General features: G+C 36.7%; 2 protein-coding genes across 2 annotated transcripts; both read right to left on the reverse strand.

Annotated features, from left to right (window-relative positions):
- Positions 1 to 6,989: 6,989 nt before the first annotated feature.
- Positions 6,990 to 56,948, reverse strand: LOC139488682 (uncharacterized). The gene is made up of 6 exons (XM_071274493.1): positions 56,836 to 56,948; positions 52,403 to 52,554; positions 50,905 to 51,073; positions 48,105 to 48,245; positions 46,985 to 47,066; positions 6,990 to 7,398 (listed from the first exon to the last, which is right to left on the reverse strand). Exons 1-6 carry the CDS (start codon positions 56,852 to 56,854, stop codon positions 7,158 to 7,160), a joined length of 804 nt encoding a protein of 267 aa, XP_071130594.1. The 5' UTR covers positions 56,855 to 56,948; the 3' UTR covers positions 6,990 to 7,157.
- A 4,230-nt stretch (positions 56,949 to 61,178) lies between these two features.
- On the reverse strand, positions 61,179 to 71,499 carry LOC139488683 (uncharacterized). Its single transcript, XM_071274494.1, has 6 exons — positions 71,301 to 71,499; positions 70,543 to 70,700; positions 67,872 to 68,025; positions 65,082 to 65,198; positions 63,405 to 63,480; positions 61,179 to 61,526 (listed from the first exon to the last, which is right to left on the reverse strand). Exons 1-6 carry the CDS (start codon positions 71,317 to 71,319, stop codon positions 61,340 to 61,342), a joined length of 711 nt encoding a protein of 236 aa, XP_071130595.1. The 5' UTR covers positions 71,320 to 71,499; the 3' UTR covers positions 61,179 to 61,339.
- Between the last annotated feature and the right edge of the window lie 590 nt (positions 71,500 to 72,089).

Genomic DNA, 72,089 nt, shown 5'->3' on the forward strand with positions numbered 1-72,089 from the left:
AAAACTACTGATATTAGTTTCTGATGCGATATTTTGAATAAAAATAGGAAATGCTGGCACCCTCAATTAATGCGAAAAAAAAATGTGTGGTCATTGATTTCCAATATTGCAGTTATTTATATACTACAGTCCCTCTCGAACTAAAATTATAACTGAATTGCTGTGCAGCTATATAGATTTACATAATAAAAAGCAAATATGGTAAGTTTTGGTTGATACAGTCAAAAGATTGTATTACACGACTCAGTCAAGTATAAAAACTACTGATATTTGTTTATCATGATTCAATATTTTGAATAAAACAAGGACATGCTCATTGGAGGATCAAGGGGAGGGGGTCCAGGGGTTGGAACCCCACTTTTTTTTTAACATCAATGCATATGAATGGGAGCATATAGTTGGACCTCCAGCCTGGATCTAGCTGCCCCTGCATGCTGGCACTATAAATTGATGTGAACAATTACATTTTTTTCCAAAATTGCTGTTACTTGTGTATTACAGTCCCTCTAGACCTAAAATTAAAACTGAAGTACTGTGCACCTATATAGATTTGCAGAAAGAAAAAGCAAATAAAGGCAGTTTAGATTGATGCGGTCAAAAGATTTTTGTTAAGGCACTGGCTACGGTTACATGGAAATGTAACAATAATAAAATATTATTGTTACATCGGAGACTAATTGCCGGAATGCAAAGTTGGGCAAGGAACCGATTAATTACGAATGTAACAATAATTATTGAGGCTACGGTTACATTGTGTTATTGTTACATGAAAAACAGCAATGTACGCTAAATTTATTAAATTTAAATCTTCTTTAGCTGTGTTGCTTAATTCTTTCATATGTACTAATTAATACTTGTAATAATGATAATTAATAAGTATTATTATTATACAAATGATGTTTAAGTAGTTTTACATATTAATCTTAAAGGTAATAAAAATACCTCAGATTAGCAGTGTCAAAATGAATGCGAAAAATATAGTTTGTTGTTGAGAACTGGGGCTGATAAAGTGTTCACTTTTTGAAGTATTTAACTGCACACCTTCTCTTATTACAGTCATTATATACTTTGAACAATGGATGCAGAGATTTATTTTATCAATTTAGTTTTGGATGAAAAACTTGGGATGCGTTTGAAACGAAAATGAAACAATATCAAGACACAAATTTCATACAGCTCTATAGCTATAGTTCTATACAAAAGCAACTCTAAAAAAATGATACATCAACTGAAGCAAAGTTTGTTAACTGCTAAGTTGGATACTGAAATCTGAGGTAAACCTAACATCCGTAATGGACGGCAATGCAATCATATTGAAAGACAACATGAAACTACACCACATGCTTTCCGGCAACCAAAAGATCGGATGAGAATATCAACATTGCGAGAGTAAAATAGTATTTCTCACCGAAAGCATGGCAAACATTAAAGACCGACCGTGCCGCGCTGTATAGCCAGTCAAGGTCGTTAAAAACTTCCATTTGTAACATTAAAGATTTCCTTATCTTCTAAAAGGAATATCGCAGAATTGAATTGCACGGTATGCGATACAGACGTTCACAGCGGAGGGTAGGAGGGGTCCGGATCCCGAAATCCCGGGCTTAAAAACATGAAGTCCCGAGGTCCCGAATTTAAAAAAAGATAAATCCCGACATCCCGAAAGATCAATCTCGATATCCCAAGCTTAAAAAAACACCCGATCACGCATCCCGAAAAAGGTCCTGCCCCCTAATTACTGGTGTGGGATGGCTGCTTGGAGTGGATTCGTCAAAATGATGTGTCGGACTTAAACATGCTCCAAAAACCACTTACTGGATATTTATAAACTGTCATTGTAAATAAAAAAAAATAAAGACATTGTATGTATTGTAAATATAAAAAATAAATGTCTTAAACTTTTATTATTTAGTAAACATTACAAGTCCCCATCGTACATTGCTGTTTTTCATGTAACAATAACACTATGTAACCGTAGCCTTAATAGTTATTGTTACATTCGTAATTAATCAGGTCCTCATCCAACCATGCATTCCGGCATTTAGTCTCCAATGTAACAATAATATTTTTATTATTGTTACATTTCCATGTAACCGTAGCCAGTGCCTTTTGTTAAACAGGTCGTCCGAGGTATGAAAACTACTCGTAAACAGATATTATATTGGTTATTGAGGTCCGATAATTTTGTCATGTGATAATGAGCCATCCTGACTCCCGGAATAACAAATGTAAAACAATTCAAATAATAATGCCCCCCCCTAATACTAACGGCCTAATTTATGTAACAAAATTGAGAGAAAAACATTTTTTGTACCAACTTTTTTTTTCGACTTTGGCGAAGAACAATCTATTTTTTGAGTGTCAAACCGAAAACAATTTTTTTCTTTCAATTTTAGCATAACATATAGTGGCAGCTGAGGATGAAACAAACAATTTTTTTTCTGAGGGTCCAAAACAAATTATTTTTTTCACCAAAAACTGGAAACAAACTTTTTTTTCTAAAAAAAACCATAAAAAATTTTAGCCGTAGAATTTATAAATCAATTTTAGCCGTAGAATTTATAAATCAATTCTGGCCGTAGAATTTATAAAAATCAATTCTAGCCGTAGAATTAGAAATCAATTCTAACCGTAGAACTGTTCTAGAAGTAGAACTGACCAAATATCTGGTCAGTTCTAGCTAGAACTGTCAGAATCAGTTCTAGGGTAGAACTGTCAGGATCAGTTCTAGGTAGAACTGTCCAAATCAGTTCTAGGTAGAACTGACCAAATCAGTTCTTGCTAGAACAGTTCTAACCTAGAACTGACTAGAAGGTATCAGGCTGACAGTTCTACGTACTGTTCTAGAACAGTTCTCCTGACAGATTTAATGAGAGGTTAGAAGTGATCTCCACTGTATATTTGGTGTATGGTATACTATATATCAATATAATATATTAGGTGGGTATGTACAAATGTATGTCTGTCTGGCAGTTGTTATTTGACTGTGACCTTATTTTCAACAATGAGCAAAGCCCATACCGCATAGTCAGCTATAAAAGGTCCCGAAATGACAAATGTAACACAATTCAAACAAGTCATGTTTCCATGTTATGATCTTCTATTTTGTATGCTGAATACAGATTTTAGTCCAGATTTTCGGTTCAATGAAATTCAAAATGGTATTGCTAAAATGTTTTGATGATCAAGTCAAAGTTTTTGGCGAGGGTACATGTAGTTTATTATGATGTTGAAGTAAAAAAAAACAAATGATCGCTCTGATCTTTGTGCTGAGAACACATTTCCTTGTTTCATCAGATCTTGGTTAGGATCGTTGGGCATGCACAAGTGGAAACATATGTATACCAGAAATCGTCGACTTTTGGCGGCACAATCACAGGCACTTGTCTCAGAAAAAAAATCCGTTTATACCTTATTAAATTTGTTTCGAAGACAAGAGCCTGTTGGCACAATTCATCAATAAAAAATCATTCTGTACAGCGTATATACATACAAATGACAAGTTTACAAATCCAGATTTTGTTTTGATTCTCAGTGTTATAAAAGAGGGACGAAAGATACCAAAGGGACAGTCAAACTCATAAATCTAAAACAAACTGACAACGCCATGGCTAAAAATGAAAAAGACAAACAGAAAAACAATAGTACACATGACACAACATAGAAAACTAAAGAATAAACAACACGAACCCCACCAAAAACTAGATGAGTAAGATGTGTATCCAGACCAAAATTTACCCCAAAATCCCTGTCTTCTCTATTAAATACAATAAAGTGGGCACTCTTGAATCCGTCTTATATCATTTGCATAAAATTGTCTACAGTTATATATATATATTATGTTCACAGAATGAAATAACACAATCACGTCAAAAGTTTTTCAGTTGCTGAAAAATAAGAGTTGGTCATGCAAATCGTTTTTCTTTTTTTTATTGGTAAATATAGATAATGAGAAATGTATAAGGAGAAGAATAATTATTTATCATAGTGCAACCGGAATAAACAAATAAATACATGTTTTAAAATACAAAATAATCAGCCAGTCAAATAACGCTTAGGATGCACTTTCTCAAAATAATATAATTATTATACATGTAGTCTATTCTAATCGAATGTTCAGTAGTTGTCGTCTGTTTATGTGGTTCATATGTGTTTCTCGCTTTTATATAGAGTATAGACCGTTTGTTTTCCCATTTGAATGGTTTTACACAAGTCATTTTGGCCTCCTTTATAGCTTGCTGTTCGGTGCTAGCCAAGGCTCTGCGTTATGCCCATACCTTGACCTACAATGGTTTACTTTTAAATTGTTACTTAGCAGAATGGAGAGGTTTTTTTCATTGGCACTCACACCACATCTTCATATACATGTATGTATGATGATGGTATCTATATCTTTATCATTCCCGGAGAAAAAATATTATTGGATCGAAAAGTACTTGTATATGATTTATATATTTTGGAATGAATTTTTACCGATTTCGAGATTGAAAAGGACAACCCCAAGTTCGATGGATTTGCATTTTTTTTTCTATTGAGTGCGATTTTACCCGAATCCAATGCCCAACGCAAGTCCCTCAAAAGGAAGTCAGACGTCAAAGCAATCTCGAACGAGCATTATGTATGATGCTTGTTGTTATATCATTTGATAAAATATGTGTATTTTCTTTTTTTATCGAGTTGATACCCCGTGGTTGATACCGGCAGGTACGTGTTACAATGAGGTTTACATATTCAATTGAAGAAACCGGATCAGAACCAAGATAGTGCTCGTGTATGTAACAATGTTTTAGATTTTAACGAGAGAAATTTATGTATTACTGAAAAATTATTACACCAGGGTTTTCGATATCACAAACTAGTCAAAACATTTACTAAATTTTATCATTGGCATTCGTAAATATACTATATAGCTCAACATGCAGACTTCTTATACGTTCAGGTATTTCACATCCAATATTTTATGGAAATATTCTTTATAAAGCACAAAAATGTCAGTATTCACCTCAGAAGCTAACAAAACCTTTAAATAGACTTATTAAGAAAGGGATATAGTTACGATACTGTTGTCAAGTCATTAAAGATTGCATATTTTGGCGTTAATATTGATTCACTTATAGGGTCTTTACATCGGAACTAAACACACTTATTATTAATAAACTAGTTGTTGGCATGACACGGGTTATGTTCTTCTCATATATGTTATGATGGTATGATACTAAGCCCCTCACGGGGATGATTGTGCCTGATATTCATATAATGAAGACATAATTTTTCAATCAGTTTAATTGAAGTCTGGAGCTGGCATGTCAGTTAACTGCTAGTAGTCTGATGTTATTTATGTATTATTGTCGTTTTGTTTATTTTCTTTGGTTACATCTTCTGACATCAGACTCGGACTTCTCTTGGACTGAATTTTAATGTGCGTATTGTTATGCGTTTACTTTTCTGCATTGGTTAGAGGTATAGGGGGAGGGTTGAGATCTCACAAACATGTTTAACCCCGCCGCATTTTTGCGCCTGTCCCAAGTCAAGAGCCTCTGGCCTTTGTTAGTCTTGTATTATTTTAACTTTTAGCTTCTTGTGTACAATTTGGAGTTTAGTATGGTGTTCATTATCACTGAACTAGTATATGCTTGTTTAGGGGCCAGCTGAAGGACGCCTCCGAGTGCGAGAATTTCTCGTTACATTGAAGACCTGTTTTTGTCTGCTCTATGGTCGGGTTGTTGTCTCTTTGACACATTCTCCATTTCCATTCTCAATTTTATCATTTAGTAAACAGGGGATTCCAGTAGGGCAGTAAACATTATTTTGACATGTGGAAATGAACTTGTAGGCAAACTGTTTGAACATGTGATCTGTTGGTTGCTTGCTGTAATTTGTCTCTAAATAAATTACATATAAGGCGTATGTTTTCTTTGCTAAAATTATGGACCAACTTCTAACTTCTTCGTCGTGCATTTACTGTAAATGGTCAACCCTTTCTCTATGATCCTCTATTAACGCGGTCATGTTTTGGCGTTCAAGTTGGGGCAAACAAAATATTGGCTGCAATTTTTTTTATTGCCAACGCTCATCATTAATTAAATTGATTTTTAATGACACTTTAATGAACTTTTACTTCATTAAACTATTTGTACAACAGACCTAATGACACATTAGGTAATGACACGCTAATGACACTTTAATGAGCCGTTAAATTTAATGAAACGTTCGTACAACCGGCTGCTGATCTCTATTAAACTGATTTAAGAATTCAATGCGATTCTCTTATATTTTTGGTGTTGCCTAATTTGTCTCCTTGTGGTCAATTTGTGTGACTTGAACATCGGAAGATTACTATCACCTACATTGACCTCATTTTGTTGAAGTAAAATAGAACAAAGTTTGATAATGGTGATTGTGCCCGTATTTGACATACTATAATAGTTAACTATATTGTGTTGTTACAATGTACACATGTTCGTCTGCCGAGATATATCTGTAATTTACTTTATTGTCATAGATCACTGAATATCTGTGTATGTTCAAGACCTTGATCTAAAAAGCTTTCAACATCGAAACATCTTACATATAAAGTTTTAATCATAATCAGTTACGGAGTCGGGAAGTTTCATCGTGTGCACCTTGTTAACTATACGAAGCTTGTAAAGGAAATAAAGATAAATTCTAAACAACAACATTAGAAATGTATTTTAACCTTTTATGTCTGTTTGCCTTGATTACAATTTTTTGCCAAGATGAAGTAATTTTTATGTCGCTGTCATTCAAGTGAGAGCTTTAGCTAGCTCTAAACCTAGGTCTAATCCGTCATTTTTCGTACGAGGGGCCGCCTTATCCAAGTCAGGAATATGACATTTGTTTTCCGTTTGTTTGATGTGTTTGAGCTTTTGATTTTGCCATTTGATAAGGAACTTTTCGGCTCTTGGAGATCGTTTTCGTTTACATTTAATATTTTTATGTATTGTTATCTCTGATATTGACAGATATAGGACTAATCTTTATCAACAATTTATTTGACATTGTATAAAGCAAATATATAAAAAATTCAAAATACGAAATATGTTATAACAAAGCTGGAAATCTTAGAATTGAACTTCTTGAGAAGGTAATATATTTTAATCACTGCTTGCACGCACGTATCTTATATATAATTATGCAAATCATCTTTTTCTTCTTTTTTTCTTTTGTGACTTGTGTTCTGTGTTTGTAGCAATTGTTTGGGTATTTTCATACGTGTCTTCTTTAGGCATTAAATCATCATAGGTCGAACAATCGTTCTGAATAGTAAGTGTTGCGTAAGGACTGTAAGACCCCTGTATAGATTGTGTAACGTTGTCATATCGCACTGAGTCATCTGTATTATTACTGGATTGCAAACTTCTTGATACATTTGTCTTTGACCTGTAGCATAAAACAAAACTTAAGGGGGTAGACCTTGGTTCAGGGAGATAACTCTTTAAATCAGTTAAGCGTTTGTAAAAGTCAAGTTCATCAATGTTTTTTAAGCATTTACCTGAAACAGATTGAAAATAATCTATGTAACCTAGAAGCTTAAAATATATTTTTGAAAATGGTTGACACAAACGTACTGATGATTTTAAGAGTTATTATCCTTAACCTAGGTCTACCTCCTTAAATTACCATATTTTATTGTTTAAAGGCTTAAACATTATAATATATTAAAGTTAACACTACTAACTCTCAAGTAGTAAGAAAACTGAAATGGACATGATTTCGCATATTTCTCCCGAACCGAACTACCGAACTGTCACTTTAAGACGCGAATATCAAACTAAATGAGAATGAATAGGTTACTAAATAAGAAGTAGATATCGAAACACAATTTAGGGGGCATTAGCTATAATTACTAAATAGTTACAAAAAAAATGATGATTTTAAGCTTGCAAGTCAAAATTCCAACCTCATTAAAATCAGCCGTCATGCAATCTTGAATTTACCCTTAGTCGAAATGAGCCTTGAAGTCAGAAAACTTTCGAGCTAGTCTTTTGTACTACTACTCCAAAATCAACTAATCACAGTGTTGGATTTCATGTTTCGAGCATAATTTTTGTGCTCCGTGCACTGGGCAAAGTTTTATAACTTCAACCCCCGGAATAACGTGCCGTTGACTGATCCATCCCAAAAATTCGTATACAGATAAAATGATGATATACATATTAATCATATGTTAAGTGGTAAATACAGTGGTTTTGCATATTTGATAAATAGCCTGCTGTTTAATCCATATCGCGCAACTTTGATGCGCACCCTTTATCGCATGTATACCCTTTATCACACCCCTACCCTTTATTGCATACCCTTTATCACACCCTGTTTTTTTTTTTTTTGCTCAAGAAAAATTTTCCTCAAAATGGGTCAATTTTTTGAATGACGTCATTGTTTGGTATGTGACGTCACGAACGTCAAGTTTTCATATTGTATGTGACGTCACGAACGTCAAGTTTTCATATTGTATGTGACGTCACGAACGTCAAGTTTTCATATTGTATGTGACGTCACGAACGTCAAGTTTTCATATTTTATGGCACACTAAATGCAACTATAAAAAATACAAAACACACAAATAAATACAATAATAAACAAAATATTTTTAAAACAACAGCACGCAAATTGTAACTTCAAGGTAACCCAGGTGCTTCGGATAAGTAATTGAGCAGTTCTTTTAAGGCCTTTGAAACAAGAAAAAAGTAGAACTGAAGGTAAACCCAGTGCTATGGATCAGAAAACAGTTCATATAATATAATACTCTTCTGTTTAAATATACGATAAAGCGTGTAATACATGGCAAAATCCGTATTACATGCCGTATCACCTGTTATACTAGTGTGGATCTAGCCGGCGTTAATATTCATGAGGCTAGCCGTCAATAATATTCATGAGATCAAAACCGCGTTCGATGAAATGTTTTGGGTAGTTATTAGATTGTGACAATAAAATAACTTGTGCTGTTAATATCCAATATGGTTATGCTATTTATAGCAATATAAAGTAATTAGGAAATAGTAAGCCAATAGGTGTCTTCTGCAAGGTCCGCGTCATTTAAAATGAAAGTAAATGAAAAGTTTAATTGCATTGCCTCACACAACACAAAACAATTATGAACATTAAAATGTTGTTATTATTGAATCAATGTAAACTATAGTAATTAAAACAAGATGATTAAATATAGGGTAATTAAATGGAATTAATTGTCATATGGGCATTCCATAATCTGTTCGTTGTCTACAAATATAGTCCAATTCTAACACTAAAATATACAATACATACGATAGTATCACACAATTAAAAAGATCAAAAAAACAAGAAACATAGTTTATTGAAGCAATATAATAAACAAAAAAATAAAAACTGTCAATTACTATTTCAATGACATAATTCTTCAAAATTACGGAGATCAATAAGAGTCTTTAATCTCAACATTACCAGTCCATTTAATTGCCTCTAAAATGGCCCATAGCACTTATGCCCCACACCCGTACGAGTTAGTCAGAAAAGGATAAGGGGGGTACCCTGGTATATCACAAATTCGAAAATGAACTATTGCCGGCTGGCCAAACGAAGAGATTCTCCACGTGGGCAATGATACCAGAGGAAGAGGTACTTATTGCCTTTAAAATGGCCCATAGCACTTATACCCTAGACCCGTACGAGTTTGTCAGTAGAGGGTTCAAAGGGGGGATATGGTATCCCGGATACAACGAATTCGAACTGAACTATTGCCGGCTGGCCAAACTAAGAGATTCTCCACATCGACCATTATACCAGAGGTAGAGGTTGGTATTGCCTCTAAAATGGCCCATAGCACTTATGCCCTAGACCCGTACGAGTTAGTCAGAAAAGGATAAGGTGGGTACCCTGGTATATCACAAATTCGAAAATGAACTATTGCCGGCTGGCCAAACGAAGAGATTCTCCACGTGGGCAATGATACCAGAAGAAGAGGTACTTATTGCCTTTAAAATGGCTCATAGCACTTATACCCTAGACCCGTACGAGTTTGTCAGTAGAGGGTTCAAAGGGGGGATATGGTAACCCGGATACAACGAATTCGAACCGAACTATTGGTGGCTGGCCAAACTAAGAGATTCTCCACATCGACCATTATACCAGAGGTAGAGGTTGGTATTGCCTCTAAAATGGCCCATAGCACTTATGCCCTAAGACCCGTACGAGTTAGTCAGAAAAGGATAAGGGGGGGAGGGGGGTACCCTGATATATATCACAAATTCGAAAATGAACTATTGCCGGCTGGCCAAACGAAGAGATTCTCCACGTGGGCAATGGTACCAGAGGAAGGGGTACTTATTGCCTTTAAAATGGCCCATAGCACTTATACCCTAGACCCGTACGAGTTTGTCAGTAGAGGGTTCAAAGGGGGGATATGGTATCCCGGATACAACGAATTCGAACTGAACTATTGCCGGCTGGCCAAACTAAGAGATTCTCCACATCGACCATTATACCAGAGGTAGAGGTTGGTATTGCCTCTAAAATGGCCCATAGCACTTATGCCCTAGACCCGTACGAGTTAGTCAGAAAAGGATAAGGGGGGTACCCTGGTATATCACAAATTCGAAAATGAACTATTGCCGGCTGGCCAAACGAAGAGATTCTCCACGTGGGCAATGATACCAGAGGAAGGGGTACTTATTGCCTTTAAAATGGCCTATAGCACTTATACCCTAGACCCGTACGAGTTTGTCAGTAGAGGGTTCAAAGGGGGGATATGGTATCCCGGATACAACTAATTCGAACTGAACTATTGCCGGCTGGCCAAACTAAGAGATTCTCCACATCGACCATTATACCAGAGGTAGAGGTTGGTATTGCCTCTAAAATGGCCCATAGCACTCAAACCCTAGACCCGTACGAGTTAGTAAGAAAAGGATAAGGGGGGTACCCTGGTATATCACAAATTCGAAAATGAACTATTGCCGGCTGGCCAAACGAAGAGATTCTCCACGTGGGCAATGATACCAGAGGAAGAGGTACTTATTGCCTTTAAAATGGCCTATAGCACTTATACCCTAGACCCGTACGAGTTTGTCAGTAGAGGGTTCAAAGGGGGGATATGGTATCCCGGATACAACGAATTCGAACTGAACTATTGCCGGCTGGCCAAACTAAGAGATTCTCCACATCGACCATTATACCAGAGGTAGAGGTTGGTATTGCCTCTAAAATGGCCCATAGCACTTATGCCCTAGACCCGTACGAGTTAGTCAGAAAAGGATAAGGGGGGTACCCTGGTATATCACAAATTCGAAAATGAACTATTGCCGGCTGGCCAAACGAAGAGATTCTCCACGTGGGCAATGATACCAGAGGAATAGGTACTTATTGCCTTTAAAATGGCCCATAGCACTTATACCCTAGACCCGTACGAGTTTGTCAGTAGAGGGTTCAAAAGGGGGATATGGTATCCCGGATACAACGAATTCGAACTGAACTATTGCCGGCTGGCCAAACTAAGAGATTCTCCACATCGACCATTATACCAGAGGTAGAGGTTGGTATTGCCTCTAAAATGGCCCATAGCACTTATGCCCTTGACCCGTACGAGTAAGTCAGAAAAGGATAAGGGGGGGGGGGGTACCCTGATATATCACAAATTCGAAAATGAACTATTGCCGGCTGGCCAAACGAAGAGATTCTCCAAGTGGGCAATGGTACCAGAGGAAGAAGTACTTATTGCCTTTAAAATGGCCCATAGCACTTATACCCAAGACCCGTACGAGTTTGTCAGTAGAGGGTTCAAAGGGGGGATATGGTATCCCGGATACAACGAATTCGAACTGAACTATTGCCGGCTGGCCAAACTAAGAGATTCTCCACATCGACCATTATACCAGAGGTAGAGGTTGGTATTGCCTCTAAAATGGCCCATAGCACTTATGCCCTAGACCCGTACGAGTTAGTCAGAAAAGGATAAGGGGGTACCCTGGTATATCACAAATTCGAAAATGAACTATTGCCGGCTGGCCAAACGAAGAGATTCTCCACGTGGGCAATGATACCAGAGGAAGAGGTACTTATTGCCTTTAAAATGGCTCATAGCACTTATACCCTAGACCCGTACGAGTTTGTCAGTAGAGGGTTCAAAGGGGGGATATGGTATCCCGGATACAACGAATTCGAACTGAACTATTGCCGGCTGGCCAAACTAAGAGATTCTCCACATCGACCATTATACCAGAGGTAGAGGTTGGTATTGCCTCTAAAATGGCCCATAGCACTTATGCCCTAGACCCGTACGAGTTAGTCAGAAAAGGATAAGGGGGGGGGGGTACCCTGATATATCACAATTTCGAAAATGAACTATTGCCGGCTGGCCAAACGAAGAGATTCTCCACGTGGGCAATGGTACCAGAGGAAGAAGTACTTATTGCCTTTAAAATGGCCCATAGCACTTATACCCTAGACCCGTACGAGTTTGTCAGTAGAGGGTTCAAAGGGGGGATATGGTATCCCGGATACAACGAATTCGAACTGAACTATTGCCGGCTGGCCAAACTAAGAAATTCTCCACATCGACCATTATACCAGAGGTAGAGGTTGGTATTGCCTCTAAAATGGCCCATAGCACTTATGCCCTAGACCCGTACGAGTTAGTCAGAAAAGGATAAGGGGGTACCCTGGTATATCACAAATTCGAAAATGAACTATTGCCGGCTGGCCAAACGAAGAGATTCTCCACGTGGGCAATGATACCAGAGGAAGAGGTACTTATTGCCTTTAAAATGGCCTATAGCACTTATACCCTAGACCCGTACGAGTTTGTCAGTAGAGGGTTCAAAGGGGGGATATGGTATCCCGGATACAACGAATTCGAACTGAACTATTGCCGGCTGGCCAAACTAAGAGATTCTCCACATCGACCATTATACCAGAGGTAGAGGTTGGTATTGCCTCTAAAATGGCCCATAGCACTTATGCCCTAGACCCGTACGAGTTAGTCAGAAAAGGATAAGGGGGGTACCCTGGTATATCACAAATTCGAAAATGAACTATTGCCGGCTGGCCAAACGAAGAGATTCTCCACGTGGGCAATGATACCAGAGGAATAGGTACTTATTGCCTTTAAAATGGCCCATAGCACTTATACCCTAGACCCGTACGAGTTTGTCAGTAGAGGGTTCAAAAGGGGGATATGGTATCCCGGATACAACGAATTCGAACTGAACTATTGCCGGCTGGCCAAACTAAGAGATTCTCCACATCGACCATTATACCAGAGGTAGAGGTTGGTATTGCCTCTAAAATGGCCCATAGCACTTATGCCCTTGACCCGTACGAGTAAGTCAGAAAAGGATAAGGGGGGGGGTACCCTGATATATCACAAATTCGAAAATGAACTATTGCCGGCTGGCCAAACGAAGAGATTCTCCAAGTGGGCAATGGTACCAGAGGAAGAAGTACTTATTGCCTTTAAAATGGCCCATAGCACTTATACCCAAGACCCGTACGAGTTTGTCAGTAGAGGGTTCAAAGGGGGGATATGGTATCCCGGATACAACGAATTCGAACTGAACTATTGCCGGCTGGCCAAACTAAGAGATTCTCCACATCGACCATTATGCCAGAGGTAGAGGTTGGTATTGCCTCTAAAATGGCCCATAGCACTTATGCCCTAGACCCGTACGAGTTAGTCAGAAAAGGATAAGGGGGTACCCTGGTATATCACAAATTCGAAAATGAACTATTGCCGGCTGGCCAAACGAAGAGATTCTCCACGTGGGCAATGATACCAGAGGAAGAGGTACTTATTGCCTTTAAAATGGCTCATAGCACTTATACCCTAGACCCGTACGAGTTTGTCAGTAGAGGGTTCAAAGGGGGGATATGGTATCCCGGATACAACGAATTCGAACTGAACTATTGCCGGCTGGCCAAACTAAGAGATTCTCCACATCGACCATTATACCAGAGGTAGAGGTTGGTATTGCCTCTAAAATGGCCCATAGCACTTATGCCCTAGACCCGTACGAGTTAGTCAGAAAAGGATAAGGGGGGGGGGGGGGGGTACCCTGATATATCACAATTTCGAAAATGAACTATTGCCGGCTGGCCAAACGAAGAGATTCTCCACGTGGGCAATGGTACCAGAGGAAGAAGTACTTATTGCCTTTAAAATGGCCCATAGCACTTATACCCTAGACCCGTACGAGTTTGTCAGTAGAGGGTTCAAAGGGGGGATATGGTATCCCGGATACAACGAATTCGAACTGAACTATTGCCGGCTGGCCAAACTAAGAAATTCTCCACATCGACCATTATACCAGAGGTAGAGGTTGGTATTGCCTCTAAAATGGCCCATAGCACTTATGCCCTAGACCCGTACGAGTTAGTCAGAAAAGGATAAGGGGGTACCCTGGTATATCACAAATTCGAAAATGAACTATTGCCGGCTGGCCAAACGAAGAGATTCTCCACGTGGGCAATGATACCAGAGGAAGAGGTACTTATTGCCTTTAAAATGGCCTATAGCACTTATACCCTAGACCCGTACGAGTTTGTCAGTAGAGGGTTCAAAGGGGGGATATGGTATCCCGGATACAACGAATTCGAACTGAACTATTGGCGGCTGGCCAAACTAAGAGATTCTCCACATCGACCATTACACCAGAGGTAGAGGTTGGTATTGCCTCTAAAATGGCCCATAGCACTTATGCCCTAGACCCGTACGAGTTAGTCAGAAAAGGATAAGGGGGTACCCTGGTATATCACAAATTCGAAAATGAACTATTGCCGGCTGGCCAAACGAAGAGATTCTCCACGTGGGCAATGATACCAGAGGAAGAGGTACTTATTGCCTTTAAAATGGTCCATAGCACTTATACCCTAGAACCGTACGAGTTTGTCAGTAGAGGGTTCAAAGGGGGGATATGGTATCCCGGATACAACGAATTCGAACTGAACTATTGGCGGCTGGCCAAACTAAGAGATTCTCCACATCGACCATTATACCAGAGGTAGAGGTTGGTATTGCCTCTAAAATGGCCCATAGCACTTATGCCCTAGACCCGTACGAGTTAGTCAGAAAAGGATAAGGGGGGGGGGGTACCCTGATATATCACAATTTCGAAAATGAACTATTGCCGGCTGGCCAAACGAAGAGATTCTCCACGTGGGCAATGGTACCAGAGGAAGAAGTACTTATTGCCTTTAAAATGGCTTATAGCACTTATACCCTAGACCCGTACGAGTTTGTCAGTAGAGGGTTCAAAGGGGGGATATGGTATCCCGGATACAACGAATTCGAACTGAACTATTGCCGGCTGGCCAAACTAAGAGATTCTCCACATCGACCATTATACCAGAGGTAGAGGTTGGTATTGCCTCTAAAATGGCCCATAGCACTTATGCCCTAGACCCGTACGAGTTAGTCAGAAAAGGATAAGGGGGTACCCTGGTATATCACAAATTCGAAAATGAACTATTGCCGGCTGGCCAAACGAAGAGATTCTCCACGTGGGCAATGATACCAGAGGAAGAGGTACTTATTGCCTTTAAAATGGCCTATAGCACTTATACCCTAGACCCGTACGAGTTTGTCAGTAGAGGGTTCAAAGGGGGGATATGGTATCCCGGATACAACGAATTCGAACTGAACTATTGCCGGCTGGCCAAACTAAGAGATTCTCCACATCGACCATTATACCAGAGGTAGAGGTTGGTATTGCCTCTAAAATGGTCCATAGCACTTATGCCCTAGACCCGTACGAGTTAGTCAGAAAAGGATAAGGGGGGTACCCTGGTATATCACAAATTCGAAAATGAACTATTGCCGGCTAGCCAAACGAAGAGATTCTCCACGTGGGCAATGATACCAGAGGAAGAGGTACTTATTGCCTTTAAAATGACCCATAGCACTTATACCCTAGACCCGTGTGAGTAAGTAAGTAGAGGGTTAAAAGTGGGGATATGGGATACCGGTTTACAACAAATTCGAACTGAACTATTGCCGGCTGGCCAAGCTAAGAGATTCTCCACATCGACAATTATACCAGAGGTAGAAGTTGATATTGACTCTAAAATGACCCATAACACTTATGCCCTAGACCCGTACGAGTCAGTCAGCAAAGGGAAAGGGGTTTATTGAACTGCTGCCGACTAGCAAAACTAAAAGATTCTCCACTAGGGCCACGATAACAGGGACAAAGGTAGTTATTACCTTTAAAATGGATAAAAGCACTGATGCCTTAGACCCGTAAGATTTTTCAGAAGAGGGTTAAAAATGGAAATTAACTATTGTTGACTTGCCATACTAAGAGATTCTCCACGTTAGCCATTATTGGTTAACCTATCGCGGGAGCATAACGTCCGATTTATTGTACTTGTCCATTGTCGACGTCGTACTGTCAGTGACTTCGCCTTGGAGTACGAATATGTATATTTAATGTACTGGCTGAACAGTTGTTATAGTACATATTGCCTTAACTATCATCTTTATTTATGATACCGTGACCCGGATCTAGAAAAAATGAAATCAGTCAGATCGGAGAACAGAAGACAGAAGTGCTGTTACCAGACTATTCCGAAATAGAATTACCGGAGAAATAATATCTCGGAAATACGTTGTGTGTCGCTTTCTCAAAGTCGCTTGCTACAGTAATCCTTAAGAGTTTTCCGAAACGTGTTTATCCCAATTCAATCCACTTTTCCATAGATCCTGTATGAGCTTCTTTGTTCGTATTGTGACCGAGCTAAGTATTCGAAGTGGATCGTATTTTTTCGAAGAATTTTCAAAATCTCACTTTTTGTTACAATGTCTAGTATTGGAATATCACATTTAGTCCGGCGGCCACAAGTATATTTCAGACGAGTTGTGCACATCCTGATATAAGCATGAACATTGGCATAGACCTTCATGAAATATTACTCTTTTATTTCAGATAAGAAGGCATTTGAAAAAAATGTCTCACTGCCGGTTAAATAAAAAATGGCTGACATCATACTTTAATCGGCCCAATATAGAAGACTAGTACTGTGGATTCATTTATTTTCGTGGGTACCAATTTTCGTGGATTCAGGGAAACTTACATATTCGTGGATATTTAATTTCGTGGTTTTACCGAAGTCTGCATACTAGTACAAGCCTTTGTAAAATTTGTCATTCGTTGAACATCAAATTTCGTGGTTTGCCTGTACCAACGAAATCCACGAGAAATTGGTATCCCACGAATAATAATGAATCCACAGTATGTGAAAAGGATCTATCAGCATGCTGCTATAATAATATTTGGTACAAACCTTTGTTATGTAATACTTTTGGATATATTATATAGATAAGATGTCTCTAAAAACCCTACTTTCGGTAGAATCCAATATGGCGGACATTGACTAAAATAAGCTTATTTTTTAGGGAGGGGGATTGAAATGTGTTTTAACGTATTGTTACTATCATTAAATTGTACAGGAACATTTCTTTGATGCTTCCAAGGGATACAATGTATAAGATATATGTCTTAAAAATCCTTTCTTCCGGTAATATTCAAAATGGAGGACATAAATATGTCATTTTTTTATTTTGATATTTATCTTTTTTTTTAAATGTGAAGAAAGTGGGTTTTTTTGTGGTGGTCATCAACTTTAGGCTTTAATTTATCCTCTAAACCACTTATCATATTCTGTAGTTAATATTTAAATACAAAGTTAACACTTCCGGTAAAAAAAAAACCAATATGGCGTAAATGTCAAAGATGAGTCCTCACTCCATATGTTCGATGTAGAGCTTTGGATAGATTGATTTAATCAAAATAAAATCACTTAAGTACTAAACCTTTTAAAAATTACCACTATTTGGCAAAAAAAACTTGTAAATTCCCAGTTACCACCACATGCACACGACGCAGGGCACGGGAGACTTGATTTTCCTCATAAAAACAACCGCGACAACCTTTCTTACATCCACAATGTGCAAGCTTCTGACAACATGATGAGCCCTCAGAAAGAGTTTTTTAAAAGTGATCCTCTTTGTCCCGTCGTCATCCATTAGCGCCTGGACTTGGTAGCATACGAGCCAATTTCAGGCTCGTCCCCTAAACACGTGTCTTAGTATATTGTACATTTTGCATGCTGGAAAAGACTAGACTAAGTTGATAACCTCAATTAACCTACCCTTTTGCGTAAATAGATATTTCTTGCTTTGTTAACCATGCTAACCCCATATGATTATTTTTTGCTATCTTACAGTAAACACCGGTGATTTAGGCGGATCAATTATCATTCTTTAAGTTAAAGTCACATCTTCAAATGCTATCAATGTCTCCCAAACAGTCTTTTTCCCCCTTTTCAAGAAAACAGAGAACCGTATCACAACCGGAAAATGGATCACAATATTTGTGTGTGATCTCTAATCGCGAGTGCATTTGGAAGGTCATTTATATATATTTATCCAAAGCTTTTCCTCCTCTTAAACACAATCCATAGTTCGTCTACCCCTATGTCACGGAATAGCGAAACAGTAATGACAGCATCATCAGTAACAACTGTTCGAATAACGACTTGTTTAATTTCGTGTGTCACTGCATCAGACACATGCACCATGATTCTAGTGTCAGCCTTTTAATACATATGTATTAATATGGTGTTTAACTTGAAACGCATCACGGCGGTAAAGATAGAATATCCTGAACATGTGTTGCTACAACTGTCATATGCATCCAAGACTTTATCATAATAGTTTCATGCTTTTTAAGATAAGGGCATAATACCCTATCAGCATACTCGTTATGAAACAACTTGAAACTGTAACAGTGGATGAATGCATATATAGACAATACTGGTAGTTTGAATGCTGCCACAAGAAAAAAGAAATACACTTAGGGGTAAGAGAATACAAAGACGAATCCAGAGTCGAAACAAATCTCAAAATTGGTAAAGTTTTCTGAGAGATGACGACATTAAGAAAGAACTTTTTAGAATTTATTCACAGAGGCTTGCTCAATAGATTTTGAGGAAGAGTTAGTTGTAGCAACAAATTCTCAGGATGTTTTGTGTTATTCACCACATGATGGTGTTTCAAGTTTAGCCCCATGTTAAAATGAATAGGCTTATACTATAGAATCAATATACAAAAAAAAAACATGTGTCTGATGCAGTGATTCACAGACTTAACTGACTCATGACTTGAACAGTCGATACTGATGCTGCTGTCATTGCTGTGTCATTATTCCTTGACATGGGGGCAGATGAACTTTGGCTTGTATTTGGAAGTGGAAAAAGCCTTAGATATAATCTATCCGTGACCTTTCAAGTGCACGTTTACTTGAAAGGGAACTTCGTTGTTGACATGGATGGCGTTTGAAAATGTGACTTAATGATTTAGAATGATGATTGATCAGCCAACATCACCAGATATGGATTTGATAATGTCATTGATAAAACGATACGTGGTTTTGTAGTAAGATCGAACAAACTTATCAGATGGGGTTTACGAAGCAAGAAAACATGTTTTTGAAAGTGGAAAGACTTATTGATGATATTTGAACGACTCGGTCTAATGTTTTTCATCATGTAAAACGTGCAATATACCATGACGGGTGTGGATGAGTAACAAGCTTGAGATTTGGTTTCTATGCTTACTATTCCAGACGCTTATAATGGCGGGGAAAATATGAAACATTGGAACCCCTTTGGACAACTCTTTGTGAGGCCTCTTCACCTTATCAGGAGCTTGTACATTATTGATGTAAAAACCAATACCGCCGCTGTCTTAGTAAATGAGGAAAATCAGTTTTCCGATTGTGAATATTTGCGGCCATAAATGATCTGTACTTTTAAAGATGTTTTAGTACTACAGTGATTTTATCTTATTTTCATCAATCTATCCAAATAAAAGCTCTATTTCGAAGATATGGACTGAGGACTCATCTTTGAAATTTACTCCAAATTGGTTTTATATACCGGAAGTGTTAGCTTTGTATTTAATCATTATCTATAGAATACAATAGGTGGTTTAGAAGATAACTTAAAGCCAAAACCAAATGGTAACTGACCAGCACAAAAAAAAACCAGTTTCTTTACATTTTGAAATTAAGTTGAATATTAAAGTAAAATAATGATGTTTCATGTACGCCAGTTTGACTATAACCGGAAGTCAAGCTTTTAAAGACATATGTCTTATGTATTGTATCCATTAGCAGCATCAAAGAAAGTTTCATGAACAATTTAATGCTAGTAGCAATACCCTCCTTTAAAAATAAGCTTATTTTAGTACAATGTCCGCCATGTCGGATTTTACCGAAAGTAGGGTTTTAAAAGACTTATAATCTATATAAAATATCCAAAAGTAGTACATAACAAAGGTTTGTTCCAAATATTATTATATCAGCATGATAAAAACCGCTTTTCACACACTTACACTAGCCTCTGATATTTGGATGATTTAAGTATGATGTCGGCCATTTAAGATTTTTACCGGATGGGAGACATTTTTTTCAAATGCCTCCTTATCTTGAATAAAAGAGTAACAGCTGAGCTGAGTCTATGCCAAATTTTATTCCTGTAGCATGATTTGCACAATTTTTCACAAAGCGGCCGTATTAATTTCTGGTACATCAGATCATCGAATCAGCTATTCCATAACATACCAAGTACTTTTGTGTTTTGTCCGCATATAGTAGTACTTTTTCCGTTTTACCTAGCTTACGTTTATCCACACGGTTTGACGTCCAGGATCGTAGATAGAATCCAGTTTCCTCCATCATTGATCTCCCTTCCTTATGGTCAGCCCACCCTCGTTCTGTAAACTTAACAGAATGTTGTCCACATACAAATCAGTCATTCAAACTTTGCGAATTATGCGATGTCGACAAATGCAGTCGTAAACAATTTTGATAGGCATAGTGCTTGATTCCTTCTGTACAGGATGATAAGGAATGTAGTGATACTTTTCTTCAGTTCATCTGTTTCATCTACCTTCTCTATGAATCCTCTTCGTTCCTGTTCTTGTATAATGTTCCCGTACTTCTTTAACATATCTGAGTTTTGAGTAAGTCTTTGAAGGACGTTTTCTGTCCTTCAGTTCGTGACTGCTTAATTTATAGGCAATTCATCACGTTTTCAAGGTAACATAGCGGAATATTTGTTTTCTCAGAACTCAATTGATCTGTCCTGATAGACTTAAATATATGCATTGTCGTCTTCGTCTACCTCCCTACTATTTATTCCTATTGAATCTAAATTCCAAAATCTCTACAGATTGAATTCTTTAACTTTGTGTGATACTAGAACATTACACATACTAGTCTTCGACGTGTTTGTTTTCTTACCGTATGTAAGTACCGAAAGCATTTATCCGATATTGGATTTCACGGCGGTCGGATCGTTTACACGGACTATATAATCGTTAACAATGTCCCCGTAGTGATATGCGCCTACCAGCAACGATATTTCGAATGAATCGTGCTTTGTCACCGTGTGCGCTATCTTTAAACCACGCAAATAACCGTTCTGTGTATCAATATTACATATGTGATTCTGTATAGGCATGCCGATCATCTGTACTATCAGTACTTTGATTGACAATACGTGTCCTACATCGGTTTTCAGATAGATTGTTGACTTTTCTATGTGTCTCACGTTTTTCTCTGCACCTCCAAATGCCGATTAATATATTATTTATGTTCCCGCTATCTGTAAATTTAGTTAAGTTTTGCGTTTCAAAAGATGTTTGCCCTCCTTCGTCAAAAAGAATATCAGTATCGATAAAGAACTGATTTGAGCCTACTTGTGCCACGGCAGTTTTCAAAAGTACATTCGATTGCAATTCTGTCCGTTGAGAATACAAAATAGTAGTATTATGTTCCGTATCATCAATGTCATTCACGAGTTGAACGTTGGGCGAATTCGAAGATATTGGGTTTAACGTGCATTACATTAGTTTGTGTGGTGTTTCTCATTACAATGTGCGTTTAGATTTACATTCGTTTAGTCTGTGTATACCAAGGTAGTTAAAGATAACAAATTTGTTCATACGGCATTATGTGTCGGCTGTTTTACTGCAATGATCATGAGTTGGTGGATGTATTTCGTGACAGTAAACGCTAGGTCTAGTCTCAATATTCTTGTAAGATTTAGATTTCACCAATTTCGGATGTCGACTCTTTTGTCCTGTGTCCGGTATAACGATATCGTCTAATATGCTTTCAGGGAGGTCCGTTATACCAACGTTTTTGTTCTATGTCCTCGCGCGAGATATTTTCTGACTTCAACGGGTAATTTGTTGACAATAATGGGAAGAAGTAGTGTGCCGTATGTTTCATGTGTCTTACCCAAAGTTTCTAGACCTTGACGCTACCTCCAATTTGATCGTAAAAAACTTCGTAAGCTTGTTTACTGATTTATAGGCGAAGGAAATTCTAAATCTAGTGCTTCGTGTTCTACTTCATGAGCTTTCAAGCAGTTACACTTTTGTATATTTGTAAGTAACTATTTAAGATGTACGGACGACTCACATGAGTCCCAGAAGGTTTGCCATTCTGAAATCGTGCCTTCGAAAGTTGGAAGCGTAAGTTTTGGTACGTTACTCTGATTAAAAGTTGCAGGAAATGTACTTTATTGCGTGTTGATTGTGAGAATGGCTTGGGCAAACTGGTTTTCAAACGACAGTGCGTTGTGTAGGTTTGCTATGTTTTGCGTTGAAACAAACGGTATAGTTTTTGGATTTAAAGTGTGCGTTCTAGTACTTTAGTATTTGATTCAATGTGACGGGACTGCAGGATTTTGGACATTTGTATGAACTTACGTACGTGTCAAATCAAGGTTATTATATTAACCGAAAATTCATCTGAATGAAATAATCTAATTCCGGTTCCGTTAACTTTAGAATTTGTTCATTCAAGTCCTAAAACAATGTTTGTGTTTGTGTTTGCACAAGTTTTCCTAGTGTTGTAATGACTTCTACTTGATCGAATTTTGTATTCTCCTTTGTTTCATCTAATCTTCGGTATACCTTGAACTACACGTACTTTGCGACTGACTATCTGAACAACGGAACCGAAATTACGTTAGTGATTGCGAAAAGCAGATTAGCGCAAGTGAAAACCCTTACATAACCGCAACTAGAACTTATGGCCGCAGTTATTGGAACTAGACTAGCTTTTCATGTAAATTCGACCTTCTAATGTAAAAACGTGGCTTTCTGGTCGGATAGCTGTACAGTATTGCACTGGTTAAATCATCGAAACTGTTTAAACGATTTATTGTGAATCGAGCGCGGGGAATAACAAAATCTACAAAATCAACATTAATGGAGATATTGCCCAAAAGAATGCAACCCAACCAATCTCTTAACACGAGGAATTGACGTCGATCAATACATCGATAGTGTCCTTTAAAAAAAGACAGAATTAGTTAACGGTATTGACAATTACAGAAAAAAACGAAGACGAGGAATTTCTAAACAATGAAGTTCATACTGATCACTATGATATCAGTAACGTTATAGACAATTGGAAATATTGAAATTTTCAGGAAAGTGATTTGAGTAACTGCTTACGTTCAGCGGTTCATATTTAACTACCAAGATACCGATATACCAAACATCTGAGATAAAAACACAAGGCAATATCCTAGCACTAGACAATTGTGACTCTTCATAGATGACGGTAGCTTTTTGAGATGCAATGGAAGGATTCACAGCGGAATCATTTTAGAGAATACCAAATTTCGGTATTTATTACCTGCGAATCATTTACTTAACAAACTGATAGTGACAGACGCACACGAGCGTTCACTTAATTCGGACTCAATGCTACGCTTACTTACGTATTACAATCGTATTGGGTACCGATACTTAGACAATATGTTAAGGAGTAATTGATCAAGTTTTCGCTGTTGTTAATCATTGTAATGTTACGTAAGTGTCACGTGTTGACATTAGAGTCAAAATAGATATACATACATTCTATTGACTTTTGTTATTGTTAGCTATATAGTTGTCCGATGTAACCTCTTAACGATATTGGTGTCAAGTGAACCTCTTAACGATATTGGTGTCAAGTGACCAGGATGAATTTACAGCTGAAATCGATACTAGCAGGACATAGTAGTGCCGTCTCCGGAATATTCCAGAAATTCGACGAAAAATGGGGAGAGCGGCACAAAACTTGTTGATTCCAATAACCTTCGAAACAGAAATCGTTAACTCTGATTATTATTTATTTAATTTAGAAAAAAAATACAGCCAATAGCAAAATTTATCAACATCAAACATCAACGCTAAACACAAATGCCACAAGTTCGCAACATCACGCAAACGTACATGAATGCATAATTTTACATACCTTCATACAAGAGCTTACGTTATTTTTTACGACAAAATTGAAACATATGTACGTGGTTTAGAATCCCTTGGTCAGACAGAGAATACTTATGACCCATTGTTGGTCCCTATCATATTGAAAAAGTTACCGGGGACGTACGCATAAATCTTACAAGACACCATGAATCAAATAGTTGGCAATTAAATGAACTACTACATATACTATCTCAAGAACTCAACATTATGGAGAGAGGCAATTCCTCTGATCATACGGAAACTTAAACCACTACAGCAGCATTTCACACCAATGCAAAGGTACGTACAAAATAAATCAACACAAATAAACGTAAAATCATGTGTACTTTTGTAACGAATCACATGTTCCCGTTAATTGCACTAAGATAATTGATCAAACAGCAAATATTTCTGTTGTAAAACAGCATCGTTTATGTTTTAACTGTCTTTGACCCCCAAAATAGCTGATTGCAAATCACACAAAAGTTGCAGGAAATGTAAAATAAAGCAGCATACTAGTTTATGCAAAGACGAGGTTAAAAAGATGAAAAACAGAGTAACACTAATGAATATATTACTAGTAACACAATTCAGTAAACACAACACAACGCGAAGAAAACGGGTACAGTTCTTCACTCACAGACACAGACTAAAAACTGTCGTAGCGCAAGTAAGTTCGGGCATTCAATGTACTTACACAAACACATTATTTGACAAGGGCGCACAGATGCCCTCATCACAGAAAAATAAGCTACAGAGCTTGATTTGACAATTACCAGACAGAAGACCATAAACTTGTCAGGATTTTGTGACACAAATGATGGCACAGACAACGGCAAATTACCTATCAACGTTTTGATTGTACCAGAAATAGCTGTACCAATGAAGACTAATGTACGTAATATAACAAATTTAAAGTATTTGTTTGGCTTGCAATTAGACCATCCGGTCTCACATGACCCAATGGTTGGAGATTCTCTATTGAATTATATCTAATTCGATTATTACTGGTCAATTGTCGATGATAGAATAGTATGAGGAACAGGACCTACTACCGCCAAGTCGGAAATCCGTTACCTTCTGTCCGGCACAATCAATTGAATACCTGCAAATCCAGATCACACACTTACGTCAATGATGAACATATTAGTAGGTCACAAAGTTAAAGAGTAGAACTTTTATAATGGAGAAATTTATGGAAGTTGAAGCTGCTAGTATAAATAATAGTGACAACAAATCTGAAAACAGACAATTCCAAGATGTATATAAATCAAATGGTAGAGGTTACCATATGGAAACATAAAGATATGTTGATAAGTTACCTTGTAAGGAGGAACACCACACCTTACTAGACAACAGAAGTATTGAATAACGGAGAACAGAAAATGTCTTAAGCGTCTTAATCGTGAACTTACACTTTTACAGAAAAACGGAAAAATTATTAATGAACAAGAAAAACGTAGATTTATCGAGAGAGTTGATGAACGATCAGCCAAAACAATTGTTCATTCCATACCGCACCATCATTTCCGTAAAAAGTCGTCAACCACGCCAATCAGAATTGTATTTGACTGTAGCTGCAAACCTTCACCTATTAATCTAAGCTTTAATGATTGTTTGATGGATCTTTGGCCAAACTTTAATGATTTAACCGGAATTTTTCTCCGATTTAGAATGCACAAATACGCCGTCTCGACAGGTATAGAAAAAGCCTTACTTATTATGGGCTGGATGAAGAGGATCGTGATGTTACCAGATTCTCTTATGCGTAGTAACCCGGATGACCCAAATAGTCAACTAACCGCAAACAGATTCAAGTCAGTATAATTTGGAGCAACCTTCTCTCCGTTTATCCTAAATGCTGTTATACGTAAACATTTGACTGCAATTCAACAGACTGGACAGCAATGTTAAAGAAATACTTTTATGTTGACAATATTATATCGAGCTTTAATTAACAAAGAGCTTTGTTAGACTTCTTCCATGCATCACGTTTAGTATTTGTAAATGATTTGTATGATGCGAGAGCATAAGAAATTGAACATTTATCAAAATCATCATGTAACCGAGAAGCTTAATCCTTATGGAACGATTTTGTTCGGTGGATGGTGGGAGAGATTGAGAGGAATAACGAAAAACTGCATTAAACGAGCACATATGGACAATAAAACACTCAACACGATAATGACTGAAGTAGAACGTTTACTCAGTGATCGCCCACTAACATACGTTTCATCGGATCAAACGCGGACGACGAACCCCTTACTCCGTCACATTTATTATATTGAAAACGGACCAAGACGCTACCGTATAACGGCCTTAAAGACTGTAGTTTACAACCAGGAACCAAAGACACTACGCATGAACCAGTAACTGGCTAGACAATCGAAGTTTCTTTCATTAATTCTTAAAAACTACATAAAAAGATGGAAGCAGGAATACATAAATTCGCTTAGGAAATATTACCGATACACAGATCGAAACACATAGAACATTAACGTCGGAAATATGTAGTTCAGATTCAGGACTATGTATCTAGCTATATAGAGTAAATTGGACTTTGGCGATCAGTGACAAATTTTTTTACGGCAAAGATGGACTTACACGATCAGCCATAATTCGAACAAAAACTGGTTTGATATCTAGACCAATCATCAAACTTGAATTCTTTGGAACTTGAAAATATAGCAGCTCAGAGTGAGGAAAAGACGAAAATAAAAACATAGACTAACATGTGTTAAATATAAATCGTGAAAAGTAAAATGATAACGTGTGATTAGCATATGGACATTAAAATGAATTTAAACCGTGGGCTGTTAAATATTTTACATATAAACTTTAAAATTTTACTAGTAATTTATTTTATTAGAACTTTAATAATTAATGTTGTGATCACTTTCATTTATTTTAAAGTAATTCATGTGCGGCCCAAGTATGTTAAGAGCAAAATCACAAACGCAACGTTCTCGCTGCCCATATTCATTGTAACATGTGTGACATGTTGACATTAGAGCTTGAATAGAAAGAATTATTCACACGAGTCATTATATCAGAGGGAGAGGTATCCATTGCCTCAAAAATGACAAAAATCTTTAATGCCCTAGACTCGTACGACTTAGCCAGGAAAGGTTGGTACCTTTATATATCACAAAGTCGAAATGAACTATTGCCAGCTGGCCAAACCAAGACATTTTCCACATGGGTCATGACACAAGAGGTATATGTAGTAGTTGTATAATGGCCCATAGTTCTTATGTCCTAGACCCGTACGAGTATGTCAGGAGGGGATAACAAGGGTTGTGGTACTCCGATTCATCACGAAGTCGAAAAAAACTATTGCCGGATGGCCAAATTAAGAAATTCTCCACGTGGGTCATTATATCAAAGGAAGAAATAGGAATTGCCTCTAAAATGACCCATACTACTATACCCTAGACCGTACGACCTAGTCAGCAAAGAGAAAGATGGGCACCTTTATATATCTCAAAGTCGAATTGAACTATTGACGACTTGTCAAACTAAAAGATTCTCCGCGTGGACCATGATACAGAGGTCAAGGTACTAATTACCTTTAAAATGACCAGCAAGTAAAAGTATGTTTGAATATTTTGATATACAAGAGTACTTCCCTTACCCTTTTCCTACCAATACGTACGGATCTATGATATACGATACATGGGCCTTTTTAGAGAAAACACCTACGCTAATCTTTTTGTTAGCCCACAAGGAGAAACTCTTAGTTTGGTCTTTGTGATATACAAGAGTACTTCCCTTTGCTGTTCAACAGGTACGGGTCTAGGACATAAGAACCATGGGTAATTTTCGAGGCAACATTATTCCATACATCTGATATGTTTGACAACGCAATCAGGGTTAGTGCTATGGCCCATCTTAAAGGCAATGGCTACCTCTACCTCTGCTAATATGGTCCACGTTTAGTTTATCTTAGTCGGTCAGCTGGCAATATTTCATTTTGACTTCGTTGTACACCGGGATACTATATCCCCCTTTAAACCGTCTGCTGACAAATTTGCACAGGTCTAGGGCATGATTGTTATGGGCCATTTTAGAGGAAATGCCTACCTCTACCACTGGTATAATGGCCCACGTGGAGAATCTCTTAGTTTGGCCAGCCGACAATAGTTCAGTTCGAATTCGTTGTATCCGATATACCATATCCCCCTTTGAACCCTCTACTGACAAACTCGTACGGGTCTAGGATATAATTTTCATGGGCCATTTTAAAGACAATAAGTACCTTTTCCTCTGGTATCATTGCCCACGTGGAGAATCTCTTCGTTTGGCCAGCCGGCAATAGTTTATTTTCGAATTTGTGATAAACCAGGGTACCCCCTTATCCTTTCCTGACTAACTCGTACGGGTCTAGGGCATAAGTGCTATGGACCATTTTATAGGCAATACCAACCTCTACCTCTGGTATGAAGGTTGATGTGGAGAATCTCTTAGTTTGGCCAGCCGGCAATAGTTCAGTTCGAATTCGTTGTAAACCGGAATACCATATCCCCCCTTTTAACCCTCTACTGACAAACTCGTACGGGTCTAGGGTACAAGTGCTCTGAGCCATTTTAAAGGCAATAAGTACCTCTTCCTGTGGCATCATTGCCCACGTGGAGAATCTCTTCGTTTGGTCAGCCGGCAATAGTTCATTTTAGACTTTGTGATATACCAGGGTACCCCCCTTATCCTTTCCAGACTAACTCGTACGGGTCTAGGGCATAAGTGCTCTAGGCCATTTTATAGGCAATACCAACCTCTACTTCTGGTATGATGGTCGATGTGGAGAATCTCTTAGTTTGTCCAGCCGGCAATAGTTCAGTTCGAATTCGTTGTAAACCGGAATACCATATCCCCCCTTTTAACCCTCTACTGACAAACTCGTACGGGTCTAGGGTACAAGTGCTAAGAGCCATTTTTATGGCAATAAGTACCTCTTCCTCTGGTATCATTGCCCACGTGGAGACTCTCTTCATTTGGCCAGCCGGCAATAGTTCATATATACCAGGGTACCCCCCTTATCCTTTCCAGACTAACTCGTACGGGTCTAGGGCATAAATTCTCTGGGCCATTTTATAGGCAATACCAACCTCTACCTTTGGAATGATGGTCGATGTGGAGAATCTCTTAGTTTGGCCAGCCGGCAATAGTTCAGTTCGTATTCGTTGTAAACCGGGATACCATATCCCCCTTTTAGCCTTCTACTGACAAACTCGTACGGGTCTAGGGTACAAATGCTATGGGCCATTTTAAAGACAATAAGTACATCTTCCTCTGGTATCTTTGCCCACGTGGAGAATCTCCTCGTTTGGCCAGCCGGCAATAGTTCATATTAGAATTTGTGATATACCAGGGTACCCCCCTTATCCTTTCCAGACTTACTCGTACGGGTCTAGGGCATAAGTGCTCTGAGTCATTTTATAGGCAATACCAACCTCTACCTCTGGTATGATGGTCGATGTGGAGAATCTCTTAGTTTGGCCAGCCGGCAATAGTTCAGTTCGAATTCGTTGTATCCGGGATACCATATCCCCCCTTTGAACCCTCTACTGACAAACTCGTACGGGTCTAGGATATAATTTTCATGGGCCATTTTAAAGACAATAAGTACCTCTTCCTCTGGTATCATTGCCCACGTGGAGAATCTCTTCGTTTGGCCAGCCGGCAATAGTTCATTTTCGAATTTGTGATAAACCAGGGTACCCCCTTATCCTTTCCTGACTAACTCGTACGGGTCTAGGGCATAAGTGCTATGGACCATTTTATAGGCAATACCAATCTCTACCTCTGGTATGATGGTTGATGTGGAGAATCTCTTAGTTTGGCCAGCCGGCAATAGTTCAGTTCGAATTCGTTGTAAACCGGAATACCATATCCCCCCTTTTAACCCTCTACTGACAAACTCGTACGGTTCTAGGGTACAAGTGCTCTGAGCCATTTTAAAGGCAATAAGTACCTCTTCCTGTGGTATTATTGCCCACGTGGAGAATCTCTTCGTTTGGTCAGCCGGCAATAGTTCATTTTAGACTTTGTGATATACCAGGGTACCCCCCTTATCCTTTCCAGACTAACTCGTACGGGTCTAGGGCATAAGTGCTCTGGGCCATTTTATAGGCAATACCAACCTCTACTTCTGGTATGATGGTCGATGTGGAGAATCTCTTAGTTTGTCCAGCCGGCAATAGTTCAGTTCGAATTCGTTGTAAACCGGAATACAATATCCCCCCTTTTAACCCTCTACTGACAAACTCGTACGGGTCTAGGGTACAAGTGCTCAGAGCCATTTTTATGGCAATAAGTACCTCTTCCTCTGGTATCATTGCCCACGTGGAGAATCTCTTCATTTGGCCAGCCGGCAATAGTTCATATATACCAGGGTACCCCCCTTATCCTTTCCAGACTAACTCGTACGGGTCTAGGGCATAAGTGCTCTGGGCCATTTTATAGGCAATACCAACCTCTACCTCTGGAATGATGGTCGATGTGGAGAATCTCTTAGTTTGGCCAGCCGGCAATAGTTCAGTTCGTATTCGTTGTAAACCGGGATACCATATCCCCCTTTTAGCCTTCTACTGACAAACTCGTACGGGTCTAGGGTACAAGTGCTATGAGCCATTTTAAAGGCAATAAGTACCTCTTCCTCTGGTATCATTGCCCACGTGGAGAATCTCTTCGTTTGGCCAGCCGGCAATAGTTCATTTTCGAATTTGTGATAAACCAGGGTACCCCCTTATCCTTTCCTGACTAACTCGTACGGGTCTAGGGCATAAGTGCTATGGACCATTTTATAGGCAATACCAACCTCTACCTCTGGTATGATGGTTGATGTGGAGAATCTCTTAGTTTGGCCAGCCGGCAATAGTTCAGTTCGAATTCGTTGTAAACCGGAATACCATATCCCCCCTTTTAACCCTCTACTGACAAACTCGTACGGGTCTAGGGTACAAGTGCTCTAGGCCATTTTAAAGGCAAGAAGTACCTCTTCCTGTGGTATTATTGCCCACGTGGAGAATCTCTTCGTTTGGTCAGCCGGCAATAGTTCATTTTAGACTTTGTGATATACCAGGGTACCCCCCTTATTCTTTCCAGACTAACTCGTACGGGTCTAGGGCATAAGTGCTCTGGGCCATTTTATAGGCAATACCAACCTCTACTTCTGGTATGATGGTCGATGTGGAGAATCTCTTAGTTTGTCCAGCCGGCAATAGTTCAGTTCGAATTCGTTGTAAACCGGAATACAATATCCCCCCTTTTAACCCTCTACTGACAAACTCGTACGGGTCTAGGGTACAAGTGCTAAGAGCCATTTTTATGGCAATAAGTACCTCTTCCTCTGGTATCATTGCCCACGTGGAGAATCTCTTCATTTGGCCAGCCGGCAATAGTTCATATATACCAGGGTACCCCCCTTATCCTTTCCAGACTAACTCGTACGGGTCTAGGGCATAAGTGCTCTGGGCCATTTTATAGGCAATACCAACCTCTACCTCTGGAATGATGGTCGATGTGGAGAATCTCTTAGTTTGGCCAGCCGGCAATAGTTCAGTTCGTATTCGTTGTAAACCGGGATACCATATCCCCCTTTTAGCCTTCTACTGACAAACTCGTACGGGTCTAGGGTACAAGTGCTATGAGCCATTTTAAAGGCAATAAGTACCTCTTCCTCTGGTATCATTGCCCACGTGGAGAATCTCTTCGTTTGGCCAGCCGGCAATAGTTCATTTTCGAATTTGTGATATACCAGGGTATCCCCCTTATCCTTTCCTGACTAACTCGTACGGGTCTAGGGCATAAGTGCTCTGGGCCATTTTATAGGCAATACCAACCTCTACCTCTGGTATGATGGTCGATGTGGAGAATCTCTTAGTTTGGCCAGCCGGTAATAGTTCAGTTCGAATTCGTTGTAAACCGGAATACCATATCCCCCCTTTTAGCCTTCTACTGACAAACTCGTACGGGTCTAGGGTACAAATGCTATGAGTCATTTTAAAGGCAATAAGTACATCTTCCTCTGGTATAATTGCCCACGTGGATAATCTCCTCGTTTGGCCAGCCGGCAATAGTTCATTTTAGAATTTGTGATATACCAGGGTACCCCCCTTATCCTTTCCAGACTTACTCGTACGGGTCTAGGGCATAAGTGCTTTGAGCCATTTTATAGGCAATACCAACCGCTACCTCTGGTATGATGGTCGATGTGGAGAATACCTTAGTTTGATCAGCCGGCAATAGTTCATTTTAGAATTTGTGATATACCAGGGTACCCTCCTTATCCTTTCCAGACTAACTCGTACGGGTCTAGGGCATAAGTGCTCTGGGCCATTTTATAGGCCATACCAACCTCTACCTCTGGTATGATGGTCGATGTGGAGAATTTCTTAGTTTGGCCAGCCGGCAATAGTTCAGTTCGAATTCGTTGTAAACCAGAATACCATATCCCCCCTTTTAACCTTCTACTGACAAACTCGTACGGGTCTAGGGTACAAGTGCTATGGGCCATTTTAAAGGCAATAATAAGTACCTCTTCCTCTGGTATCATTGCCCACGTGGAGAATCTCTTCGTTTGGCCAGCCGGCAATAGTTCATTTTCGAATTTGTGATATACCAGGGTACCCCCTTTATCCTTTTTCGACTAACTCGTACGGGTCTAGGGCATAAGTGCTATGGACCATTTTAGAGGCAATACCAACCTCTACCTCTGGTATAATGGTCGATGTGGAGAATCTCTTAGTTTGGCCAGCCGGCAATAGTTCAGTTCGAATTCGTTGTATCCGGGATACCATATCCCCCCTTTGAACCCTCTACTGACAATTTCGCACGGGTCTAGGGTATAAGTGATATGGGCCATTTTAAAGGCAATAAGTACCTCTTCCTCTGGTATCATTGCCCACGTGGAGAATCTCTTCGTTTGGCCAGCCGGCAATAGTTCATTTTAGAATTTGTGATATACCAGGGTACCCCCCTTATCCTTTTCTGACTAACTCGTACGGGTCTAGGGCATAAGTGCTATGGGCCATTTTAGAGGCAATACCAACCTCTACCTCTGGTATAATGGTCGATGTGGAGAATCCCTTAGTTTGGCCAGCCGGCAATAGTTCAGTTCGAATTCGTTGTATCCGGGATACCATATCCCCCCTTTGAACCCTCTACTGACAAACTCGTACGGGTCTAGGGTATAAGTGCTATAGGCCATTTTAAAGGCAATAAGTACCTCTTCCTCTGGTATCATTGCCCACGTGGAGAATCTCTTCGTTTGGCCAGCCGGCAATAGTTCATTTTCGAATTTGTGATATACCAGGGTACCCCCCTTATCCTTTTCTGACTAACTCGTACGGGTCTAGGGCATAAGTGCTATGGACCATTTTAGAGGCAATACCAACCTCTACCTCTGGTATAATGGTCGATGTGGAGAATCTCTTAGTTTGGCCAGCCGGCAATAGTTCAGTTCGAATTCGTTGTAAACCGGAATACCATATCCCCCCTTTTAGCCTTCTACTGACAAGCTCGTACGGGTCTAGGGTACAAATGCTTGGGCCATTTTAAAGGCAATAAGTACATCTTCCTCTGGTATAATTGCCCACGTGGATAATCTCCTCGTTTGGCCAGCCGGCAATAGTTCATTTTAGAATTTGTGATATACCAGGGTACTCCCCTTATCCTTTCCAGACTTACTCGTACGGGTCTAGGGCATAAGTGCTCTGAGCCATTTTATAGGCAATACCAACCGCTTCCTCTGGTATGATGGTCAATGTGGAGAATACCTTAGTTTGGTCAGCCGGCAATAGTTCATTTTAGAATTTGTTATATACCAGGGTACCCTCCTTATCCTTTCCAGACTAACTCGTACGGGTCTAGGGCATAAGTGCTCTGGGCCATTTTATAGGCCATACCAACCTCTACCTCTGGTATGATGGTCGATGTGGAGAATTTCTTAGTTTGGTCAGCCGGCAATAGTTCAGTTCGAATTCGTTGTAAACCAGAATACCATATCCCCCCTTTTAACCTTCTACTGACAAACTCGTACGGGTCTAGGATACAAGTGCTATGGGCCATTTTAAAGGCAATAAGTACCTCTTCCTCTGGTATCATTGCCCACGTGGAGAATCTCTTCGTTTGGCCAACCGGCAATAGTTCATTTTCGAATTTGTGATATACCAGGGTACCCCCCTTATCCTTTTTTGACTAACTCGTACGGGTCTAGGGCATAAGTGCTATGGACCATTTTAGAGGCAATACCAACCTCTACCTCTGGTATAATGGTCGATGTGGAGAATCTCTTAGTTTGGCCAGCCGGCAAAAGTTCAGTTCGAATTCGTTGTATCCGGGATACCATATCCCCCCTTTGAACCCTCTACTGACAATTTGCACGGGTCTTGGGTATAAGTGATATGGGCCATTTTAAAGGCAATAAGTACCTCTTCCTCTGGTATCATTGCCCACGTGGATAATCTCTTCGTTTGGCCACCGGCAATAGTTCATTTTCGAAATTGTGATATACCAGGGTACCCCCTTATCCTTTTCTGACTAAGTCGTACGGGTCTAGGGCATAAGTGCTATGGGCCATTTTAGAGGCAATACCAACCTCTACCTCTGGTATAATGGTCGATGTGGAGAATCTCTTAGTTTGGCCAGCCGGCAATAGTTCAGTTCGAATTCTTTGTATCCGGGATACCATATCCCCCCTTTGAACCCTCTACTGACAAACTCGTACAGGTCTAGGGTATAAGTGCTATAGGCCATTTTAAAGGCAATAAGTACCTCTTCCTCTGGTATCATTGCCCACGTGGAGAATCTCTTCGTTTTGCCAGCCGGCAATAGTTCATTTTCGAATTTGTGATATACCAGGGTACCCCCCTTGTCCTTTTCTGACTAACTCGTACGGGTCTAGGGCATAAGTGCTATGGGCCATTTTAGAGGCAATACCAACCTCTACCTCTGGTATAATGGTCGATGTGGAGAATCTCTTAGTTTGGCCAGCCGGCAATAGTTCAGTTCGAATTCGTTGTATCCGGGATACCAAATCCCCCCTTTGAACCCTCTACTGACAAACTCGTACGGGTCTAGGGAATAAGTGCTATGGACTATTTTAAAGGCAATAAGTACCTCTTCCTCTGGTATCATTGCCCACTTGGAGAATCTCTTTGTTTGGCCAGCCGGCAATAGTTCATTTTCGAATTTGTGATATAGCAGGGTACCCCCTTATCCTTTTCTGACTAACTCGTACGGGTCTAGGGCATAAGTGCTATGGGTCATTTTAGAGGCAATACCAACCTCTACCTTTGGTATAATGGTCGATGTGGAGAATCTCTTAGTTTGTCCAGCCGGCAATAGTTCAGTTCGAATTCGTTGTATCCGGGATACCATATCCCCCCTTTGAACCCTCTACTGACAAACTCGTACGGGTCTATGGTATAAGTGCTCTGTGCCATTTTAAAGGCAATAAGTACCTCTTCCTCTGGTATCATTGCCCACGTGGAGAATCTCTTCGTTTGGCCAGCCGGCAATAGTTCATTTTCGAATTTTTGATATACCAGGGTACCCCCCTTATCCTTTTCTGACTAACTCGTACGGGTCTAGGGCATAAGTGCTATGGGCCATTTTAGAGGCAATACCAACCTCTACCTCTGGTATAATGGTCGATGTGGAGAATCTCTTAGTTTGGCCAGCCGGCAATAGTTCAGTTCGAATTCGTTGTATCCGGGATACCAAATCCCCCCTTTGAACCCTCTACTGACAAACTCGTACGGGTCTAGGGTATAAGTGCTATAGACTATTTTAAAGGCAATAAGTACCTCTTTCTCTGGTATCATTGCCCACTTGGAGAATCTCTTTGTTTGGCCAGCCGGCAATAGTTCATTTTCGAATTTGTGATATAGCAGGGTACCCCCTTATCCTTTTCTGACTAACTCGTACGGGTCTAGGGCATAAGTGCTATGGGTCATTTTAGAGGCAATACCAACCTCTATCTCTGGTATAATGGTCGATGTGGAGAATCTCTTAGTTTGTCCAGCCGGCAATAGTTCAGTTCGAATTCGTTGTATCCGGGATACCATATCCCCCCTTTGAACCCTCTACTGACAAACTCGTACGGGTCTATGGTATAAGTGCTATGGGCCATTTTAAAGGCAATAAGTACCTTTTCCTCTGGTATCATTGCCCACGTGGAGAATCTCTTCGTTTGGCCAGCCGGCAATAGTTCATTTTCGAATTTGTGATATACCAGGGTACCCCCCTTATCCTTTTCTGACTAACTCGTACGGGTCTAGGGCATAAGTGCTATGGACCATTTTAGAGGCAATACCAACCTCTACCTCTGGTATAATGGTCGATGTGGAGAATCTCTTAGTTTGGCCAGCCGGCAATAGTTCAGTTCGAATTCGTTGTATCCGGGATACCATATCCCCCCTTTGAACCCTCTACTGACAAACTCGTACGGGTCTAGGGTATAAGTGCTATGGGCCATTTTAAAGGCAATACGTATCTCTTCCTCTGGTATCATTGCCCACGTGGAGAATCTCTTCGTTTGGCCAGCCGGCAATAGTTCATTTTCGAATTTGTGATATACCAGGGTACCCCCCCCCCTTATCCTTTTCTGACTAACTCGTACGGGTCTAGGGCATAAGTGCTATAGGCCACTTAGAGGCAATACCAACCTCTACCTCTGGTATAATGGTCGATGTGGAGAATCTCTTAGTTTGGCCAGCCGGCAATAGTTCAGTTCGAATTCGTTGTATCCGGGATACCATACCCCCCCTTTGAACCCTCAACTGACAAACTCGTACGGGTCTAGGGTATAAGTGCTATGGGCCATTTTAAAGGCAATAAGTACCTCTTCCTCTGGTATCATTGCCCACGTGGAGAATCTCTTCGTTTGGCCAGCCGGCAATAGTTCATTTTCGAATTTGTGATATACCAGGGTACCCCCCTTATCCTTTTCTGACTAACTCGTACGGGTCTAGGGCATAAGTGCTATGGACCATTTTAGAGGCAATACCAACCTCTACCTCTGGTATAATGGTCGATGTGGAGAATCTCTTAGTTTGGCCAGCCGGCAATAGTTCAGTTCGAATTCGTTGTATCCGGGACACCATATCCCCCTTTGAACCCTCTACTGATAAACTCGTACGGGTCTAGGGTATAAGTGCTATGAGCCATTTTAAAGGCAATAAGTACCTCTTCCGCTGGTATCATTGCCCACGTGGAGAATCTCTTCGTTTGGCCAGCCGGCAATAGTTTATTTTCGAATTTGTGATATACCAGGGTACCCCCCTTATCCTTTTCTGACTAACTCGTACGGGTCTAGGGCATAAGTGCTATGGACCATTTTAGAGGCAATACCAACCTCTACCTCTGGTATAATGGTCGATGTGGAGAATCTCTTAGTTTGGCCAGCCGGCAATAGTTCAGTTCGAATTCGTTGTATCCGGGATACCATATCCCCCCTTTGAACCCTCTACTGACAAACTCGTACGGGTCTAGGGTATAAGTGCTATGGGCCATTTTAAAGGCAATAAGTACTTCTTCCTCTGGTATCATTGCCCACGTGGAGAATCTCTTCGTTTGGCCAGCCGGCAATAGTTCATTTTCGAATTTGTGATATACCAGGGTACCCCCCCCCCTTATCCTTTTCTGACTAACTCGTACGGGTCTAGGGCATAAGTGCTATAGGCCATTTTAGAGGCAATACCAACCTCTACCTCTGGTATAATGGTCGATGTGGAGAATCTCTTAGTTTGGCCAGCCGGCAATAGTTCAGTTCGAATTCGTTGTATCCGGGATACCATACCCCCCCTTTGAACCCTCAACTGACAAACTCGTACGGGTCTAGGGTATAAGTGCTATGGGCCATTTTAAAGGCAATAAGTACCTCTTCCTCTGGTATCATTGCCCACGTGGAGAATCTCTTCGTTTGGCCAGCCGGCAATAGTTCATTTTCGAATTTGTGATATACCAGGGTACCCCCCTTATCCTTTTCTGACTAACTCGTACGGGTCTAGGGCATAAGTGCTATGGACCATTTTAGAGGCAATACCAACCTCTACCTCTGGTATAATGGTCGATGTGGAGAATCTCTTAGTTTGGCCAGCCGGCAATAGTTCAGTTCGAATTCGTTGTATCCGGGACACCATATCCCCCTTTGAACCCTCTACTGATAAACTCGTACGGGTCTAGGGTATAAGTGCTATGAGCCATTTTAAAGGCAATAAGTACCTCTTCCTCTGGTATCATTGCCCACATGGAGAATCTCTTCGTTTGGCCAGCCGGCAATAGTTCTTTTTCGAATTTGTGATATACCAGGGTACCCCCCTTATCCTTTTCTGACTAACTCGTACGTGTCTAGGGCATAAGTGCTATAGGCCATTTTAGAGGCAATACCAACATCTACCTCTGGTATAATGGTCGATGTAGAGAATCTCTTAGTTTGGCCAGCCGGCAATAGTTCAGTTCGAATTCGTTGTATCCGGGATACCATATCCCCCCTTTGAACCCTCTACTGACAAACTCGTACGGGTCTAGGGTATAAGTGCTATGGGCCATTTTAAAGGCAATGAGTACCTCTTCCTCTGGTATCATTGCCCACGTGGAGAATCTCTTCGTTTGGCCAGCCGGCAATAGTTCATTTTCGAATTTGTGATATACCAGGGTACCCCCCCCCTTATCCTTTTCTGACTAACTCGTACGGGTCTAGGGCATAAGTGCTATAGGCCATTTTAGAGGCAATACCAACCTCTACCTCTGGTATAATGGTCGATGTGGAGAATCTCTTAGTTTGTCCAGCCGGCAATAGTTCAGTTCGAATTCGTTGTATCCGGGATACCATACCCCCCCTTTGAACCCTCAACTGACAAACTCGTACGGGTCTAGGGTATAAGTGCTATGGGCCATTTTAAAGGCAATAAGTACCTCTTCCTCTGGTATCATTGCCCACGTGGAGAATCTCTTCGTTTGGCCAGCCGGCAATAGTTCATTTTCGAATTTGTGATATACCAGGGTACCCCCCTTATCCTTTTCTGACTAACTCGTACGGGTCTAGGGCATAAGTGCTATGGACCACTTTAGAGGCAATACCAACCTCTACCTCTGGTATAATGGTCGATGTGGAGAATCTCTTAGTTTGGCCAGCCGGCAATAGTTCAGTTCGAATTCGTTGTATCCGGGACACCATATCCCCCTTTGAACCCTCTACTGATAAACTCGTACGGGTCTAGGGTATAAGTGCTATGAGCCATTTTAGAGGCAATACCAACCTCTACCTCTGGTATAATGGTCAATGTGGAGAATCTCTTAGTTTGGCCAGCCGCAATAGTTCAGTTCGAATTCGTTGTATCCGGGACACCATATCCCCCTTTGAACCCTCTACTGACAAACTCGTACGGGTCTAGGGTATAAGTGCTATGGGCCATTTTAAAGGCAATAAGTACCTCTTCCTCTGGTATCATTGCCCACGTGGAGAATCTCTTCGTTTGGCCAGCCGGCAATAGTTCATTTTCGAATTTGTGATATACCAGGGTACCCCCCTTATCCTTTTCTGACTAACTCGTACGGGTCTAGGGCATAAGTGCTATAGGCCATTTTAGAGGCAATACCAACCTCTACCTCTGGTATAATGGTCGATGTGGAGAATCTCTTAGTTTGGCCAGCCGGCAATAGTTCAGTTCGAATTCGTTGTATCCGGGACACCATATCCCCCTTTGAACCCTCTACTGACAAACTCGTACGGGTCTAGGGTATAAGTGCTATGGGCCATTTTAAAGGCAATAAGTACCTCTTCCTCTGGTATCATTGCCCACGTGGAGAATCTCTTTATTTGGCCAGCCGGCAATAGTTCATTTTAGAATTTGTGATATACCAGGGTACCCCCCTTATCCTTTCCAGACTAACTCGTACGGGTCTAGGGCATAAGTGCTCTGGGCAATTTTATAGGCAATACCAACCTCTACCTCTGGTATGATTGTCGATGTGGAGAATCTCTTAGTTTGGCCAGCCGGCAATAGTTCAGTTCGAATTCGTTGTAAACCGGAATACCATATCCCCCCTTTTAACTCTCTACTGACAAACTCGTACGGGTCTAGGGTACAAGTGCTAAGAGCCATTTTAAAGGCAATAAGTACCTCTTCCTCTGGTATTATTGCCCACGTGGAGAATCTCTTCGTTTGGCCAGCCGGCAATAGTTATTTCGAATTTGTGATATACCAGGGTACCCCCCCCCCCCCTTATCCTTTCCTGACTAACTCGTACGGGTTTAGGGCATAAGTGCTATGGGCCATTTTAAAGGCAATGATATAAATTGTTAATGTTAAGATTAATGACTGAGATTGGTCTCCGTAATTTTGAAGAATTATATGTCATTGAAATAGTACTTGACAGTTTTTATTTTTCTGTTGTTTTTATTTCTGCAATTAACTATGTTTCTATTTTTTCTGATCTGTTTAAATAGAAAATACTGTCTGTATTGTATGTTTTAGTTTCATGATTGGACTATATTTGTAGACAACGAACATTGAACAAATTATGGAATGCCCCGATGACCATCAATTCTCTGTAATTCCTAAATTTCTATACTAGTATTCAATCATTTTTTTTATTTATTGTAGCTTACATTAATTCAATAATCACAAAATTTTAATAAGAACTGTTCTTTACTTTATTTGTTTGTTGTAATGTCCCATTAAATTTCTATATTTAATTATATTTATTTCAACTTGTTATTGCTTCAGTTTACATTATTTCTCTTATCACAGAATGTTAAAAGACCATTACTTTGTTTTATATTTATGGAAGCATTTGCATTATTTTTATTACATTTACAATGTTATTTAAAGACGCAGACCTAGAAGTCCTTGAAGAAGACCAAAAGTTAATTTAGTAAACGCGGACCTCGAAGAAGACACCCATTGACATGCCTGTTTGAAGTAATATCACATATAAATAGGAACGTTATTTAATCATAGTTATCGTTCATAGTTTCTAACAACACTTCTTCGAACGCAAGTCATCTCATGAATATTATTGCCGGCTCATGAATATTATTGAAGGCTGGCCTCATGAATATTAACGCCGGCTGCTATCGACGGCTAGATCCACACTAGTCAGGAAACTAAACAGATCAATATCAATCCCTTACATACCTGCCAACTGTCACTATTTGCGGGGGATTTCCCCCATGGAGGCTCCCAAATTGAAATTTTGAAAGAGCAATTTTGTCCACAATTTTTAACAAAATAATTAAATTTACAATGACTTGAGGCTTATAAAAGTATGGAGGAGCCAAAAAACAACATTAAAATGTATTTGAAGGACCCCTTGAAGATATTTTAGGACTATGACAGCCATCTTGCACGCAAAACCTCCATGGGCATTTTGAAAAGTTGGCAGGTATGCCCTTATATACGATTGTACTTATTTGTTTTTCTTTTTTTATTCATACATTTTTGTAAATTGATTCTGAAGTTAAGGATGTACACCTTTGAGGAGCCAAAAATTTCTAGAATTTAACTTTTTTCTAAACCTGTTTTTTGGGGGGTTTATAAGACTGTAAAAAAAATAATTGGTGAAGAAAAAATCATATGGTGGTGCACTTTTCCACAGTTCCACAATTAAACTTCATTGTAAATACACATTTTTTTCACAGAGTGATGTTTGATTATAATATTTTTAAAATTCATTGATATTTTCCACTTGTATCACATGTTTTGGAAATAATTCAAGAACGAGATTTCAACGAGATTGAACGAGACTGAAACGTCAGAAGAATACATCCTTTAAGTTTTGGTATTTTCAATTTCTAATCGAAAAAATAGGAAAACTAATAATAAGGAGGGGGGTCTGTTATAAAGTATGTAACGTTTTAAGTCTAATAACCAAATGAATGTTAACGTTTGCTAGTGTTAGAGCCGGTATGAATGGTGTTTTTTTTTTAGCAAAATCTGAATTTGTTATTGGATTGAATAGTTATAGACTTATCGGTTTAATTGTCCAAATAAATACAAAGTTAAACATGTTAAACAGCATTGCTGACTCAAAATTCGAGAGATTTGACAAATACAGCTACGATAATCTATTTCTTGGGCTAGAAACTCTTTAGTGTTTCCAAGGATTTGTATAGTAAGAAGGATTGGAATCTCGTGGGCTTTTGCATAGACTGTAGTATAATATCTTCTGCGGCGCGAGATTTTGTGAGATTACCCGTGATGCATCTGGAAAATGCTAAACTAGCTCTGATAAATGGCTGACATTTGCATCACCTAAACAAATAGACATCGATATGTAAGTATCTACAATCTATATTTATCAAATATTATGCTTGAAATAAGAAGTTTAAAATGGTTCTGGTGTTATGAATAACTTTTACGATCGCAGTAAGAATACACGGCTCCATAGAATTAATTTGCATATTGACCGAAGTGACCTCACCCTATCCCGCCTATTGGGCGGTCCTATCATCATTTTCTATTTTTATACTCCTTCCTCAAAAAACGGAGATGAGTGATAAAATTTATATTTTCTGATAGATATATGATTTCTTCGTGTATTGAGTAAATTTCGTAGTGATTGATGCATTAGTTTTCCTATTTTTTTACGTTTCTTTGAGTTGATTACAACAAAAATGGCGTTCTGGAGCGAAAATGGGGGTGGCTTGGGAAAAATGAATAAAGTTCTTCAATTGGTCTAGATTAATGTTCAAACATGTTTACAAACGTAAAACATTGGTGATAAAGTGTATTGAAGAAAGCTCAAACCGCTAAATAAGGGAATTGTGATACTTTTCTGTCTTTAAACATCAAATGAATGTGGTTCTCAGATGAATCGCAATTTACCAGGCCTAAATTGGGAGGGGATCCAGTTGTCATAATAATCTGATACTTCCTTCCTGTTTATACCGAAATGAAATCGTTAAACCATGTGTTTTGAAATAGTTTTACATCAATTTTAACTAGCCATGTTCCATAGAAAACTCCATAGATTTGCCTTTGCCGATGTGGAAAGGGACAATGCATGGATGGTAATATTTTCAAATGTTCAGCCCAGTGTTTACCAGCATCATGGTATTGTGAACATACATTGTGTACAAATGAATGTACATTTTTACTGACATCAAAATAATAATACACCAACACAGCTCATCTACGTTAATGCCTTTAATGATGTATGGGTAGTGCTGTTTTGGTCTTCATTATAAATCACTGCCCCCCTTTTATTATGCATGTTATTATTATGGACTCCCTTCTTCTCTATCTGTTTATACCACATATCACATGCATTACAAATTTAAGTCCAATTAATTATTATGCCTGTTAATTATGGCATTTTGCTAGGCTAAATAATGTTTTCCTGCAACAACTTCAAATCCAACAATGCAATGAAAGATGTTTTCCTGCAACGGTGTCAAAGCAAAAATCAAAATAGCCTTGCAAGATTTTTTCCTGCAACGGCGTCAAAGCAAATAATTAAAATAGCAAGACATCATAATTTTTTTAAACCTGTGCATTACAAATGTACCTGAGCTTTATCTTTTCTAGACCGAACTGCTCTAAACTATACTTCAGTCAAGTCCAGTTAGAGTTTTATATATATAATATATAAAGGATATTCTGTTATCTAACATTTATTCCTTTTATTGTTATTTTTGATTTTTTGTTTGTTTGCGACATCTTTTGATCCTACAATATTGCAAAATATTTTATTTTAAAACAATAGAAACATTGCTACAAATATAAATTATTCCTGAATTTGCATAAACCCATAGAAATCTAACATACATTTTGCAAATATAATTATTCGAGGTAGTATTGCTATTGTTAACGACATATTTGATATTGGAATTGTTTAAGCCATATGATATTGTATTATTATTGCCACATGTAACTATATTACACCTTTTTTTCAGTATTTTCCAAAATGCTCAAACTGGTGAATGTTAAGAAGAAAAGTCTAGGCACAAGGATTCAAGTCCCCAAAAAAGTCTAAGCAGTTGTGTGCAAACAGCAGTTGGCCATTCATGCACTTATCATGTGGACTAACATATATACGTGATATATATGGCATGCCTTCAAATAGAAACAGAAATACTAGTGTACAACTGAATGCCACTTTTGACCAGAACGTTCCTCTGAATATCATTTATGGAGGATATACCAACAATGTTTCATTGGATCATTAACATTTAATCTCTTCTACCTAAACTTGAAAGCTACGCTTTGTGTGTAGGGAACTTTGATAGTGACTTGATAGATGATCATGTGATACCTGGGTTAAATTGGATTATTTCTATATTTTAATATAAAAAAAATCATTGAACATCTTCTTTTAAATTCCATTACATGCCAGATTCATTTAATACTTCAAATCTGCTTGGTGTTGAGTGTATATTGACGATGTACATGTATGTGTAGTAAAATAAGCAAGGAGACATGGGATATGATTGAAATGAGACAACTATCCATTCAATATCAAATGAAGATTTTAAAAACTAGTAGTCTACATGTACAATGATTGAATCAATGAATGTATGTCAATCACCATCAACAAAACCCATGCAGCATAGCAGGTCGATAAATATTATCACATGAAACCAACAGCCCATACATAATACATGCACAAAAAATTGTTTTTATACCAAATTTGAAGTTAAGACATAAGAGTTAAGAGATGCCGGATGTGGTATGATTGCCAATGGAATGAGACCGCTCAGTTCACCAAAGAAACAAATGATGTTGATGTAAGCAATTATTCAATCTATTGTTATTTCTTATCTTGATAGACAAAAATTGTTTTACATGTATTATACAGTATATTCATAATTATGAGCTATAAAATCAATACATGTACAAGGCAAAATTGTACAAAAAGTATCTTCTGTTAGACAATAACCATTTTATAGCTATCATGTACGTCTTAACAAAGACATTTATTGTAAAAATAGTTTTTATACCAAATTTGAAGTTAAGACCTAAGAGTAAAGAGATGTGGTATGATTGTCAATCGAATGAGACAGCTCAGTTCACCAAAGTTCAAATGATGTTGAAGTACCAGTAAGCAATTATTCAATCTTTCCTTGATAGACAAAAGTCAGTGTTGTACATGCATATTAGTAACTGTGCGCTATAAAGTCAATACAAGGCAAAATTGTACAAAAAGTATCTTCTGTTAGACAAGAAACATTTTAGTTCTGTTTACAAAGACATTTATTGATAAATATCTATAGACACTACAGTTTAGACCTACCAAGCATGAAAGTTACAAACAGAAAAGTATTACTTTTGTTTTAATACTTGATGTAAACTGCTGTTGCTTACCTCATATGAAAGTGTACCAATGTACAATCAGAAAAAGATAGTCTTCTTTGATATATGACAAGTCACTCTTTTCAAGTTAATTTCTGTATTAAACGTGAATAATACATGATAACTAGGAATAATTCCATGACTGACTACTTGAGAGGCCGTTATACATGTATGACATGTATGACAGAGAGCTGACACTATAAAATTGCCCTATCAAATTCATGCACAAATTGATGAAAGTGCTCTGATAAGAAACAAAAGTGCATTTAAAGATGTAATGTTATTAGTACAATTAAAAAATTTTGCTTGCATTGATAATTTATAACACACTGGCTAACGTTTCTTTTATGCCTATATATGTTTATGATGATTGAAACCGGCTACAGTAACATGCAGAGGCAGTTTTATAGGGTTTACCAGTGAGTTCCCTCTTTAACAGTACTTGTTCCAAACTTATGATAATGACTAGCCACTATGTATATAAAACGCAATGCAGTAATTCGTCCTGAAATGTGTTGTCAGTTCTTTTTTGCCACAAAAAATGTTTTGCACCTGTTTCCCGAGATTGAAAGAGTTTCCGAAGATGCAAATTCGCATATAACTATAATGACATAATTTACAAGAATAAGATTTTTTTAAATTTCTTTGACAATTGACTGAAAATAAAAAATTACAGAAGTTAACATACAAACACATTGTCAACTGCCGTTATACACATTGCATTACAATGTCCATCAAATAAAACAGTTAAATTATGCTTTTTCGTCAATTGAAACTTGAGTGAAAATTAATAATTATTACGTTTAAGAATGAATAAAGTCCTTAACCATTACAACATTGTCTATACGTGACAAAAATAAGAACACAACTCGATGCATGTGTACAAAAAATCACGTTCCAATATCGTAAGTGACGAGTAGTAGTAATAGTAATAGTGGCGAGTACCAAAGTCTCGCCGCGGAAGAGATTACGATAAACCGCGAGATTCCAATCCTTCTTACTATACAAATCCTTGGTGTTTCAAACAATTGAAAGTTTGGCAAACAGTGTTTTTATATGTATGACCATTATCAATGATAACTTATGTGAACACAGAAGTGCTGACAACTGGGCTAGTGAATATAATACTCATTAAAAAAAATCAAATGAGTTATTTAATTTTATAATCTACAAAGCCAATGTCTAGAGTCAACCATAACATGACGACCTTGTTGATATGCTATGTTTGTCTACGATATTTGCCTATTGAGAAGAAGTTATTAACACACATGCGTTATATACGTAACCATGGTAAAGTGCATTGCGCCTTAAATTGCAATTAACTTTTTTACATTAAGGTCAAACATTCAAATATATAATAAGTTCAAATATTGAATTCATTTACCTTTTTCTAATCAACGTTAACACGAGTAATATTAATAAAATCAGCAATAAAGCAACTCCAACTGAAACACCAGCGATAATACCTACAAGACATGACATTTGGTATAGACGTTTTGCAATTACAAGAACACATAATATAACATATTGTATGATTGTATAATGAATTTAATCGTTATCCAATATGGTATATATACAAAATGTTGAGTCAGATTGCTGACAAATAAAAATACATTGTTTTAAAATAATATAACATCTACATTCGCTTAAACCACATGTCTTATGTCTATTCTATCTATAAAAACGCCTTACGAGACAAGGTAACACTACGACTATTGAAATTATATTTTATAGAGGATGTGGTCAAAGGGCATAGAACGCCGAAAATGAGTCTGGGCGATTGGTGTGGTTGTGTAACAAAGGTGTGAGTTACAATCCCTTTGAGGGACAATCATGTATCAGCATGAAAATCTAATTCTAACACTCTTGGGTTCAATTTTCAGACTAAGTACCCTTAACAAGTGACAACTCTACGACAGATCCATCCGTTTCTATTGAAAGTGATTCACGTCTGAAAACATATATTATATTCATAATTCCTCAGAATAACACCACAACATACCAGGTACAATACCTCTAATCATCAAAAATAACTTTTAAAAAGACGACTTTTTCTTAGTTTAATGCTCAATTAGATAGAAAAAAGTAAGATCACAAAAATACTGAACTTAGAGGAAAATCAATTCGGAAAGTCCATAATCACATGGCAATATCAAATAACAAAACACATCAAAAACGAATGGATAAGAACTGTCATATTCCTGACTTGGTACAGGCATTTTCAAATGTCGAAAATGGTGGATAGTAGCTCAACTGTTATGTCTATTTCATTTGATGATCCTGTTAGAATTGTCGACACATTTATTAGTATCTCTAATTACATGAGTTATGGATACCACAGTTATTATTGAGGTCTTGTTAATTGGTTTCCTTGTTCTAAATATAGTAAATGCTAGCGTTATTGTTTTATATAAAAACTAATTTGATCATTCTAAAAGGTAAGAACTGTACTGAATAAGACTATAAAATCAAGAATGTGTACTATCATTGAGTATTGCACTCACTATTTGTTATTCCGTGTTGTTTTGTTCTTCCATCCTGAATTGGAAAAGATGTTGCATTTAAATCATCTGTACATGCTGTAGTTATCTCTTGCGCATATTCTGTGGTTGGGCTTAAAGTTGGCACTAATGATGAATTCCTGTCTTTAAAAATTGCAAGTCCAATATGAGAGAAACATTTATGTACAGAAAAAAAACTCATTTCACAAAACATTCATATTCTCATTGTCAATTTTTTTTTTGACGTGTCCTTCGTTTTGAGTGTCTTTCCGTATAAATTACGAAACCTTTTTTCTCTTCGTTTTCGCAAAATGAAATACTTAAAAATAGTTACATTACATGATTCGATCGTGGAGCACAGTTGTTGTCCATTCGTTTGATGTGTTTTATCATTTGATTTTGCCATATAATAAGGGACTTACCGTTTTGAATTTTTCTCGGAGTTCAGTAGTTTTCTGATTTTTCTTTTTTGTATATTTTTCTTTCTATTACTTTTCGATTCTTCTCTTAATAGGAAATGACTGAATGGTTTGCATTAATTCTTACATTCTTTATTGCCTTTCCAATCATTACCGTTATATGTAAATTAAAAGTGTAAATAGATAGAATGAAATTCATAACAGTGTAGCTATGGCCATTCATTGACTGGGGAAAATTAGGTGAACGTTCGTCTGTAATGCCCACTGCTCACGACGTACTTATAATAGAAATTTAAACTGTGAGGTCACCAAAGGTTCTAAACGCCTAAATAAAATAATTAAAAATACTAATCAGGAATAACCTTTGTAATTTGAAAATAAATAAAAATGGCCTTCAACACGGAGTCTTGGCTCACACCGAACAGCAAGCTATAAAGGTTGAATACTTAAAATTCTTTACTTGATTTTTTGTTATGGTTTGACCATCAATTTTCCTAATATGATATCGCACGTTCTTTCAGATTTTTTTTTTTTACTTAATTGGCTTTAAAAGTTACAATGCATGATGTCGTCTGTTTATGTAGTGCATATGTGTTTTTCGTTTCTCGTTGGGTTTCCCGTTTGATTGGTTTTACACTAGTAGTTTTGGGGCCCTCTATAACTTGCTGTTCGGTGTGAGCCAAGGCTCCGTGTTGCAGGTCGTACCTTGACCTATAATGGTTTACTTTTATGAATTATTACTTGGGAGGAGAGTTGTCTCATTGGCACTCATACCACATCTTCCTATATCTATCTATATCTATACATTTTTTTTCAACAAAAGAATACATCACAAGAATATAAGTTTTGTAAGAAACGTGAGAAATTGTGTTGGACTTGAAGATAAGGCAAAGTGACAAATATCTGAAAGAATGAATCGTTTTATGGTATTAAACAAAGAAATCAAATGATTTTTTAATTATCCAGAACTCTTCACAAACAAAACCCACATGTATACATATTGAATAAATAGTAGGCCATTCTTAAATGATCACACCGTAGAAGTAGTTGTGCTCTTAATCAATGAGATATTTTGTGAATTAACCCCATCAACTTAATAGTTTTTTTTACAATGGATAAACCTATTTTTTTATTATTATTAAATAATATCATCTCTGAACATTATTATTCTTATAAATGACACGGTTGTATGTGATGATTATAATAAATATTTAAAACAAATTCCTTTCAAGCTTTGTAAAAAGAAAGTTTCATTTTATGTATCGGAATGTGTAACAAGTGAATATTTCAATCCCCACTGGAAGGCCTCTGGCAGACTGGGTGAGCATAAAATCATAGCCGTTGACAAACAAGTTACAACCTACAAACGTTTGACTGTCGATCACACTGTTATGCAATTAATTCTATAGGAAGATGTGGTTTGAATGCCAATTAGTCAACTCTGCATCAAAGTAACAGTCTATCAAAGTAAATCAGTAGAGGTCAAGGTACGGCCTTCAACACAGAGCCTTGGCTCACATCAAACAGCAAGCTATAAAGGACCCCAAAATTACTAGTGTAAAACCATTAAAACGGGAACAACAACGGTCTAATCTCTATGAAAACGAGAAACGAGAAACACGTATGAACTACATAAACAGACGACAACCACTGTACGTCAGATTCCTGATTCTACCTGATTTGAATCAATCTACTATAGCATGTTTAGCTTCACAATATATGTTGCTTTTTGTAAATCCGGATTGAACGGGATTATTCATTTGTCTTAAATTACGTGTAGCTTAAAAACGTGAAAGTTCGGATGCAGGACATTTATGAAGTGTTACAAATATACGGCTTTGAGCATACCCTGATAAAAATTTAATCTAGATTGGAAAAGCGCTTCGGACGCATGAAATTTATAACGAGATGCTTTCACTTTTTGCGGGAAGTGTAGAAAAAAACCCACTTATAAGTGTTTTCCTTTAAAGCCACACGAATTGTTTTTGCAGAATTTCCACTGATACATTTACAGCAAATAACTATATTTTAAAATGTGGTAGCAAATGTTTAAATATTGTATGTAACGTATTTGTCATATTTGTCATGTGGTATTTTTTTTTAAACAATTCATGTTTTGCTGATTGAATGGTTGAAAAGCCAGTACAATTTAAATGATGTAAAACCTCAATTAAATGTTAGAGCTACATTTGTTTTAAAAAAATAACAGGGTTGGTTTGAAATCAATGTTTCCTCTTAGATGTTGATTACTTCGTGTAATGTCGTCTTTTCCGAATGCACCTTCTGTTCCGTCATATGAAAGCAGCTAAATAACTTAAACACGAAAGGCCTTTATATGTTCAAGTTACCTTTTTTGTCTATATCTTTTCATTTCGTCTGCTTACCTGCTAAGATTCTGTATATGGAATATGTCGAATTACCACCACACTTTTCACCTCTATTACCAAAACAATATATGTTACATGCAGTGTCTTTTTCTTTATAACGCTCGTAGGTAAAGAAGAAGTATTTATGGTTCCAATTGTTGTTTTCACACATGCACATGTAACCACGCTGTAATATTTCAAGATTTTCCATTTTATCGTTTTTGTAAAAGGAAACTGATATATTCATGTCGAAGCGATATTATGAACGATTGTTAATATTTTGAATTTCAAGTGAAGAAAAAAAACTCCTTATAAGGGTTTATATTAAGAAAACAATTCTTACGCTCTTAGTGTTCGTGACACGGTGCCATGAAATCTATGAACTTGCATGTATGGACAGAAAATCACGAGATGCTTGTTCGCATGACAAAATTGTGTATATAAGCTTATGAACAAAACACTTTCACCCAATCAGAAGACATGTTACATCCAAAATAAGATTATTATTGATAAAATATCTTTAATGACTCGATTGCAGTACTTGATCATTACATAATCTTTCGTCTCAATATACCGATTGAAGACCATCTAATAAGAGGGCAACAACAGCATGCTATTACGACATTTGTTCTAACACCAATGATGAGGTTGAGTGGGATACAGTGACTCTATTCGTGCTATATTTGCATTGATGCTCCACTCTCAAAGATAGCCCTGATTTTAGACAGTCGTAGTCACATGAAAAGTGCAATTAGATTATTGCATTTAAATAATTTAATCGGACTTAATTTGTTTAAAGGGACTCTAGCTGCCAAATTCATGTTCACCGATTTGACTCAAATTCTTATATTTTATTTATAACAATGTAAAACATTTTTCCAAACTATCAAAAGTATAAAATAAACAATTGACAGGACATGGTCTCAATATGATTTAGCTTTGTTTCGTGTGAAATCTAGCCGAGACACCATCTAATTAACTTTCGAGTTGACCTTCTATGACATTATAAGCGATGTAAACATAAACATAGATATGAATAGATTAAGCAACTCGTGCAATTGTATTTTTATAGGTACGTTAAATTTCGTATTGTAGATTAAAAATTTATGTTTATCGTGGTTTTTACCTTTATAAGAATGATTTTGTGTGGATCGAATCAGTTAATCAAATTATTTACCTAGTTTCACTTTCAATGTTGACATTCTTTTCGTTTGAATACCCGTACACGGACAATGCATGCAGTATTATATCTCTTAATACGGGGTTAAATTGGAGTTCACATGAATACGGATTTAATGAGGTCGATTTTTTCACTTGCAAGTGAATAAGTCATTATCAATGTTTATTAGCTTAATTTGACAAAATTGAACCATTTTAGCTGATAAAGCAATTTATTATTTCACTATTTCACTTTCATTAATGATTGAACAAAAAAATCATACTTTTGGTTTTTTTTTATATATCTTGTAGCTAGGCCCCCTTTAACCAAAGACGATTCCATCTAATATATACTAACCGTTATTCCAACAATCTTACTACGGTGTATTGATTGGCAACTGTTCATACAAACAAATGGAGTCATTTTATCATGCAGATCGGCCTCTGTATACTTAAACCTCTTTCCTATATATCTATTGTAGCAACCAACATATGATATGTAATTCAAATCTGAAATGAATGTTAAATTGAAAATAGTTTGAAATAACATTTTCTTTATATGTTGATATTTTCAAATTATATGTCTTAAGATTTATGGGACTAATGTGGGGAGTAATATCATAAGTTACACAATGTTACAAATTTATCCTGATTTTTTATATTACAAATTTACATATTCAAATTTAATAATTGGGACAATATGAACCAAATAAATGTTGTTATTCAATCTAAAACTGTGAAAAATTAAAAATATAAGGACTATCAAGCAACTCTAAAAAAAAAAATATAAGGTCAATGGTATATAAGGGAGATAAATAACGTAATAAAAATAGTACTGAAATTATTTAGGACGAAATCAGCCAACCAAATTGCGGAATATAACTCTAAATCAGATTGATTACATGATTTGTAATCACCTAATACGATTTATATGGGGTCAGTTAATTCCATATGGGATGAGAGCGAACTCTGATACCCATATTAGATTTACTGATCCCATATGTATCGCATTAGGTCACTTACACACCATGTGACGAATTTGTCTTACCGACTATCTTCACATGAGGTATTTAGACTTGGGGATTTCAACGTAAATAAGTCTTCATTCCTTAGTATTATGAACCCACTTCCATTTGTCTATAAAAACGAACGCCAATGACAGCAACTCGTTTTCTTTAAATTTGTTTAAATCGTATCCCCTTAAATCTATGAGAGGCAATTTAATTATTACTACATAAACAGATACATACATTTGGTTCTTCTGATATCGATAAATGCCAGGACACGAGTAAATATTAAAAAATTCGCTTGACTGTCATTCTGAAAGCTCTTGTCTTTTAATTTTTTTCTAGAAATTTCATCATATTAAAAACACTTAATTTTTATAATTGATGCATGTTTTTCAAAAATTCCCATTTATTACATATAAAAAAAAATGATTTCCACAGAAAAAAAAAGCGCGGGACATTTGCGCTTTTTCATAGGACATCTTTTTTATTTTGGACACTTCAAATCATAGGACATTTGCGCTGCCCTTTTTACATTGCGATAAATATACCTTTGATCCAGTTAGACATTAATGACAAAAACAACATTTCTTGCAATAACAACCTGTATTGGTACAGAAAGTAATACAGAAAGTGCCGAGTCAAAGAAATGACAAACTGCAAAATGGGAAACACAAACTGTACTACCAAAAATGGAGAAGTCAGAAACTTTCTTGTTTTCCGCAATACAAAACCTAGCAAACAAGATATCGGCTAGCTTAACATGCAGAACAGCCGGATGAATCAACTAGAAGCAAATATGGAAGAAAAGATCTCAGCAAACATAGAAACTGCCCTTAAATCCACATCGAAATGAAATTGGAAAGGTTAAACAAGAGCTTGAAGACGATGTGGTCACCATGAATCTTAAAATCGACAACGTGTTCCAGGGTAACGTCAGAACTTTACTCAAAGAAATCGGTAATGAAAATGCGTTGGTCTTTGTCGGAAACAGACTCGTTCAAATACGCCAATAGGATAGATTGCGGTGTGGAGTACGGAACTCTCGCGGACGATAAAAGATAATGACAACGCTCGATTTCGAAAACTTGTGCTTCAAAACACAGGTTGTGATATTTTTACCGTCTGTGAAACTTTCCTTAAAGGGTCACAGAAACCGATCATCGATGGCTATACATGGATTGTAAACAATCGTGAACATTTGCAGATAAATGCTCAACGAGGATCTGGTGGTGTAGGTGCCTTTTCACGTAAAGATTATTTTATGACATAAAAACGCTCGATAACAGAGTTGAAGATATATTGTGTATTAAAGTGAAAAGTAAATCTTCGGATTTTATTCACTGTGTGGCAGTATGTTACCTGCCTCCGAATGAATCTAGTCGGCTTAATGATCAAGAATTGTTTTTTTGTAAACCTACTGTACAACAGGTTTATTGTAATCAATCAATCTGAAACGTTGTGATATGCGGCGATTTCAATTCTCGCTGTGGAAATTAATCGGATTACATAGAAGAAGTTCACGAAAGAAGCCCTAGGTCAGTAATTGATGTGACTGAAAATTCTAACGGTGATCTTTTTATAGATTTTTTTACGAATATAAATGAATTCGCAATGTTAAACGAAAGAATTGGATTAAATGATTTTACCAATTTATCGCCACAAGGCAAATATGTTGTTGATTATATGTGTGTATCGCATGAGCAATTAAATGAGTTTTTGGATTTTAAAGTGTTCAAAATGATAGACATAATTTATCAAGTGAATTGCAAACCGGAGAATTTCGGAACATTCAGTATTACTTTGTGAAATAAGAGTCCCTAAAGTTTATATTGAGAGAAATACGCATACTATCGACGAAACAACGTCAAATTCTAAGAAACACCATGTGAATAATATTCCTGATAATTTTCTCTTGGATAATGCTACAAGAGACCGAATTAACGAAACGATAAACCATATTTAAAATGCAGTCAACGTGGCAAACAACGTTCAGTCAGCATTTGACAAATTGTGTGTATTGTTGAAGGATGAAATAGATAATAAACTTCCTAAAATGAAACCGAAACCTGATTTCAACGAGACCAGAGAAAATCAAACACATGTCACAGAGCTGAACAAAACAATTTCACGTGAAGAATTTCTTGTAGCAGTAGAAAGAGCAAAGCTTCGCAAAGCTACTTGTTTTGATGAAATTCCTGCTGAAGTTCTGAAAAATCCAACAGCAATAGATCGTTTACACTAAATATGCAATGGGTGCCCCGAACTTTGGAAAGTGCCGGATCAATGGACGAAGGGAATAATCCGTTTTTTAAAAGTGGATCAGACAAGAGAAACAACCCTCTGAATTACAGAGGAATAACACTTTATTCTGTTCCGAGTATAATTCACTATTGTGTTTTAAACGCAAGACTCTCATCATGGCTAGATGTTAATGATATTCTTAATATTCTCTGCGACGAACAGAACAGGTTCCGAGAAAAAAAACGTAGCTGGGAGGAACATATCTATACATTACACACCACTATCAACTTTCGTTTGCTTTTTAGGACATGCGTAAGACATTCGATATGGTTCAAAGAAACTTACTTTGGTATATACTTTCTAATGCAGGTATACGAGTAAAATATATGTCAGCTTTACAGTAATTATATGACAACGTATCCTGTGCAGCTAAAATAAATGATCAGTTCACTCCATGGTATAATGTTGACGCCGGACTTAAACAAGGCTGTTTAATTTTTTCGAGCCTTTTTGCCGTTTATATAATAGACTTAAGGGCATACGATACAGTTTCGATCCTGTATTTACAAGTTCATGAAAATTTGCATATAGGCTATTTTTTACCTGATTAAATCAAATATGTAATAAAAAATATACCTTCATGTGCTACTTTTTGAGTAAAATGAGGTCGAAATTTTGTATATTTGCTCAAAATTCAGATTTGTGGCCGTAATTTCTTTAACGAATCTCTTTTGAATTAAACGTTATTTTTTACTGAACTTTTATAAATTAACTGAATTTTTACTGAAATTTAACTGAATTCTTACTGAATGTTTTTTTTCTTTTTGTTAATGAATATTTAAGTAACCTTTAACCTAGTGGTATTTTTAAGTCATGTAATACATGACTATGCCTTTTTGTAAAAATAAATGTTTCCTTTAGTATAACTGTTATAGCTTTTATTTGTATATACAGTGTCTCGTAAGTCTTTATAGGCTGGGTATTAATCCGGTTTTTTTATGATAATGTTTTGTAATTTTATTATAGATCAATATGTGACACTTGAATAAATTACTATTTATCTTATCTTATCTATTGTTCTTCCACTAGTCTCCCGGAATTGTAAAATACAAAATGTAGGAATAGCTAGGAGACACCACCAATAAACTTGAAATAAAGGATAGCGCACAGAGTTACATAATGGCATTGGAAGTGAAGGTCGGTTGAGACCTAAGGTTAACGACCAAAGAGGTTTTCAATTTTATCATCATGATTATACATTAACCAATATCAATCAGCAGACTCCTAGCAGCACCTGACTATGGAGTAAATATCTCTCCAATGAGACAGTATTCCAGAGCGTCCGTTTTATATAATAGTCTCCTTGATAGAGATGATGACGAGAGAGCTATTACATAAGGGGATCCAAACGCTATGATTTGCTATCCATTTAATTCATCATCATTATCATAACTAATTTTTGTAAATATAATATGTTTGTTCATAATGAATGAAATGCTAATCATAATCAAAACTTTCCCATAAGTATTATGGAGTTTACCTTTTCTTTCGTCGTCCATCTTCGTTTTGATAATTGTTGATGTTAGCGGAAACGATCAAGACTCAACTATTATTAAGTGTATTATAAAAGGCGAGAAGATCATGTACATGTATAATGGATATTTCCGCTAGACTCTCCTTGAACTTGTGTTTCTGAAGTATCCATGTTAAGTGTATCGTATCGTTTCGTCTGTCAGTTTATTATATTTGATAATTATGATTAGGTGTGTTATGAAAAATATCTAAATCGCAAATGATTTCTTTTTTAAATATTCCGGGGCACACCATTAATAAGATATAGAGGAGAGTGGAAAATTCAACATGTTATATAACATTCAAAACACTGTACAAATATAAGTTTTTACTAGGACAATTTAAATAGATGTTAAAAGTATTTATTTTTTTTAGAGAATTCGGTCTGTATTTAAACTTTAAATTACAATAACTAAAACATGGTTTATAATCATATGATATTTTAAAAAATTCTATGTTTCTGTAAAAATAAATATTTTTTTTAAATTGTGTACGTAGTTCTGCCTTCGACTATTTTGATTCGAGCGCTCTTGATGTGTATTATGTAGACGAAACGCGATTCTTGCGTCTCAAAGAAAAAAAATGGTTTCTACTTGTCGATGATACTTCTGGTTGACATTTCGTCCTCCGGGTATCAGAATACCCATAGTGTGTACTGTTGTGTTAACATGAAATATAGTTCATAAGTTTATTTTCTGTAATTTTACTGTTTATACAAATGTTCAATCATTCGAAACACTAAGGTTTGTATCAAGCCCAAGATATAGATAGCTTGAGAGGTTATTGGCACAACGTTTCAGAATTTTTGTTGTTTAATACTCTTCAATTTTGTATTTGGTTTTTACATCGAACTATTGTGATGCGAGAGCAACTATTTAGTTTAATGTAGACATAACTCGCGTCGGGAAGCCAAATAATATGACATCTTTGATGCGCTGAAAATATAGCAATGAATAAACATGATAAGAAAATATACGTTTTTATTATACTTTGCATTAAAATGCTTTATTTTGATTGGCTTATAAGAGGGTGTTAATTTACTCTATCACTATTTTTTCTAATATCCGTAACGTTGTTATGTACGTGACGACATAGAAAATACTTAAAATGAAATTCATTCATAAAAGACAATAAATTAAATAAATGTGTTACACATTGCTGAGAGGGTGATAGAGCAGATTGTACCCCACGAAAAAAGCATTGTCAACCTTGGCTTCGCCGCGATTGACAATGTTTTTTCGGGGTAACAATCTGCTCTATCACCCTCTCAGCTATGGGTAATATATAAATATTATCAAACTTCACGATAAAATGCCATAACTATTTTGGGTAATACGAGGGTACTCATTTACTCTATCACATGGCTGAATGGGTGATAATTTTTTTCAATGTCACCATCTCGTCCAGGCAAATCAAAAATTGAAAATGTAAAGGACAATGAATTGAATTTACATCAAGTTATAAAGACAATGCTTATTTTCTACGTTTAGGCCCAGATTCTATTATTTGACTGTAAAAATAAAATAGTAAAACATCTTGCTTCACTTCTGTTGATTTTTCTAATACCCGTAACATTGTTATGTACGTGACGATATATATAGAAAATACATAGACAATAATAGTGCATTGACTTGACATATCAACAATATAAGGATGAGGCTTAGAAACGTGGAAATGCGAGGCTATGACGAGCTATTTCCCCGTTTGAGGCCGAATCTTTATATCGTTGATATGTCAAGTCAATGCACTATTATTGTCTTTATACTGCAATCTAAAAAAAAACCTTTTCAATTGTTGTTTAATGCGTTAAGGTTATTTATTTGATTTAAATATTGGGGGAAATACCCTTTAAAAAGGCCTCACATCATGCTCGCGGAGAAATATACAACACAATGACATTTACAATTACCTGTTGAAACCAACACTCGATGGTGAACGAAATCGTTTGAGTATGGACTTAAATATCAACCATAAGCATGAAACATAATGATTTAGAGGTTGCAAACAAAAAATATTAACAAATTAAATATGTTTTTCCAATAATTGCAAAAGAAACAATGTTGAGTCGTTCCACGCATCGTTATATGCATTTGAAACAAGAACAGGTTGAAGAGGTCGTATGAATAATTCAATATTATGTCGGCAATTTCTATTTAAATATGCATGAGGAAAAGTGATATCGGGTCAGTGACTGTATATGACATAGAAATATACAATCAACGCATTTTGACTGCTCAAATAGAACGAGTGCAGTATAAATAAGAAATAATTCATATGGGGGCTTGAATATATCGCTCAGGGCTAAATATTTGGCATAAATGGCCAACTCGTGGTAAAATTGCGATCTATATAAGCCCCCATGAATTATTTCGATTGTCTTACTAGTAGGACAAATACGGCAATTGTTTTGGATCGAAGCATTGTAGGTGAAGGGATTATTTGCCGTTCCCATAAATAAACGCACTATTAAATTGACGTAAAAGAACAGCAAACTGAATAAGTGACAAACTATTTACAATAACATATTTAGATAGGTTTTGATGACTCTAGATGATAATTGTACTTTTATGTCGTATATGTATAAAAAAAAACTTAATGGCACTTATAACACATTTTAGCATCGTTTGTTTACGTTTCCTTGTTGTGATGATTTTCGGTTTCACAATCGGTGTATTTTTCCGAATAATGCTTATATTTTTACGTCATAGTTCTATGACGTCAGGTAGCTCATTCATAAAACAATTTATGCCGCAGGAGTACGATTGGAACAGCCAAAACGATATACTCATGTTTTACCACGGATGTGTACTCAAAGCGTTTGAAGAACGTCATGTTAGAATTTTAAATAAAATTCATAGATGATATTGTTACCCAGAGAAAACATTGTCAGCCGCGGCGAAGCCAAGGGTGACAATGCTTTTTCGAGGGGTTTCAATCTACTCTATCACCCTCTCAGCTATGTTATTTATATAATAGTATGTATAATTTCAATTCATTCGATGATTTGGGAGATCCAACAACATGGACTGCAACCACTGTTTATAGTGCAGGAGTTATCGTTCAGGAATTAACAATTTCAGAAATAGGTACATTGACACTTGATTTAAATGCCGTCAGAAAACTTGGAGAATACGATAGTTGGACAGGTATTGATAAAAGTTGCCTTCAGGGTCATCAATTTTTAGCAACCATCAAAGCTTCGGATTTTTGTTATGTATTTCTCTTCTTCATTTACTTGGAGAATATTGTTATCGGAAGTTAATATGGAAGTGAGTTCTTCTTTTTAGTCTGTTATGAACATTATCAACAGGCTTGAAGAGCCACAGTACCTTCGATATATCTGGATTACCATACCGTTTGTCGATTCTTTGTCACATGTTTTCTTTGAAATAATCTACTAGGTATCACTAATCGATACTTTAATGTCAAAATCGTGTTCAATTAGTTTTGCACTATAATTAAGCAATTTCATTTGTTCAAAAGTCGTTTAAGACACTTTTGTAATGTTTTTTTTTTTTCAATACATACATGATATAATGGAGGAGAAATGAAATCTGATTATATATATATTCAATGTCGCATTAATTTTTAACTTAACTTGTTCACATCAGAGTGGATCTTTACCCTCCTTATAAGGGTTAGTGGGGGCTTGGCTGTCGTTGGACTGTAGGATACGAGCCATGTTTTCCACAGCTATTTTTGTTTCAAAAAAGTTCAAAGCCGTCATTATCTCCGCCCTCCTAAGTGTTGATTTATTTAGTACGTTTTGCATTAAGCCTTTTTTTCTGGTCAAGCTTCCTGTTAAACGATTATGATCAGTCTTTTTTTTTTGACAGACAGTGGTAGTGTTTTGCCCAAGAAGTGCAGGCTGTATTAATATTTTCTGTGCTATTGAAGATATCTTTGACACAAAATAGAAGCCTGTGCGTGTTACAACAAATTTAACCACTATCATATCATTGGTTTGATACGATCAAAACTGATTTTTGTTTTTAAGATTTTGGCGGCCAGTATACGAAAATTTTACCATTGACCAGCCTTGCAGATAGTTAAAGCATAACTTTGAAGTTTATTGCTTTTCCAATTGAGATCCTGGCGATTGAAGTTATTTGATACTGGTGGTAAAAAGCAGCTGAATCTTACAGTTTCCTATGTTGTATCTTGTGCATTATTATTTGTCCGTGTGTCTGGTTTTTTTTTCTTTTTTAGCCAAGGCGTTGTCAAGTTTATTTTCAATCTACGAGTTTCAATGTCCCTCTGGTATTGTTCGACCCTCTTATACAAATTCTGATGATTAATATTGATACATTCTCATCGTAAAATATAAGTTCAATATAATTAAAAACTTATCAGTCACGTCTTCCCTTGTTTCCGGTATTAGCTCTTGACTCGGACGGAAATTCACCTACACCAGTTTATTTTTCAATTATGTCAAAATTTATTCCCTGTTTTGGTCCATATTCCAAATGATATTAAACAGATGTTTCACTTATTTCGTTAGGAAGATTAACAGAATCTGTGTTTTCATATATAGGAGTCTCGTTCTGAATAATTAGCGTCTGTTCGGAAATATCTGTCATAGACGGAACACTTATGTGGTTCCGAACATGTTGGTGGTGAGGACGTGTTTCTGTAAGTCTCCTAGGACTAGATTTTGGTCTGAAAATATAGAGAAAGAAACGATTTGAAGTGTTCATTTTGCTGTGGGTTTTTTATTCCACATTGGCTATAGAAATATACAAAAGGAAAGGAATGATATATGTTTTAACTTGCCACAGTTTTGCGCCTGTTCAATTTAAGGAACCTCTAGCCTTTGATAGTCTTATGTTTTTTGTTTTCATTTTGGTTCATTTACATGTTTCGGAAATTAAGTATGACGCTGAGTTAGTATAATAACGGTTTAAGAACCAGCTAAAGCATGCCTCCGAGTGCGGGATGTTCTTCTTGCGTTAATCACCATAGGTGGTTTTAGGCTGTTGTCGGTCATTTGGTCGGGTTGTTGTCTCTTTGACCCCTTCTCTAGTTCCCTTTCTATATTGCATTTATGGTCTGTATGATATCCTTAACAAAACTGTATGCCATTTGTTCCGATATAAGCAGTTATAGACAGACTTGTTCCGAAGTACGCAGTAATAGACAGACTTGTTCCAAAGTACGCAGTTATAGACACACTTGGTCCGAATTACGCAGTTATTTATAGATAGACTGGGTTCCCTCATTGACAACCACACGGCATTTTCTGCTTTCAAATTTACCATAAGTATTGATATAGAATTTAAAATTGACTTAAAAGATAAATAACATTCAATATTCATTAATAAATAAAAAATACTGACAAAAATAAGGTTCGCTTTTAAGCAGGAAAAGTTTACCTCAGTTGAATTTTGCTTTAACCTGGTCATAAAGCTACAAACGTTTATAAATATGTATAATTCCTTGGTTTTCAAATGTTTGCGCTTCATCATCTTATTAAATGGTAATCAATGAATGCTAAAACGCTTAAAATCGTTATTTTATTCAAATTCAGATTTGCATCTCCATTTTTGTTATCAATAAGTTTTCGGAGATAAATTCAAGAGGGAAGCACACTAAAAAATAATACAAATATGATAAAAACAATATACGTTGAGTGCATACGAAGGAAGTTTTTTTTTTATAGTATACCAGTAGATTTATGCACTACGTACAAAATAAGTAATTTGAGTTTTGATATGATATAACTGTGTTATACAAGAGATTTAGTCTACCAATCAACTCCTATACGAAGTCAGGAATATAACAGTTGGTTTCCATTAGTTTGATGTGTTTGTGCTTTTTTATTTTTCCATTTCAGCGGCGTCGGATAATCATACAAATCGACATTATGCAAATGAGTACGTCGGATAATCATACAAATCGACATTATGCAAATGAGTACGTCGGATAATCATAAAAATCGACATTATGCAAATAAGTACGTCGGATAATCATACAAATCGACATTATGCAAATGAGTACGTCGGATAATCATACAAATCGACATTATGCAAATGAGTACGTCGGATAATCATAAAAATCGACATTATGCAAGTGAGTACGTCGGATAATCATAAAAATCGACATTATGCAAATGAGTATATCTTTTTACTTTTTTGGGTTCAAAAATTCTCTATTCAAAGTTTGTAGCTGTTTGAAAAAAGGATTAATATAAGAACCCTACGAAACAGACCAACATTCATCGTATTTGAATGTTTCAAAATATGTGAAAGTCTGATATATATGTACCGTCATAAAAGACCTGCGAGTTACTTGACTATTGTTTTACAGAGAACCAGGATAAAAAAGTTTTTTCAGAAAATACGAGAACATTACTCAGACAGTTTCTATTTGTTCATCAACTTTTTAGTAAGTATGATATACAATTGAAGTGTATATCAAATACAGGACATAATAAACATGATAGTGAGATATCGTGTAATCGTGTAATCGGTGCATTTGTTTTATTCAAATTTGACATAGTTTACATGTAATTCTAATAAGTACAAATGTATTCTTTACCTTCGAAGCACGAAAAAATATATAAGGCTCGCAACGAGTAAATAGACAAGGACTGTTGATACACCAATTGCAGTACCTGCAAAGAACAGAACATTCATTTATAATACTATACAGTTCTGAACACTTGGCAAATGTTTGCACCTGTCCTAAGTCAGGAATCTGATGAACAGTAGTTGTCGTTTGTTTATGTAATTTATACGTGTCTCTCGTTTCTTGTTTTTTATATAGATTAGACCGTTGGTTTTCCAGTTTGAAAGGTTTTACACTAGTAATTTGGGGGCCTTTTATAGCTTGTTGTTTGGTGTGAGCCAAGGCTCTGTGTTGAAGGCCGTACATTGACATATATAACGGTTTACTTTTATATAAATTGTTATTTGGATGGAGAGTTGTCTCATTGGCACTCACACCACATCTTCCTATATCTGAATACTTGACAAGTTGTGGTCCTACTTCGTGTTTATACCTATATGTTGACATTAAATAAAGCGTGCATTTTTTAGTCTGTTTATGACATCTTTACACTAAATCCGATAGATGTGTACTGACGGGGTGTTAAGACATGGTTTGCAAAATTTAAGTTGAAATGATCCTTCAAGTTGAATAACTTTCGGTAATTGAAAAAAAAACTACGTTAATGTGTAAGCGCAATAAATGTTAAATGGTTTTTTTTTTCTCAGTTTAAGCTTTTTTAAAAGGCTTTTACCAATTCATTGCAAATTTTGAAGCAAGCCAAGTGAAGTTTGTAAGGAAACTAAAAAAACAAATTCCATCAATTTTGATAAATTACAATAGGAAAGGTCTACTATATTTTTTTTTAGTTTTACAATTTTTTTTGTATCAACTGTTGGTATATTTGTGATTGGAAAATTATCTGCACACCAACTACGGAACTTAAAATTAAGAGGATTGTGTAATAAGCTACGTGTGTATATAAGGAAGTATGCCTTAAAATATTTTGTTACATTCTTGGCTATGCACGGTGTTTCTACAAAAACTACTATGCTATGCGGTATTGGTGTTGCCCATTGTTGAATTCCGTACGGTGACCTATAAATTTAAAAGTTGTTACATTTTGTAACTTCTATGTCCTTTGGTCTCTGTTGGGGAGTTTTCTAGTTGGCAATCAAACAAATCTTCTGAATTAAAAGAAAAAGAATATTATAAGAAATTAGCATTTTTTAATGATATTTTCTTACGCCATAACTTTGAAAATTGTGTCTCAAATTTCTTTAATTTCAACAAAAAGAAGTTATCGAAAAATTCGTATTTGTCGGCCAAATCAAACATTGCTGCCCTATTACTTAGTATCAGTTCAGTCCAACATGGTAGAAAATTAAGAAATACTTCCGATATGGTTTTGCAGTACTGTCCACGGTCGGATCCAACCATTTTCAAAAGGGTGGGTGGGTTCCGAACCCATGATTAGGGGGAGTTCCAACCATAAAACCCTATTACAATGCATTGATCGTCCAAAAACGGGGGACCAACCCCGACCCTTCCCCCTTGGGTCATCAACTGCTGTCCCAGCCGAGTTTAGAGATTCCTAGAATTTCATATTGTAAGGATAGTTATACATGATGTGGTATGATAGCCAATGAGACAGCTCTTCCACAAGTGACCATTCAGCTCGTTTAGCACTTATAGAATAATCTTATGATAAATGTACTAGTAGCGTACCTATGTCACCGCCGGTTCTTGTAAGACCATGGGATGGTTTGGTCGTTGACACTTCACTGCTACCAGGGAATGTTCTGTTCCGAGATTCTTCTGCTTCCTGTACATCAGATGCATTCCCTACATAAAATTGAGAATGGAAATGGGGAATATGTCAAAGAGACAACAACCCGAACAAAGATAAGACAACAGCCGAAGGCCATCAATGGGTCTTCAACGCAGCGAGATAATCATTTATTTTCAATGTAACATATGAGATCAACTATTCAATTTGGTACAGAATGAAAACAACTTTGTTCTATGTTTCCCGTATATAATAGAATAGACGTGAATACAATCATCATATGAATGATAATAATAATTGTCATATACTTGTGCAATATATATAAAAAAAAAAAATAGAACGAAAAGAGGTTAGCAGTCCCAAGTGATAAATGGTAAATTAGCATTAACACAAAATATAGAAAATGCATATTCTGATTTCTCTAATTATTCGTCAATTTATCCCTTTCTGCACCCATTGTATAAAAAAATTTAATCAACGTGTGGTTCGTTTGATCTCAGTACTTCATTGGTTAAAATCCGATTATGACGTTGAATTTTCTTGCTTTCCTCTGAATTACCTATTGTGACGGCATAAAAAAAAGGCGACCATGCCTGATGACGTCACATAGAAAGAACACATCTTTTTGCAGATCATTGGAAAAGAAGGAATAAGTTTGCCTGCATAATCTTAGAAAATCATTAGAGAAACAGATTCCACCACCAAATCTCGTGTAATACGACATTTATCCACTCTCGACAGTTAAATTTTAAATATTGAAAACGCTCGGGCAAGCCTCACGTTTTAAATTTGAAAATTTAACTGTCTCGAGTGTATAAATATCGCATTACACTCGATGCAGTGGTAGAATCTATATATATCTATCATTTCATATTCAACGACTAAAACGACCTGTGTCTCATATTATTAATTTCAAGCGTCAGAAAAGCTTTCTTTAATCTGCCTTTATCCGGTTCTTTTATATCCACAACGTTGAACGCCATTGATGTATACATGCGAGACATAAACCTGAAGAGCTGTATGACCAGTCGGGGCTTAATTTAAGCAATAGCAAAATGCATGTATGGTCAACAGTGAGGGAGTTGGAACCTTAGTTTCGTAATACTTTTTTAATTTCTAAATTAGATTTATCTAGAAATTCATTCAGTATCTTTCAAAATTAAAATCAAATGTGCAAATTTTTATCTAAAGCAAGTTTGTTGTCCAGATACACATATAGATTTCTGTAATTTAAAAAGGTCAATCATCAATAAGCAGGATATTCCTATATTTGTTTTAAGTGCTTTGGTATGATTGCCAATGAGACAAACTATTCATTATACCGTCATATGAGTAACAGTCATCATGATATCGTTCTGATATGCATGTAATATTACCCTGTGATGTTAAACCGAAATGCATCGATGCTAGTGGAAGATATTAGCAAGCAAAATCGGGGGAATTGTGTAAATGATAATACAAGCATGAAAATTAGCACAAAGCATCATTATTATATACTTTTTGAGAAGTTACTTTTTCTTCATTATGTGTTGCTTTGTCGTACTTTAGGAACTGTAATTTACGAAAGGTATCCAATTGGATATGACGCTATTTGCAAAATCAGCGGTGGCCATATTTAAAAAATGGATTTTTTTCTATGGCCAGTATCTGATTGTTTTTAATTATCCTATAGTCAACCTTTATACCAAGTTTCAAGCTTGTATCACGAATTGCACAATTATTTCAATAATATCTACCACTGTGCATCTTGTAAAGTTATAGTGAATAATAGTTTACTACTTACACCACTGGTTCGATGTCACTGCTGGTGGACGTTTCGTCCCCGAGGGTATCACTAGCCCAGTAGTCAGCACTTCGGTGTTGACATGAATATCAATTATATGAACATTTTTGTAAATTTACGGTTAACAAAACTTTGAATTTTTAGAAAGGAAAACTAAGGATTTTCTTATCCCAGGAATAAATTATTACCTTAACCGTATTTGGCACAACTTTTAGGAATTTTTGGACCTCAATGCTCTTCAACTTTGTACTTGTTTGGGATAAAAACCATTTGGTCCGAGCTTCACTGATGAGTCTTATGTAAACGAAACGCGCGTCTAGCGTATTAAACTATAATCCTGGTACCTTTGATATATAATTAAAGATTAAACTTCTTTGTATCGGATCTACGATATATCTTAACTAATTTTGGCGTCCGTTAATTGTTATGTTTGGTTTAATTCTCTACAACGTATTCTATCTTCACCTTGCAACAATACACATATATTTTTCCAGAAAAAGTGTTGGAATCAAATTTCTTAATACGAATACAAACCTAAAATTAGCTTCAGGCAATTGTAACATTTTTGGAAGATACTGTCCGTACAAAAGACATATAAAATGTACGGTGGTTTACATTTAAACATAAATCAATCATATTGTAAATTACACACACATAAATTTGTAATGAAACATTAATAAGAGTGTGACATATGTCACTATAAAGTACAAATACAGTGAAACCTGTTTGAACCGAACCACTTCGGGACTTACATTTAGTTCCGTTTTGGCCGATGTCCGGTTTTATCAGCTGGTTCACAATGCATACAGTTGGTATGACGGTGATTAAGAAACATGTTTGGTTTATACAGGTTACATGTATCGGTTTATGCAGGATTCGGTTAAGCCAGGTTTCACTGTCCTTACCTTTTATAACAGATGTTAAGAATGACTTAAATTATCCTCACCTATGCAAATTTCATAAACTGAAGCCCTCAGCAAAGCTCCGCATTTCTCATTCAGGTGTCCCAAACAATCCAAACTACATTCGGAATCATCCCGCTTTTGGTATTTACCAGATCCAAGTTCTTCTTCACTACCACAATAACAAGAACTTTTGTTCTATGAAAATGTAATGATGCTGCTATACTTAAAACATATATAATACAAAAGAGAAGATGTGGTATGACTGCCAATGACACAACTCTCCACAAGAGATCAAATGATACAGAAATTATCAACTATAGGCCATCGTACAACCTTCAACAATGAGCAAAGCCCATACCGCATAGTCAGCTATAAAAGGCCCCGAAATGACAAAAGTAAAACAACTCAGACGAGAAAAATAACGGCCTAGTTTATGTACAAAAAATGAACGAAAAACAGATATCATGAATTATAGAATAAAGCTGTTTCTGTACTCATTTAAAATTTACTTTGATTGTGTTGATAAGTCATGTAAGTTGATGTCTTCAGTATTGAAACGGTATGGTTTTTGTTCATAGTTGAAGGTTGTGCCTTTCATACAGTTGCTTAAATATACTTCATTTTAACTCTAATGAATAGTTGTCTCGCTAGCAATGACACCACATCGCATTAGTCTAAATTTAGTAAAATGGAAATGTTTAACATGACTCTTATACATTGTAATGGTAGTATCACTGCCTGCCATTAAAATCTATAACAAACTGTTGAAATCGTTTCTTAAAAGTCAGAAATCAAAAGTTATTTATAGAGATGTGAAGACCTCAATTGTCCAATTTCCCATTGTCTTTGATATATTGGTCGTCGTTAGATACATGCAGTAATTGCATGATATGATATATTGATGAAATACTAGGCTTTTTAATAAGAGGGGGAAACAAGAGCCGTATCCCTATTTTAATTATGAAACATTAACATATAATTAAGTGCATTAAGTAGTTATATCATACTTAAAGACACATTTCTGATTTTTATTATTTTGATTCATAATATGTACATATGTCGACAGTATTGAGACGTCAAAATGCATACGATTCGGTATGACTTATTCATACATGTAATAATCCATTATTTTGTTGTGCAGTTTTTATGTGGTAAAATGTTTAACATATAATTATGTTCTTGTACTATATATTTGATGCATTGGCAGTAATTAAATGGTCGCCTTAACCAGTAATAAAATTAAATTTCATGACTGTATATCATATTTGAATAGAAAAATGAAGTATTGATGCAAATGTAAGTCATCCATAAAAAATCAGAAGGACGAAAATTAAGTTAATTAGTACTTGTCTAGAGGTCATCGCAAAATCAGCAACTGACAACTTCGAATACTGTCCGATTTGATTTTTATTGATTTGATACTTAGAATGTATGAAGAAAGAAGAAATAAACAGACAATCGACGGCTTTATTATGTATGTATGGCAAAACCTTTCATCGAATAAACAGAACGACAAGCTACAATCCTAAACGACATACTACAGGATTGGAACGGGTACCTTGCATTCAGTTCTGAGTGATGCAACCCCGTATAAATTTGGACAGTTGAAATAAAGCAACAATGCTAATCACTTAACTGATCAATTGTTGATCGTACAGGACGCAAATAGATTATAAGTTCGAAACAAAAGAATAGTTAATGGTCAACTCTATATGATGGTCAAAAGTTGTCAAATGTTAAAACGATAAAATATGAATAATACTAGACTAAGTATTTAAGTAGTAAACATTTTGTGCAAAACCTAGAGGTCTTCGGCACATCATTTGCCCTTATCTTCCTAATAGTAATAACCATGATAATCTCATTCTGGAACCAACAAATGTCTAATAATCAAAAGATTTAATTACCAAATGTATCCTAGACAAATAAATATTCAACACGAAAACTATGTTTCTCAAATTAAAACAAAATGATGAAGAGTAAAACAATCATTAAAAAAAAGAATTATATGTTAAAAGGTTCAAAGAGAGAATTTACGGAAACAGTAAAAGACTAGAGTAATGCTGATTATATGAATCAAATGTTTGTTTGACAAAAAGGGCAGACTATACCAAAGATAAAATCAAAAGACAGAGCAAAACTTGGTTGATGCATCGCGTTCTCCGGAAGGGTAATTCATCCTGCTCTACGTGTAACTCTTCGTGCTCCTCGTGGTAAATAAAAAATTGCGTGTGGAGTCTCAATCGATGAGAAAAGGACGACGGGAAAATGGCTAAGACAGTTGGAACATGTCTGATATTATCTGTGTCACAGATATTGAATAACAGTTAGCAAACTCGTCCTGGTGTAGCTCGTTTTCTTAAGTTGAATGATTTAACGTTAATGGCTCACACAGTTGACCTATATTTATCAAGGTACCCATGTCAAAGTAGTTACATGTATCTGTTTGAAAAGAACACCAATTTCAATGACACTCGAAATTAAAATGTTATTCCCTTTAGCAGCCTATAGCATATCTTCAATGTAGCAATCGGAGATTAAACGAAGATTGGCGAAATATAACGAATGATTCGTTAATTACAATGTATTACTTTTATCTGTGCACATAGACCGTTTTTTTTGGTTAAAATATAAATGATACATGTACAATACCAATCTTTATTTGTATATCATGGCTAATGGATAAACATGTAACTTATATGCTGTACTTACAGAGGTAGCAAAGAACCTATTTATTTCAATATTCCCACTGAAACTGCAGTATTGAAAACATATTTTAGAGGACATTTCATCACCACTGTAATGGGGTCCATCGTCAAATAACCTTTGGTTATCATTCTGGTAGCAACCACTATACTTATAATACACAACTAAAACATATAAAGAATAAAAAAAATGTACTTTAAAAAAAAAGGTTCATCTATATTCATATTCATATTAAGTAAATGACAGAATAGCTTATCAGATACCGGGAAAATTGAACATGGATATCTCGTATCCAGCCATTTTAAAAAGGGGGGTTCCCAACCAAAGCTAAAGGAGGAGGAGGGTTCCACTACATGCTCCCATTCAAATGCATTGATCGTCCAAAAAAATGGAATTCTAAACTCCGGACCCCCCCCCCCCCATCCCCCACCCCACCCCACCTTTGGATCCGCCACTGGAAAACCCTATAAACACTCCTTTTACTACCGAGGACCAGAACAAGTGAATGAATTTGAATTTAAATAGTTCTCCCTTATATGTATTAAAATTATATTATATATTATATATATTTGCCCCATCGAAATCATCAACTCCTGCTTAGCGAAGGCATCTAACATCATCATGGTCTCCGAATATTACATTATTTTGTTATTTACAGTTTTTATCGTATGTTTACCATGTTACATGTAACTAGTAAGAATCTTAAGTTTCAAATGGACCTTTGAATAATTGTTTTTTACTTACAGAATTGAATAAGTACTTACATCCTGCCTTATCTGTCATTGTTATTAGTTGATGTCACTTTCAACTAAATATATATAAAATCCTAGTCTAGATTTCATGCTTAATAATTCCCAAGTCCTGTTTCTTTATATAAGTATTATAAACTTGTACACAGAAAAACATGTTTCATACTGTAGTCCATAAAACATTTATAGAAACATAAAAAAAGCTAATAAATTATGTGTATACAGGTGCGAGTAGTGTAAAATGAAACTTTATATGTACACGATTTTTACCTTGTACACATTTGTTACGTGTTCCTGATTTTACAATATGTATACATAATATTAAAAATTTAGAAATGAATTTCAATTTTAAAATTTTTGAATATATTTTATAACTAATTAGCATATCAAATATGTTTGTTTTTTCACAAAACAGATTGGTCATACATGTAAACAAAGACAATTGAAGATCAACATTCTGTAAAATTGATTCATAAAAAGCTAAAATATACATTTGTACATGTACACACTGTGAATTGTGGTTTTGATTTCACAATATGCAAAGTCATTTCGGGGACTTTTATAACTGGCGGTATGGGAGATGCTCGCTGTTGAAGGCCGCATCATGACCTATAATTGCTGATTTTCTGTGTCATTTGGTCTCTTGTGAAGAGTTGTTTCATTGGCAATACTACAACATCTTCGTTTGAATTTTTTACTATAAAAATGTAGTGAATAAAAAACTTGCAGATGGTATTTTCTGAACTGTCCCGGGTATTTTCTTCAACATAAATATTTTCATATGTACATTAACATTTTAGATAT

The sequence above is a fragment of the Mytilus edulis genome, chromosome 9, assembly GCF_963676685.1.
Source record: "Mytilus edulis chromosome 9, xbMytEdul2.2, whole genome shotgun sequence".
Taxonomy (NCBI): Eukaryota; Metazoa; Mollusca; class Bivalvia; order Mytilida; family Mytilidae; genus Mytilus; species Mytilus edulis.

Excerpts from the sequence above, each read along its gene's own strand:
- LOC139488682 (XM_071274493.1), bottom strand. Across the intron at positions 51,074-52,402 it reads GTAAGATTGTTGGAATAACG|CGTGGTTACATGTGCATGTG; the intron begins GTTAGTATATAT and ends GAAATATTACAG. Across the intron at positions 7,399-46,984 it reads TTAACGTTGATTAGAAAAAG|GTCAAAGACAAATGTATCAA; the intron begins GTAAATGAATTC and ends TTTATGCTACAG.
- LOC139488683 (XM_071274494.1), bottom strand. Across the intron at positions 65,199-67,871 it reads AGTTTATGAAATTTGCATAG|GGAATGCATCTGATGTACAG; the intron begins GTGAGGATAATT and ends AATTTTATGTAG. Across the intron at positions 63,481-65,081 it reads AAGAACCGGCGGTGACATAG|GTACTGCAATTGGTGTATCA; the intron begins GTACGCTACTAG and ends TGTTCTTTGCAG.